The sequence below is a fragment of the Oncorhynchus kisutch genome, linkage group LG30, assembly GCF_002021735.2.
Source record: "Oncorhynchus kisutch isolate 150728-3 linkage group LG30, Okis_V2, whole genome shotgun sequence".
NCBI classification, from domain to species: Eukaryota; Metazoa; Chordata; class Actinopteri; order Salmoniformes; family Salmonidae; genus Oncorhynchus; species Oncorhynchus kisutch.
Window position 1 is genome coordinate 25820340 of NC_034203.2, and position 67936 is coordinate 25888275.

General features: G+C 40.9%; 1 protein-coding gene across 1 annotated transcript; it reads right to left on the reverse strand.

Moving 5' to 3' along the window:
* Positions 1 to 33635: 33635 nt before the first annotated feature.
* LOC109875053 (desmocollin-2) lies at positions 33636 to 54672 on the reverse strand. Its single transcript, XM_020467201.2, has 16 exons — positions 54351 to 54672; positions 53792 to 53882; positions 53393 to 53592; positions 53160 to 53264; positions 43368 to 43523; positions 43133 to 43277; positions 42802 to 42956; positions 41977 to 42111; positions 41605 to 41790; positions 41113 to 41360; positions 39120 to 39262; positions 36051 to 36275; positions 35495 to 35716; positions 35125 to 35240; positions 34682 to 35014; positions 33636 to 34248 (listed from the first exon to the last, which is right to left on the reverse strand). The coding sequence occupies exons 1-16, from the start codon at positions 54411 to 54413 to the stop codon at positions 34051 to 34053; spliced, it is 2721 nt and encodes a 906-aa protein (XP_020322790.1). The 5' UTR covers positions 54414 to 54672; the 3' UTR covers positions 33636 to 34050.
* Positions 54673 to 67936: the final 13264 nt, after the last annotated feature.

Below are 67936 nucleotides of genomic sequence, written 5' to 3' on the forward strand. Positions count from 1 at the left end.
CAGAGCTCTTTGTGTGTAATCCCTGTAGTACAGATCTGTATCAGGGATCAGACCACCTGCCGAGGGGACCACCAGCAACGCTGCACTGTACTGCATTGCCATGTTCCAAGGTTATTACAATCTTGTTAAAATGCCATTTATTTTTGTCACAGAAAATTGGGTTCAAAATGGTGTATAGTTGACCAAAAGCTCTGGTTTTTCCTCACATCAAAATATTTCACTACCCACACAAGCGTTTCAGACCAACGGGACATAAAACCCACACCAGCGCAAAGCGATTATCAAGGGCCTTAGCTCTCTGGTACCGTAACGCTGTTGTGATGTTGCCCTCTGTTCTGGCAGATATAGAGCCGCCCCTCCTTCCCTTATTACTTCCCTCCCTCTGTGGAGGAGAGGAGACGACCTCTGTCAGAAGCACAACCCAGTGAGTATAGAAATGCAGTACAGTGCAGCGTTGCTGGTGGTCCCCTCGGCAGGTGGTCTGATCCCTGATACAGATCTGTACTACAGGGATTACACACAAAGAGCTCTGCTGTGAGGAGTCAGGTCCCTCAGGCAGTCCCCCCAATCAGCTCACAAACAGCCACTTCAAAGTAGCTAGTCTCTCTCACACACACAAACCACCTTTTTCTTTCTCTCCTTCTCTCTCTCTTTTCCACTTTCTGTCTATATCTGTTTATCTCCCACTCTGCCTCTCTCTCAGCCTCTCCCTCTCTCTGCATCTAATAGATCTCTCTCCCTTGTCTCTTCCACCCTCTCTCTGTGATTGTGAGTAGATTCACTTATAGCTAACTCACTCTTCTCATCCCGAAGCGTTGACTGCTGACTGATCAGCTGTGAAATTCCTGAGGTTGGGAAACACAGGAGAGAGATCGGCAGATAGGGCTTCATTTTGATTATGATAATTAGACAGAAAAACACTCCACCTGTTCCTTCTCCTATCCACGTTTTTATTCATGACAGATTCAGATGACATGGCCTGGTAATGGAGGAGACTAATGTTTGCCGTGTTCGTCTAAAGAGTGCGGTGTCACACTGAGTGTCTAAGTGGGACAGAGACTTGGGAAAGAAGGGCCCTTTCATCTCTACCAGGCTTTAGAGACTAACAGCATCTCCCATTAGATCCCACCACTTGGTCTGTAATAAGGAACCATCATGTACATCTCTCTCTGAGTGTGTTGCGTACTAATTAAACAGATTGTAACTGTGTTTTGACACAGTCAGTTGAATTGATCTCACTTTCAGCCCCGTGCCTGGAAATGACAGGAACAGAGGATTCCGTTTTAGAAGTTTCTTCTTCAAAGAATTCCCAAAAGTTTGATGAGACTCTCAGCAGGTCCAAAATAATGAACATAGAAGTACAAACATTTTGTTATCCCATAAACTATATGCACCGACTTAGCATTTTTATGTGGCCCAGATCAGATGCGTTGAATAATCACCCAATGGAACATTGGGTTCCAACTTCCTGTTTTGGGCTCCCGAGTGGCACAAGGCACTGCATCTCAGTGGTAGAGGCATCACTATAGACCCTGGTTCGATGTCAGGCTGTATAACAACCGGCCGTGATTGGGAGTCCCATAGGGTGTTGCACAATTGGCCCAGCATTGTCCGGGTTAGGGTTTGGCCGGGGAAGGCCTTCATTGTAAATAAGAATTTGTTCTTAACTGACTTGCCTAGTTAAATAAAGGTTAAAAAATATGTATATATATACAGTATATATAAACTCAGCTGTCAACTGCGTTTATTTTCAGCAAACTTAACGTGTAAATATTTGTATGAACATAAGATTCAACAACTGAGACATAAACTGAACAAGTTTCACAGACATGTGACTAACAGAAATGGAATAATGTGTCCCTGAACAAAGGGGGGGGTCAAATTCAAAAGTAACAGTCAGTATCTGGTGTGGCCACTAGCTGCATTAAGTACTGCAGTGCATCTCCTCCTCATGGACTGCACCAGATTTGCCAGTTCCTGCTCTTCCACCAAGGCACCTGCAAGTTCCCGGACATATCTGGGGGGGAATGGCCCTAGCCCTCACCCTCCGATCCAACAGGTCCCAGATGTGCTCAATGGGATTGCGATCCGGGCTCTTCGCTGGCCATGGCAGAACACTGACATTCCTGTTTTGCACGAAATCACGCACAGAACGAGCAGTATGGCTGGTGGCATTGTCATGCTGGAGGGTCATGTCAGGATGAGCCTGCAGGAAGGCTACCACATGAGGGAGGAGGATGTCTACCATGTAACACACAGCATTGAGATTGTCTGCAATGACAACAAGCTCAGTCCGATGATGCTGTGACACATCGCCCCAGACCATGACGGACCCTCCACCTCCAAATCGATCCCCCTCCAGAGTACAGGCCTCGGTGTAACGCTCATTCCTTCGACGATAAACACGAATCCGACCATCACCCCTGGTGAGACGAAACAGTGACTCGTCAGTGAGGAGCACTTTTTGCCAGTCCTGTCTGGTCCAGTGATGGTGTGTTTGTGTCCATAGGCGATGTTGTTGCCAGTGATGTCTGGTGAGGTCCAGCCTCTCTCAGCCTATTGCGGACAGTCTGAGCACTGATGGAGGGATTGTGCGTTCCTGGTGTAACTCGGTCAGTTGTTGTTGCCATCCTGTACCTGTCCTGCAGGTGTGATGCTCGGATGTACCGATCCTGTGCAGGTGTTGTTACACATGGTCTGCCACTCCGATGACGATCAGCTGTCCATCCTGTCTCCCTGTAGTGCTGTCTTAGGCGTCTCACAGTACGGACATTGCAAATTATTGACCTGGCCACATCTGCAGTCCTCATGCCTCCTTGCAGCATGCCTAAGGCACGTTCACACAGATGAGCAGGGACCCTGAGCATCTTTATTTTGGTGTTTTTCAGAGTCAGTAGAAAGGCCTCTTTAGTGTCCTACATTTTCATAACTGTGACCTTAATTGCCTACCGTCTGTAAGGTTTTAGTGTCTTAACGACCGTTCCACAGTTACATGTTGATGTATTGTTTATGGTTCATTGAACAAGCATGGGAAACAGTGTTTAAACCCTTTACAATGAAGATCTGTGAAGTTATTAGGATTTTTACGAATGATCTTTGAAAGACAGGGTCCTGAAAAAGGGCTGTTTCTTTTTTTGCTAAGTTTAGTTGGTATAAACAAAGATGATCTATTATATTGACAAGATAGTCGATCGACCGCTCTAAGAATGGAAATATATGTCCTCAAAGCTAGATGAAGATGACAAAGGTTAAGTTAATGGGATTCTGATATTCCTTAACTCTTTGCAACAACGGGACCAGCTATGCTAGTTGGCAACAGCACTGGTCCCAGTTTAGCGACCCACAGATTTGTGGCCCCATGTAAATCTAATTAACATCATTAAAAAATCCCTATCAAAATCTGTCTGTTTAGAGATGTGTTTTTTGCATGGGCTGCGTCTCAATCCACCACATCCGTTGATATCGCCCTTACGCATCTGTGGTGAAAGGTGGAAGTGCTAGAGTGGTGTTTGTCAGACCATGAGACATCCCGAAAATCGGTCTTCTCACGGAAATGTCTGTAGCGTCTTAACAGTTTGGCTTAACCACTCTATTGAAAGATGGGACTCTCAAGAACACGATGGTTTTCTCCGTTTTGCTCTAGGAGGCCAACAAGCCTCACAAGCCTCATCTGAAGGTCCTGATACCAGTTTTATAAAACTAATGGAAGTATATATGGAGATAGTTTAGTGCCTAAGAAAAGGAGATAAATACATGTAAAACATATGTAGTTTTCAGATGCTTCTTATATCTCTCAGATATGATATATGGCAGAAACTTCAGAACAAACTTTCTTTTGATTTTGTGGGGAGTATCTGCTGTTTCATATAGTGGATCTGTTATTCAATGCATTTCTATTGGCCATCAGCAGTAATGCCAAATGCATTGTTTCATCCAATAATTTTTCTATATATTTTTGATACCTTAAGGGGTCTTACATTTAAAAATCAAACAGCTAAATGACAGGGCTAAAACACGGTTTAGACTCTAGAGGGTTAATCTGTATATTTTCGATTTAGCCTCAAAGATGGTAGGCAGGCAGGAGGAGGTGAGATCAGGTTGAACCATTCTAGGCAATGACAGGGAAAGGGGGTTACCTATTCAGTTGTACAACTGAATGCATTCATCTGAAATGTGTCTTCCGCATTTAACCCAACCCCTTTGAATCAGAGACGTGCGGGTTGCTAGCATAATCGACATTCACATCTTCGGTGCCGGGGAACAGTGGGTCAACTGCCTTGCTCAGGGGCAGAACGACAGAATGTTTTACCTTGTCAGCTCAGGGTTTCGATCCAGCAACCTTTCGGTTACTGACCCAACACTCTAACCACTAGGCTACCTGCAATGAGAGAGCAGATACACAACAGAACAACAGGCATAACTACGATATAAAGTTGTTGTTTTTCAAAGTTGCCGAAATGCCACACGCGTACACTAAAATCAGTGCATTTGTAAGAACCTAACCATTATGAAATTTCTATTCGATCAAATAAGCATCATGTAACAAATTAGCAATTACATTTTTTGTTGACCAAAATCAACACTCTAATTGATCTATATACAAAACTTCCTCACTTCATGGTCTTATTTTCATGGACAGATTTTGGGCGGCGTAAACCCTTTCGCTTCACCTTTTCCTTTCTGGTAGAAAGTAAGGCAGAATTGGAATTATGTTCCAATTAGAAAAAAATGGAAGTAATATGCTAGAAATGTTCTACGAGATATTAGTCTCTCGTGGACAGAAGCAAGTAACAAACATGTACAGTTGAAGTCGTAAGTTTACATACACCTTAGCCAAATACATTTCAACACATTTTTTCACAATTCCTGACATTTAATCAGAGTAATAATTCCCTGTTTTAGGTCAGTTAGGATCACCACTTCATTTTAAGAATGTGAAATGGCAGAATAATAAAAGAGAGAATGATTTATTTCAGCTTTAATTTATTTCATCACATTCACAGTGGGTCAGAAGTTTACATACACTCAAATAGTATTTGGTAGCATTGCCTTTATATTGTTTAACTTGGGTCAAACGTTGCAGGTAGCTTCATACAATAAGTTGGGTGAATTTTGCCCCATTCCTCCTGAGAGAGCTGGTGTAATTCAGTCAGGTTTGTAGGGCTCCTTGCTCGCACACACTTTTTCAGTTCTGCCCACAAATGTTCAATGGGATTTGACGTCAGGGTGTAGTGATGGCCGCTCCAATACCTTGACTTTGTGGTCCTTAACCTCTCTGGGATATTCGGGACGGTAGCGTCCCACCCGCAAACAGCCAGTGAAAGTGCAGGGCACCAAATTCAAAACAACAAATATCTCATGATTAAAATTCCTCAAGCATACAAGTATTTTACACCATTTTAAAGATATAATTCTCGTTAATCCAGCCACAGTGTATGATTTCAAAAAGGCTTTACAGCGAAAGCACCACAAACAATTATGTAAGGTCACCATCAAGTCACAGAAAAACACAGCCATTTTTCCAGCCAGAGAGAGGAGTTACAAAAAGCAGAAATATAGATACAATTAATCACTAACCTTTGATGATCTTCATCAGATGACACTCATAGGACTTCATGTTACACAATAAATGTATGTTTTGTTCGATAAAGTGCATATTTACATCCAAAAATCTCATTTTACATTGCCGTGTTATGTTCAGTAGTTCCAAAACATGCAGTGATTTTGCAGAGAGCCACATCAATTTACAGAAATACTCATAATAAACATAGATAAAAAGATACAACTATTATACATGGAACTTTAGATAAACTTCTCCTTAATGCAACTGCTGTGTCAGATTTTTTTTTTTACTTTACGGAAAAGCATACCTTGCAATAATCTGAGTACGGCGCTCAGAGACCAAAACAACCAAAGAGATATCCGCCATGTTGTGGAGTCAACATTAGTCAGAAATAGCATTATAAATATTCACTTACCTTTGATGATGTTCATCAGAATGCACTCCCAGGAATACCAGTTCCACAGTAAATGTTTGATTTGTTCGATAAAGTTCATAATTTATGTCCAAATACCTCCTTTTGTTAGGGCTTTTGGTAAACAAATCCAAACGCGCGTGCAAGTCCAGCCGAAAGGTAAGTCGTAGAAACATGTCAAATGAATTATAGAATCAAACTTTAGGATGTTTCTATCATAAATCTTCAATAATGTTCCAACCGGAGAATTCCTTTGTCTGTAGAAAAGCAATGGAACTTAAGCTAACTTTCACTTGACCGCACGTCACGAGCTCCTGGCAATCTGCCAGACACCTGGCTCAAACCCCTCTCATTCAGCCCCCTTTATAGTAGAAGCATAAAACAAGGTTCTAAAGACTGTTGACATCTAGTGGAAGCCTCAGGAAGTGCAAAATCACCCCACAGACACTGTATAATGGAATGGCAATGAGTTGAAAACTACAAACCTCAGATTTCCCACTTCCTGGTTGGATTTTTCTCAGGTTTTCGCCTGCCATATGAGTTCTGTTATACTCACAGACATCATTCAAACAGTTTTAGAAACGTCAGAGTGTTTTCTATCCAAATATACTAATTATATGCATATCATAGCTTATATGGCTGAGTAGCAGGCAGTTTTCTCTGGGCACCTTATTCATCCAAGCTACTCAATACTCGTCACCAAGAAGTTAAGCCTTTTTGCCACAACTTTGAAAATATGCATTCTCCATTTGGAAGACCAAGCTTTAACTTCCTGACTGATGTCTTGAGGTTTTGCTTCAATATATCCACATAATTTTCCGCCCTCATGATGCCATCTATTTTGTGAAGTGTACCAGACCCTCCTGCAGCAAAGTAACCCCACAACATGATGCTGCCACCCCGTGCTTCACGGTTGGGATGGTGTTCTTCAGCTTGAAAGCCTCCCCCTTTTTCCTCCAAACATAATGATGGTCATTATGGCCAAACAGTTCCATTTTTGATTCATCACACCAGAGGACATTTCTGGTACGATCTTTGTCCCCTTGTGCAGTTGCATAATGTAGTCTGGGTTTGTTATGGCGGTTTTGGAGCAGTGGCTTCTTCCTTGCTGAGCGGCCTCTCAGGTTATGTCGATATAGGGCTCGTTTTACTGTGGATATAGATACTTTTGTACCTGTTTCCTCCAGCATCTTCACAAAGTCCTATGCTGTTGTTCTGGGATTGATTTGCACTTTTCGCACCAAAGTACATTCATCTCTAGGAAACAGAACGCTTTTCCTTCCTGAGAGGTATGATGGCTGTGTGGTCCTATGGTGTTTATACTTGCTTACTATTGTTTGTACAGATGAACGTGGTACTTTCAGGCGCTTGGAAACCTCCAATTGACTCTAATGATGTCAATTAGCCTATCAGAAGCTTCTAAAGCCATGACATCATTTTGGGGAATTTTCAAACTTGTTTAAAGGAACAGTCAACTTAGTGTATGTAAACTTCTGACCTATTGGAATTGTGATACAGTGAATTTATCTGTCTGTAAACAATTGTTGGAAAAATGACTTGTGTCATGCACAAAGTAGATGTCCTAACCGACTTGCCAAAACTATAGTTTGTTAACAAGAAATTTGAGGAGTGGTTGAAAAATGAGTTTTAATGATTCCAACCTAAGTGTATGTAAACTTCCGACTTCAACTGTAAGTGGTAGTAGCATCTGTCAAAATCCGGAATACTGATTTTTGGTTACTGATCATTTGAACAAATCAAGATTTCGCAGGAGCTTGCATCTTTTGAATTACAGAAGGGGAGAGGACATTTGGACCACAGACTTGCCTGAAACCTGCAGAGTTTCTGTTTACGGGGGTGGAGACTTCGCAAGTCGTGCTAGTGTATACAGTAGGCCTACATGTGGTAATGTTTTGACTGTATTTCCTGAATCGTGTTTGTTGTTGTTGAGAGTTAATACAGTTGGCTTACATTTTTTTATGTGTTGACTGTATTTCCTGTATCATGTTGACTAATTAAGACACAGATTCCTCTCTAGGGGTTTTAGCTGCTAAATTGATTTATCTAATTAACTTGTCAGCTGCATGTATAAAATGATTGTGGTTGATAGTGACTGTAACCCTGGAAGAAACACAATGGCCCAAACTAATCAATAAACAGGGAAATTATACTCTTGCATAATTAATGTACAAATAATGAAGGTTATATTTTCCAAAATGGTGAGCATAGATCCGATGAGGCTATTGTATTATGCTTAGGCATATCACATTAGTCATACTCTTGCTCTATCATATTAAATCTCCCATACAAATTGATTAGCTACATCATATACAATGGCTGAGAAAAATGTCTTAATAAGATAATGAGCAGTGAGTACCTAGTATGTTTTTTCTCTTTCTACCCTACAATTATCTTCAAAACAATGTCATTCTTCAATCATGAGTATATGACATATCTAGTGTCCTTGTTTTTTTTTAAAGAAATGCCATTCCAGTACACTAACTTCCAGAAGCAAACCATACTGTACATACAGTGTATATTTCTGCTACATAGGCACTACAATCACGACTGCTGTGGGGAAAAGACGAACACATACAGTATGCTCCTTCCTCCTTCACCTATTCATTAATCTCTGAAGAAATAAGAGAAAGAAAAAGGACTATTGTTGTGATTTCTTTGTTCCCTCTACCTTCCATTGCGTTACTTCATTAATTATTGCCAGGGTTAAATGCTCATAAATCATCCCTATTCACTATTACTCTGCCATGTACATTAACAGCTCAGCATCGCCATAGGAATAAGACCTAGAAATATTTCTTCTCCAACACCTCTCTCTAACTAAAGGATATATACTGAACATAAATATAAACGCAAAATGCAACAATTTCAAACATTTTACTGAGTTACAGTTTATATAAGGAAATCAGTCAATTGAAATAAATGCATTAGGCCCTAATCTATGGATTTCACGACTGGGAATACAGATATGCATCTGTTGGTCACGGATACCTTAAAAAAAAGGTAGAGGCGTGGATCAGAAAACCAGTCAGTATCTGGTGTGACCACCATTTACTTCATGCAGTGTGACACAGCTCATTCACATAATAGTGGATCAGGCTGTTGATTGTGGCGTATTCCTCTTCAGTGGCTGTGCGGAGTGGCTGTATATTGGAGGGAACTGGAACACGCTGTTGTACATGTCAATGTAGGGCATCTAAAACATGCTCAACGAGTGACATGTCTGGTGAGTACACAGGCCATTGAAGAACTGGGACATTTTCAGCTTCCAGGAATTGTGTACAGATCCTTGCGACATGGGACTGTGCATCATGCTGAAACATGAGGTGTTGGCTTCAGATGAATGGCACGGCAATGGGCTTCAGGATCTCATCACGGTATCTCTGTGCATTCAAATTGCCATTGATAAAATGCTATTGTGTTCTTTCTCCGAAGCTTAGGACTACCCATACCATAAATCTACCACCACCATGGGGCACTCTGTTCACAATGTTGACTTCAGCAAACTACTCGCCCACCCGATGCCATACATGTTGTCTGCATTTGTGTGGCCGGTTCGATGTACTGCCAAATTTTCTAAAACGACACTGGATGCGGCTTATGGTAGAGAAATTAACATTTTATTATCTGGCAACAGGTCTGGCGGACATTCCTGCAGTCAGCATGCCAATTGCACACACCCTCAAAACTTGAGACATCTGTAGCATTGTGTTGTGTGACAAAACTTCACATTTTAGAGAGGCCTTGTACTGTCCCCAGCACATGGTGCACCTGTGTAATGATCATGCTGTTTAATGAGCTTCTTACAGTTTTTTCCAACTGCTTACACACAAAATCTTTTCATGTCACATGATTTTTGAAACCTCTCACTCAAAGTGCAAAACTACACACCAAATATCCAAAACCATAAGCTATTTCTCAGCTTTTGACTCAGTTGTCAATTGCATAAAACACTTTTTTCAAAACACCACACAATTCTCTACCTAAAACACAAACATCTAACAGGAAGTGACTTGCTTTCCTTTTCCAAGTACAACCAATCAAAATGCTACACATATTCACCAGGTCACACACACACTCCTCACATGTGCAAACACTAATAGCTTAACTGATCACTAACCAATCACTGCTTTACTGTAGTATAGGCCTATAAATAGGTCAAAGGTCAGATTACCTGTTTTGAACAATGGGATGCCAACAATGGACAGAGAGCAAGCGGAGTAGGAGGGAGAGGAAGAGGGGAAAGAAGAGAAGAGAAGGAAGGAGAGCCATTTCTTATGAGATTAGGGCAACACTTGTTGATCGTGTGATCAACCACGGTTTGACCATGAGAGAGGCTGGACTGAGAGTCCAGCCCAACTTGAGTCGATTTACAGTGGTGTCCATAATTCGAACCTTCAGAAATGAGAACAGGTATGCAACTATCTAATGACTATTTTAGCTTTACAGTAATATACTGTAAAATACGTATGACTGCATAGTATTGCATAAACATTTGTAACTCTAAGCCATCCATTTACTGCACTGCATTGAATGAATAAGGTTGGTTATCATGGGGTAGCCGAGTGGTTAGCGCGTTGGACTAGTAACCGGAAGGTTGCAAGTTCAAATCCCCGAGCTGACAAGGTACAAATCTGTCGTTCTGCCCCTGAACAAGACAGTTAACCCACTGTTCCTAGGCCGTCATTGAAAATAAGAATTTGTTCTTAACTGACTTGCCTAGTAAAATAAAATGTAAAAAAATAAAATCATGCTGTACTACATTTTTTTGTACATTGTTTACAGTTCCTATGCTGCTGAACACATACTGTGTTTGAATTCTGTACAGAGTGGAAAGGCAAAGACATCATGGAGGACGAGGACACTTGTTTCCAGATGTACAAGAGACTGCAATTATAAATATGGTTTTGGCCAACATTGCAATTAGGATTCGAGAGATAAGAGAGCATATCTTGAATAATGACACCATATTTAACAACATCAATGCTGCAAGCCTGTCGACCATACAACGCATCCTCCAACAGTACCGAGTGATGATGAAACAACTTTAAAAGGTGCCATTTGTGAGAAACTCTGACAGTCAAGAATATGCGGCATGACTTTGTAGAGGTATGTATGCAACACTACTTCCAGTACTTCAGACATACCATTTTTACTTATCTGTATATCCTTTTGTCTGTTACAGAGAGTATTGGAGCTGGATGACCATGTAATTCGCCATGAATTTATTTATGTGGATGAGGTTGGCTTCAACCTCACCAAAACCAGGCGCCGCGGAAGAAATGTAATAGGACAGAGGGCAATTATCAATGTTCCTGGACAGCGTGGGGGTAATATAACTATGTGTACTGCCATCACTCAAAATGGGATCCTCCATCAAAATGCCACACTAGGTCCGTACAACACCGGTCATATGCTCACTTTTCTGGATACAATTTACACAATGCTTGTCCCTGATCCAGATCAGGAGCCTGCTAGATTTGTGGTTTTATGGGACAATGTTAGTTTTCACCGGGCTGTTCTGGTCCAAAACTGGTTTGCCATCCCATCCACAATTTGTAGTTTTGTACCTTCCCCCATATTCACCTTTTCTGAATCCCATATGGGAATTATTCTCAGCCTGGCGCTGGAAAGTGTATGATCGCCAACCCTATGCCCGCATGCCGCTTCTCCAGGCAATGGAGGACACATGTGGGGACATAGAGGTTGCCTCTGTCCAAGGGTGGATACGCCATGCTAGGAGATACTTCCCTCGATGTTTGGCAAGAGAAAACGTATCTTGCGATGTGGACAAAGTATTGTGGCCAGACCCAGGCCGGAGAGGAGATGAAGTGTAGCTTAGCACTGGTGACTGCCCCCCCTACCAATTCCTGGACTGCCCGCCCGGGACCCCACACGCACAATTGTGTTCTTTACTGTATTCTAAAGAATATACTTTTGGTTTACATTTACATATGTTTGGATAGCAGTTTACATATGTTTACATAGCAGTTGGAAAAAACTGTAATTTGCCACACCTGTCAAGTCAATGGATTGTCTTAACAAAGGAGAAATTCTCACTAACAGAGATGTAAACCAATGTGTGCACAAAATTTGAGAGAAATATTTTTTGGGTGCATCTGAAAGATTTCTGGGATTTTTAATTTCAGATCATGAAACATGGGCCCAACACTATAGTACATGTTGCATTTATATTTTTGTTCGGTGTACATTATTATTATGTAGGTGGATGTAGCCTATCAGTGGTATGGCAGTGACACTGAACAACAGCGAGGAACACATGAAGCCTACTGTTAGGTCTACACTGGCATGACATAAATATAATGTGACACCTGTCATAACTAGTTGTGTCAGATTGTATTAATTATATGACATCACACTGTTGTGATTCTGGCATCAGCCTAAATGAATGGATTCCAGGTTCTGTTAGCTTCCATTCTGACAGCAAGTACCAGCAAGACTGTTGACTGGAATCATCAGCTACCTTCCAGATAGGCCTCTAACTATCCACATACAGAATGAACAAGACATAAAAGGTAGGACTGCCACCTAGTGGTTGTGAAAATGAAATGTGAAATTGCAACGTAATGAGACATTTCCAACGGCCTCATGGTCAAGGGCGTCATTTATAAACACTGCGCACATTTTTTATTAAATATCTGCGTGTGGCATTTCTAAAAAGACTGAACAGACACAAAAACATTGAGATTTATAAACTTGGCACACGCCATACATACGCGTGTTTGCCTTATAAATCAGACATGACATAAAAATGTGCGCGTGTGAACGAGCATTATAACTCCGCATGAACAAGCACCATCATTCACCTTTTATGCCTACAATAACGACCTTATTTATTGTTTTGGAAAGTATTAGAATTAAGCCAAGACAGTAGGCTAGCTAAAGGAAATAGCCATTTTAAACTTGATCAAATGTATTTGGAGGTGTTGTCAGAATGTTTCCTTGTGACCTGCTGTGTCTGACCGTCTTTGAATGTCAAAAACAATTGCAAATTGTTGTGGACCTGTAAACATATCGTTTAAATGTTTTGCATTTACTTTTTCCGAAACTAAATATGCTGCACTGCCCACGAATTTTGAAACAATATTGTCTAATCGTTTAGGCGCACGCATGTTTTAAACGTTGCATATGCTCAAAATATGCCCCCAAAACATGCGTGCATAATTTTTCAAACAAAAGTTGACATTTATAAAGACCGAACTTGACCTGAGAATGTGCTTATCCTTCTGCAAATTTTTGATCACTTAAAAGACACAACCTATCCCCTCAGCCCTCAAATTAAGTGGATACTTCTGGTGACGTATCATGACGTCTGATAAGTATACACTTGCAGGGCAAGGGGCGAGGGAGGAAGGAATTATTATTCTTTTAAATTGTTTAATTTTTTATTAACAACAAATCAATACAGAAAGTACATGAGGGAACACAAGTATATATAGATTATAAACAATGGACAATCGAGCTAGGGGGTACAATATCACATCGCAATTACACAAGGACCTTAAGGGACATACATACACTTACAATTCTAACAGCTTTTTTGTTAGTAGAGTATTTAACTGTCTTAAAATACAGTTCAATTTCTTTTTGTAGTGTAAGAACATTTGTTTTTTCGTTTGTAAATTTATATTTGTGTATATGAAATTTGGCCAAAAGAATAATGAAATTAATTACATAAAAATGTTTCAGCTTATTTCTATCATTTGTAAAGAATCCAAGCAGTACATCTCTCCACAATAGTGTAAAATCTTCATAAATTGGAAGGAAAGATTTTAAATGGACCACCCTTGGCCGGAAATGCCCCACTCGTTCATCCCACGATGATTGGGTTTTCAGCCACCTGTAGCTTGTGGGAGCATTATATACGCTACAGTCAACTATGAGTGCATGTCTACTTATATTAAATATATAATTATTAATATATGCCTACTGCATGACAGCTAGCAAATGGATTAGCTAACTAACGTTAGCCTGCCTAGCTGGAACTTATGAAGAAGGAAAATGTTTTATTTCTACAATTTTCAAAAGATAACCAAACAAAAACATATTTACGAGACGTGTTTGTGCCGTCATGTGCATTAGTAGCACAATTTCTAACTTGTTTGCATTCGTTTGTACTTACACTTGCGTTCTATTCTGTTGATTACTGACGTCCTCTTTAAGGATGGAGCACCCTTGGTCATGGCACTGTTGTTCTATGTTATTCTTGTACGAACTCGTTTTAGTAAATGTGAAGCTCCAGTTCACTTCCTTGTATTCGGAGTCTTTCTTATTATATAAACAAGTAATAAGAGCTAAGACACTACAATGGCGACGAGGATGATTACCTGCAGTTTGCATCACGAATGCAGATGGAGCTCGTAGGAAGAGAGGAAGATGTTGACCCTGTAGCATAACAGCTAGCAAGCAGTGAAGACGAGGGGAGAGCTGACGAGAACGAGGTGGCATATCAAAGACCCGTGGAGCCGGAGGTAAAGAGAACGGCTAGCATCGGGAAAATAGATGTGTTTGATGACACGCAAGAAAACTGGGCAACTTACATTGAACGACTGGAACAGTACTTCATTGCAAAGGACATTGCTGATAATAAGAGATAACTAGCATCGTTGCGTTTAATTGGCCCAAAAACGTACAGTTTGCTAAGATATCTGACTGCCCCTCCGAAGCCCTCCAATAAAACATTCACAGAGATTGTGGAGATATTGCAAAATCACCTAAACCACTCCTCATCGCGGAACGTTTTCGTTTCCACAAGAGAGATCAGAATGAGGGAAGGGTGTTAGCACATATGTAGCCGAGTTGAAGAAACTGTCTGAGCATTGCCAGTTTGGAGAGAACCTAAATGACACATTAAGGGATAGATTTGTTGTGGACTGAAACATGAACACATTCAGAAATGTTTGCTCACAGAGTCAGATCTCACTTTTGCAAAGGCGGTTGAAATTGCTGTAGCTATGGAAATCTCGACCAAATATGCAATTGAGTTGCAAAGTAAAATAAATAGTGACCTATCACCAACTTCCCTGCACAAGTTTTCACGTGGCCAAAAAATGCAGATGATAGAGATGGTCACAGAGCAGAGGACTGCCGTTTCAAAGAGCATGAGAGCCAAATTCAGTCACAATAGGAAAACTGAGAAAGTGAAAGGGTCTGTGAATGCACTAACAGAGAACAGTGGCAGTGATTCAGATGAATAATTGGTACAATATAGGTGAACACAGTGACTTCTCCCAGCATTAGCATAATATGGGTGACACCAGAAAATGAAGGCAAACCCCTCAAAGTGGAGCTGGACACAGGATCTGCAGTGTTTATAATTTCCACAACTGTTTACAATGAGCACTTCAAGGCTATCAAGGTGAAAAATACAAATGTGTTGCTGAAGACATACTCAGGAGAGAGATTGAGCCCAATGGGGGCATTGCAGGTCAGAGTGAGAAAGTTGACAGAAGCGAATGGGCCACACCCATTGTTCTTATTGTAAAGAAAGACAAGTCTGTTAGAATGTGTGCATGTGGACCAATACCCCATGCCACGTCTGGATGACATCTTTACTGCACTAGCTGGTGGGAAACACTTCAGTAAAATCAACCTGAAACATGCTTACCTGCAGCTATTGGTTGAAGAGAGCTCCAAACAGTACCTGACAATAAACACACACAAAGGTCTATACAGGTATAACCACCTGGTTTTTGGCATTGCATTGGCCCCAGCCATTTAGCAATGAACTATTGACCAGCTTTTGCAAGGAATCCCAGGAACCCAGTGTATCCTGGATGACATGATCATAACAGGACGCACCGACAAAGAACACCTGGCTAACCTGGTCCTGATAAGACTGAAAGAGTATGGGCTACAGGCAAACTTACAGAAGTGTGAGTTCTTTAAAGACAAGATTGTCTTCTGTGGACATGAAATCGACCGCAATGGATTGCACAAAAGACAGAACAAAATCAATTGCAGTTGTACAGGCACCACGACCGCAAAATATCACAGAAGTGAGATCTTTCAAAGGACCGATCAATTACTGCAGAAGACTCCTCTCAAACCATTCAGCAGTACTCCAGCCTCTCAATCATCTCCTGGAAAAGAATAAGACATGGCAGTGGACAGAATAGTGTGAAAATGCGTTTCTTGAGGCAAAACGGCTCATCACATCTGAACAGGTCCTGATGCATTATGACCCCGAACTGCCAGTGAAGTTGGCTTGTGATGCGTCCCCTTAAGGCTTAGTGGCTATCCTTTCACACACACTGAAAGATGGGTTAGAGAGGCCAGTGGCATTTGCGTCACGAACATTGAATGATGCAGAGAAGAACTACTCACAAATCGACAAAGAAGCACGGGGGCTAGTGTGGGGCGTAAAGAAATTCCACGCATACCTATATGGCAAGCGTTTCACACTGGTTATGGATCACCAACCGATGCTTTCCATTTTCAGTCCAAAGAAAGGCATTCCGGCAATGACATCGGCCAGGTTACAGTGATACGCCTTGTTCCGTGCCAGTCATATGTATGACATTGAGTTTAAGCCATCGTCCCTCCACAGAAGTACAGATGGATTATCCATACTGCCCTGTACAAGAGAAAGACAAAGGAGTGTGGATGCAGTGACATTTTCCATACCGCTCAGCTCGAGGCACTACCTGTTACATGCACAGTTATCAAACGGGAGACAAGGAAAGATGTGACCTTGTTAAAAGTATACACTTACATCATGTCAGGATGGCCAGCTACAGGCAGAAAGGAGCTGACTCCGTATTTCCAGCGGAGAAACAAAATTACAACGTACCAAGGATGTTTGATGTGGGGAATGAGAGTCATGATACCCCAGAAATTCCAACATCAGGTTTTGCAGGAACTACATGCAGGTCATGTTGATATTGTCAAAATGAAGCTGCTCGCAAGGAGACACTTTTGGTAGCATGGTTTGGATCAACAGATAGAAAATATGGTGAAGAACTGTAGCGGATGTTTTGAAACCCTTCACAGGCCTGCTCCTGTCCCAGTCCACCCATGGGAATGGCCCACAGAGCCATGGCAGAGAATTCATGTGGACTACGCTGGTCCCTTTGAAAAGCACATGTTTCTGGTTATAGTTGATGCCCATTCCAAATGGCCAGAGGTGTTTTGCACAGGCTCCTCCACCTCAGCTCAGACGATAGTGTCTCAGAACAACGTTTGCACACTGCAGCTGGTGAGTGACAACGCACAGGCTTTTGTAAGTGATGAGTTTACAATATTCATATCAGTAAACGGAATCAAACACTCAACCTCAGCTCCGTACCACCCTGCCACCAATGGGCTGGCAGAACGCTTTGTGCAAACCATAAAGCAAGGACTCTGTGCAGTAACCTGAGACGAAGGGTCTTTGCAAACAAAACTGGCCAAGTTCCTAGCCTCCTACCGAAACACCCCACATGCCACGTCAAATGAAAGCCCAGCCGCACTGATGTTCAGGCGGCCTCTCCGCACACATCTGGACATCATGAAATCAAACAGGCGTAATGAAGTGCTGAACAAACAAGCCAAGATGCTCTCCGGTGGCCGGGAGCGCCATCTCCAAACAGGACAGGAAGTGATGGTGCGAGACTACAGAAGAGGAGGGAAATGGGCAAGAGATACCGTACACACAGAAACGGGACCCAGAACTTACCAGGTTCAAGAGAGCCCAGACATAATGTGGCGGCGTCACATTAACCAAATGCATTCCACGGAAAACAGCACAACAATCGAGAGAGAACAGGGACAGAGAGCTCCTGGGAGTGAAACACAGGGAACTGTAGAGAACGGTGGGGCAATAAAGAGACCCCAGGCTGAAAGAAGGGAACGTGTGGATTAAGGTGCTGCTATGGTAGAAGCTATAATGGAGTCAGTACACACTGAGGATGTTCCAGACAATCCTAGGCGCTACCCAGAACGAAGGCACCGTCCACCAGACAGACTGGACATTAAAAAAACTAAGACTGTTAAAGTTCAAATAACTACCATTTCTGATAAATGTGGTGGTTGTGGTTTGGTAAAAGTAACCCTGATTTTATAAGAGAAGGAATGTTATGTTTTGTTAATTACTGATTCCCTCTTTAAGAATGGAGCACCCTTGATCATGGCACTGTTGTTCTGTTATTCTATCTCTGTTTAGTAAATGTGAAGCTCACTTCCTTGTATTCTGAGTCTTTCTTATTATATAAATAAGTAATAAGAGCTAAGACACTACAACCTGTATGTTGACTTCACCATTCATTTTTGTTTTTAAGTTTTCAAAGACTTTTCGTAGCGGATGTACAATCGTTGTGAATTGAATTATGGGGAGTTTCAGGCCCCGGAGTGAACATAATTGTACACTCGCAAAGCCGTATAACATCGAGGGCTGATGGGCTTACGTTGCAAACTTCCCCTGCTTGGTTAATAATTTGGACCGCCCTCCAAGATGGCGACAGGGATTTCCCCAAGGGCATAAGATAAGTAGACGAGCGTGTCTTTTTATGTGTTTGGACCGCAACCACAGTTTCTAGTGGTTGGAGTTTTGCATTGCAAGAAGGCAAAATTAGCTTTGTGCAATGGGGAATAGGTCTATATAATGACTTATTCATTAAAAAAACAGGTAGTTAAATATAATAACAAGATGCAATCATTTGCTGTTTGTGAAAATAACGGAAATCGATTTATAATAATTAGAAATCTATTTATGATTATTTTATTTCTCTTATCATTGCAGAATAAACTCACATTTTCTGACTGTGATGGCTTAATATACACAAAATAGCCTATAGGCCTACAACAAGTTCAGATAGGCTACCATTGGTCCCATTTATCATTCTGATGAGTATTTCTATACGTAATAAAGCCCTTTTGTGGGAAAAACGAATTCTGATTGGCTGGATCTGCCTCCCCAGTGGGTGGGCCTATGCCCTCCCAGCCCCCATGGCTGCACCCCTGCCGAGTATTTTTTTAAATTTTTTATTTAACTAGGCAAGTCAGTTAAGAACAAATTCTTATTTACAATGAAGGCCTTCCCTGACCAAACCCTAACCCAGACGACGCTGGGCCAATTGTGCGCCGCCCTATGGGACTCCCAATCACAGCTGGTTGTGATACAGCCAGGAATCGAACCAGGGTCTGTGGTGACGACCATAGCCCTGAGATGTAGTCCCTTAGAACGCTGCACTACTCGGGAGTATGCAATCCATAGATTGGGGCTTAATGAATTTATTTCAATTGACTGATTTCCTTACGTGAACTGTAACAGGTCAAATATTTACACCATAAAAGGTGAATGATGGGCATTTTTCAGGCGGAGTTATAATGCTGGTTCACGCGAAACATGTACGACAGGTCTGATTTATAATGGGAAACATGTACGACAGGTCTGATTTATAACGGGAAACATGTACGACAGGACTGATTTATAATGCGAAACATCCACGACAGGTCTGATTTATAACGGGAAGCGTACGACAGGTGTGATTTATAATGCGAAACATCCACGACAGGTCTGATTTATAACGGGAAGCGTACGACAGGTCTGATTTATAACGGGAAACATGTATGACAGGTCTGATTTATAACGGGAAACGTACGATAGGTCTGATTTATAACGGGAAGCGTACGACAGGTCTGATTTATAATGGGAAACATGTACGACAGGTCTGATTTATAACGGAAACATGTACGACAGGTCTGATTTATAACGGGAAACGTACGACAGGTCTGATTTATAACGGGAAACATGTACGACAGGTCTGATTTATAACGGGAAACGTGCGACAGGTCTGATTTATAACGGGAAACGTACGACAGGTCTGATTTATAACGGGAAACATGTACGACAGGTCTGATTTATAACGGGAAACGTACGACAGGTCTGATTTATAATGGGAAACGTACGACAGGTCTGATTTATAATGGGAAACATGTACGACAGGTCTGATTTATAACGGGAAACGTACGACAGGTCTGATTTATAACGGGAAACATGTACGACAGGTCTGATTTATAACGGGAAACATGTACGACAGGTCTGATTTATAATGGGAAACATGTACGACAGGTCTGATTTATAACGGGAAACATGTACGACAGGTCTGATTTATAATGGGAAACATGTACGACAGGTCTGATTTATAACGGGAACATGTACGACAGGTCTGATTTCTAACGGGAAACATGTACGACAGGTCTGATTTATAACGGGAAACATGCACGACAGGTCTGATTTATAACTGAAACATGTACGACAGGTCTGATTTATAACGGGAAACGTACGACAGGTCTAATTTATAACGGGAAACGTACGGCAGGTCTGATTTATAACGGGAAACATGTACGACAGGTCTGATTTATAACGGGAAACATGTACGACAGGTCTGATTTATAATGGGAAACATGCACGACAGGTCTGATTTATAACGGAAACATGTACGACAGGTCTGATTTATAACGGGAAACATGCAAATGTACGGCGTGCGCCAAGTTTATGAATCCCAATATTTCTTTGTGTCTTTTCAGAAATAGTGCATGTACAGTGCCTTGCGAAAGTATTCGGCCCCCTTGAACTTTGCGACCTTTTGCCACATTTCAGGCTTCAAACATCAACAACAAGAAGTGGGACACAATCATGAAGTGGAATGACATTTATTGTATATTTCAAACTTTTTTAACAAATCAAAAACTGAAAAATTGGGCGTGCAAAATTATTCAGCCCCCTTAAGTTAATACTTTGTAGCGCCACCTTTTGCTGCGATTACAGCTGTAAGTCGCTTGGGGTATATCTCTATCAGTTTTGCACATCGAGAGACCAAATTTTTTTCCCATTCCTCCTTGCAAAACAGCTCGAGCTCAGTGAGGTTGGATGGAGAGCATTTGTGAACAGCAGTTTTCAGTTCTTTCCACAGATTCTCGATTGGATTCAGGTCTGGACTTTGACTTGGCCATTCTAACACCTGGATATGTTTATTTTTGAACCATTCCATTGTAGATTTTGCTTTATGTTTTGGATCATTGTCTTGTTGGAAGACAAATCTCCGTCCCAGTCTCAGGTCTTTTGCAGACTCCATCAGGTTTTTTTCCAGAATGGTCCTGTATTTGGCTCCATCCATCTTCCCATCAATTGTAACCATCTTCCCTGTCCCTGCTGAAGAAAAGCAGGCCAAACCATGATGCTGCCACCACCATGTTTGACAGTGGGGATGGTGTTCAGGGTGATGAGCTGTGTTGCTTTTACGCCAAACATAACATTTTGAATTGTTGCCAAAAAGTTCAGTTTTGGTTTCATCTGACCAGAGCACCTTCTTCCACATGTTTGGTGTGTCTCCCAGGTGGCTTGTGGCAAACTTTAAACAACACTTTTTATGGATATCTTTAAGAAATGGCTTTCTTCTTGCCACTCTTCCATAAAGGCCAGATTTGTGCAATATACGACTGATTGTTGTCCTATGGACAGAGTCTCCCACCTCAGCTGTAGATCTCTGCAGTTCATCCAGAGTGATCATGGGCCTCTTGGCTGCATCTCTGATCAGTCTTCTCCTTGTATGAGCTGAAAGTTTAGAGGGATGGCCAGGTCTTGGTAGATTTGCAGATCTGATACTCCTTCCATTTCAATATTATCGCTTGCACAGTGCTCCTTGGGATGTTTAAAGCTTGGGAAATCTTTTTGTATCCAAATCCGGCTTTAAACTTCTTCATAACAGTATCTCGGACCTGCCTGGTGTGTTCCTTGTTCTTCATGATGCTCTCTGCGCTTTTAACGGACCTCTGAGACTATCACAGTGCAGGTGCATTTATACGGAGACTTGATTACACACAGGTGGATTGTATTTATCATCATTAGTCATTTAGGTCAACATTGGATCATTCAGAGATCCTCACTGAACTTCTGGAGAGAGTTTGCTGCACTGAAAGTAAAGGGGCTGTATAATTTTGCACACCCAATTTTTCGTTTTTAAGTGCATCATTCAGGTCAGGCAAGTTGCAACATGGGACTTTTCTTCTTAAATCCTCTCAAGTCAAAGCATATACTAATGTGGATACTGAGTAAAAAGTTATGCTCATGAATCATGGATAAAATGTCAATAGTGTCTAATTCACTTTGATATTTGGATACTTTAGATTTGATACATTGATTTGACTACAACTTGTACAAGTAATGCTGTATTTAAAAAAAACTACGTCACAGACACAACAAAAACAGCAATACTGAAGCGTATGGTACTATAGGCCTATCTTTTAATACATTCCGGGCCATTGGCTTTGATACTCTGATTGGTTAGAGACGATCCAATCGCTGATGACTTTGTTTTGTACAATACCCCTCATTTTGACTTCACCACAAATTACTTCAATGATGGTAGTCTCAGACTAAAGTACGCAGCGACAGATATCTGTACATAATGACAAAATGTCTCCAGCCTAACAATGGGAGTTATTGTCCCAAAGGTGGGAGGGCAGGCCACAAGTTTAGGTCCAAAAGAAGCCCATTGAAAGGCATTAGGCTTCTTTTGGACAGATTTTGGCCAGAGTGAAACCTCTCACCTCTCCCGCTCTGGTAGGGAACGACAGAGCAGAGGAATAATTTAGTGTGAGTCGTCAGGCTAGGTCAAAGCCACCAGAGGGTTAAGAGGTCACAGGGAGAGCTCCTGCAGTGCATTGTGGGAGATTCTCAATTGCATACTCCTCATTCCTCGCCTCCTTTTCAAAATTCATGGGAGGAGAAGGTCAAATGGTAGAGACCTCTGGCTTTCTCATCTAATGGTTTTTGAGAAAGAATGCAATTGAGATTCTCCTCCTGTAAGTTGAAAGCAGTCACTCCATGGTGGACTGAGATGCAGTGGCGTGTTATTCATGGATGCCAAGGGAAGCCAGGCTTCCACAAACAATTGACCCAAAAAATTAAATAAAAATACATTAAAAAAATATTTATTCTCTCTGTATTTTCATAATATTCCTTCAATTCACAAGAGGCTGATTGTATCTCACCGGAGAAAGCATCCGAGAGAACAAAACAGCGCCCCTCTGTCTGTGTAGGCCATCTACTCTATCTGATGATGTCTGGTCATAAAAAGTATGACATTGTTGCCGCCCGTAGCATTGAATGCAAGGGAAGCCAGTGAGAATTTGACCTCCCTTGATAATTTTTTTATTTTTTATATCCAATCAGCTAAACTGAGTGAGCTCAACTGTGAATGGTCCTGGCTCATGTCAAGGGAAGCCAGTCACATCGCATAAAGTGAAATACGTAATTGACAGAAACAACTTGAATTGTTACATCTTGTTGTGTTGTTGTCCTTTGGTGGCTAGTTAACGGGCTGAAATGGTCCCTTTCCTAAATTAGCCATGGATGGAGATAGGGATTTGGTTTAACTTCATTCTCCATACTGGTCAATGATTATAACGGTGATTCTGATCCAATCATACATTTATACATTGTGCCCCTGGACTGAAAGGATGGAAGTTCAATATGTAGCTAGATGTAGAAGGCTAATGTTAACTTGCTAACATTGCCCATGAAAGGAAATTAGGCTAGAGAGCAAGTATTTTAGCCAGGTAGCCTAGGACAACAAAAAATATAAGTGTGTACTGTATGACAGTCATAGACTGTTTCGTCAACATGAAAGAGAGGAGGAAGGCATTACTCTACAAGTAGGGTGAGTCATGTTTTTTCTACTTGAACAAACGCACACACACACACACAAACACAAATCACAACCATCGTCAGCCACATCATATTTAGCTCACTTTGACTGGAATAAATTGTTTTAGGTATCTTTTAGTTGTCACTGTGCTAGACTAACCATAGGTGATTTGCAATAATGCTGGAATAGTGGAGGCAGCTACTGTTTTCTATGCGACTTGCGGTAACTCCGTGGTTCTAAATCAATAGTTGTTTATTAGTTCAAAAATGTGGGAAACATGAACTTGCTTGACCATGCTGTAGGTTATGTAACTGTTTGTTACATGCAATATGCTTTGTGGACTTCACCGGATACAGGTTGCTGTCCTATTTTGTGATGAAACAAAGGTGTGGTTGAAGTTATTCTGCCACATTGTCTTCTTATTGTCTTGGCCTTTAGGCCTATATATCACGGTCGCAAGGCATATGAACTAACAGGTTATAAAGCAAACAACGCAATTATCACAACACATAGGTTGTAATATGGCTTTTTTTTCCTGGCTTCCCCAGTGATTTTACCTACGCACCACTACTGCTGAGAAGCGGCAGCCAAGTGCCCTCAGAGTCTCTCTTGGAGGACGACAACGAACACCCTAGATTGTTTTCAGAGTATGCAGAAAACGAATGACAAGCAATAAATTAATTTCACGCTGTCACTTTAGAGTTAATTGCGTCTTTACAGAACTGACTGGAAGCGGTGGTTCAAGCGGTGATAAGAGCGGACAATGTGTTATGTTCATTTATGCATCAATGGCATTGCCTTCGCTGAAGGTTGCACTTCATGCTCCTTAAAGGAACGCCCTAAACCTATTTCAATCGCTGCTTAAGTATTTCCGTCATACATCTTATGTGGCCTATCTATAGCCTATAAATATCCATATGTGTCCTTAAATGTTTGGATTGCCTCAGCCATAAGGAAAGTTTGCCACCTACTGTGTTCGAAAGGTTGTAGTGTAATAAAACACTGCAGGGAACGATCAACTGAAGCCTCTTTCTTAGTCTTCCTGACAGACTCTGCTTGCCTCGCTTCAACCACTCATCTATGAGGCAGCCATTTTGACCTGAGGTGGTACATTTTACACAAGCCGGGTGTATATAACTGTTGTTACCAGGTAACCCTGACAATAAGGCTTCCAGAGGTTCACATGCTGTTGGGGTCATTGGAAATGAATGTATCCACTTCAGTCACTGGTGTCAGTTATACAAAGCGGACAAAAACAACTCACATTTTGACAGTTGTCCTGCACAAAAAAAAAACGTTTTGAGGGGGCACATATGGCCCCTCAGTTTCAGTGTGTAATGGCCCTTCAGTTTGGCCCCTCAGTTTCAGTGTGCAATGGCCCTTCAGTTTGGCCACTCAGTTTCAGTGTGCAATGGCCCTTCAGTTTGGCCCCTCAGTTTCAGTGTGCAACAAAGTGTACAAAGTGGTTCTGTGTACAAATAGGAAGGGAATGCTTACTTGGACAATGCTTCCCAGGCACATAATTTGAAGAAGAAAACACGTATTTAAAATAAATACAATAAGAACTGATTATGGTATTTAATAATACAATGTTTTTGGTCAATCATTGTCTTATCTAAGCACAGTTTTAATATAACTAGGGAGCATAAAAACATTCTGCTGTGGATATTTGGCTTCAAGGTATTTGTAAGTCTGTACTTAGAATGCTTTCTTATTGCATTTGGGTCAACTGCTCATTTATTTTATTTCTTAACACAGAAGAACTTGTCATTTTTGTGGATAAAAAAAAGAGTCAAGTAACTTTTCAAGATACAACTAATTGGCTCCTGTGGGAATTAAAGCAGAAATCATTGATGTGACTGCTCTTCTCACAACTCTCTAGCAAGGCTCTTTCACATGAAAGAAAGACTCCGTTTTATTTCATAATCCTCTCATAATTATGACAGTAATTGTAATCTTACCAGATAACATTGTTGTATTTTTAACACATTTCACTGTTTGATCATTGTAAAGGACTTGTTCATAATGTTTTCCATTAATTTCCATTCCCTTTTTACTGTCCACTGTCATCTTTGAAATTCATCACCCAATATGACTTGACAGATGTTCCAATCTGGACCTTCTAATTATATATCTCAAAGACATCCTCAGAGTAATTCCAATCAAATTGAGAATTGATAACTTAATATTTCCTATGCTGAAACATTTCATTCAAACATAGTACTACTTTCTTCAAATATGCCTAGGCTGTATAATGATTTGAATCACTGTTAAATTGAAACCTCCCATTAAAAATGGGCCTTTGTCAAAACAGTTATGGTAAGGGAATCACTTTCTATTAGTAGGGTTGACTATATTTGTGTTACACTTTCAGATCATCATATGTACACTACCTTTGAAAAGTTTGTGGTCACTTAGAAATGTCCTTGTTTTTGAAAGAAAAGCACATTTTTGTCCATTAAAATAATATAAAATTGATCCGAAATCAAATCTAATCAAATTGTATTTGTCACATACGCATGGTTAGCAGATGTTAATGCGAGTGTAGCAAAATGTTTGTGCTTCTAGTTCCGACAATGCAGTAATAACCAACGAGTAACCTAACAATTCCACAACTACTACCTTATACACACAAGTGTAAAGGGATAAAGAATATGTACATAAAGATATATGAATGAGTGATGGTACAGAACGGCATGGGCAAGATGCAGTAGATGGTATCAAGTACAGTATATACATATGAGATGAGTAATGTAGGGTATGTAAACATAAAAGTGGCATAGTTTAAAGTGGCTAGTGATACATGTATTACATAAAGATGGCAAGATGCAGTAGATTGTATAGAGTACAGTATATACATATACATATGAGATGAGTGATGTAGGGTATGTAAACATTATATTAAGTGGCATTGTTTAAAGTGGCAAGTGATAATTTCCATCCATTTCCATTATTAAACTAAGCTGGAGTTGAGTCAGTATGTTGGCAGCAGCCACTCAATGTTAGTGGTGGCTTTTTAACAGTCTGATGGCCTTGAGATAGAAACAGTTTTTCAGTCTCTCGGTCCCTGCTTTGATGCACCTGTACTGACCTCGCCTTCTGGATGATAGCGGAGAGAACAGGCAGAGCTCGTGTGGTTGTTGTCCTTGATGATCTTTATCTCCAAGGAAATACAGTGTAGACATTGTTAATGTTGTAAATGACTATTGCAGCTGGAAAAGGCTGATTTTTTATGGAATATCTACATACTGTAGGCGTACAGAGGCCCATTATCAGCAACCATCATTCCTGTGTTCCAATGGCACGTTGTGTTAGCTAATCCAAATGTATCATTTTAAAAGGCTAATTGATCATTAGAAAACCCATTTGCAATTATGTTAGCATCGCTGAAACTGTTGTCTGATTAAAGAAGCAATAAAACTGTACTTCTTTAAACTAGTTGAGTATCTGGAGCATCAGCGTTTGTGGGTTCGATTATAGACTTAAAATGGCCATAAACAAAATACTTTCTTCTAAAACTTGTCAGTCTATTCTTGTTCTGAGAAATGAAGACTATTCCATGCGAGAAATTGCCAAGAAACTAAAGATCTTGTACAACGCTGTGTACTACTACCTTCATAGAACAGCGCAAACTGGCTCTAAACAGAATAGAAATAGAATAGAAAGAATGCAGTCGTCAATGATTGAGACGGTAACCTTTGACAGACACTAAACATTGTCAGATATGTAATATCACTCTGTTGCCAGATGGTGGAGCTCAATATTTGTTCAAGGGTGAATAAAGCATCCTTAGTTACCTCATGATATCACAGTTATTGTGCAAGACTTGGCTTATTTGTACTCTACTGTACAATGAACCAAACCCTTTTAATAATTTACTAGCCGTATCCAGGCATGAGAAACAATAGTTACAAGCTAATCATCTTTCTCTCTCTCTCTCTCTCTCTCTCTCTCTCTCTCTCTCTCTCTCTCTCTCTCTCTCTCTCTCTCTCTCTCTCTCTCTCTCTCTCTCCAGAAAATTAAGGGTTTACAGTAAATAGGTGTATTTTATATGATTTATGTTAAAAGTCATATTAGCAAAAATGTACAAAATAGGCAACACGATTAGTTAAAAAATGGGTCAGTTTGGAAACCCAATTCCAAATTAATAATAAGAACACATGTGTATACATTTCCCATTTGAGTCTCATGTACCATTTCCAAAATTGTTTTTTAGTACATTATATAAAAGTACAGACTCATAACTTTAAAATTGTATATCATACACTGCAGTTGTGGGAAACATGGGAAAGTTATGCTCATTTGAAACAGGATAAACGTGTTATTCCATCTTGTAGACAAGTACCAGAAAATCCCAATGAAAATATTTCACACTTGCTCAAGAGCACTTTTTTTTCTGTGCCCATTCAGCATTGTTCACACCCTCTTAAGCCTAAGCCCCACCCATCTACTTAAGTAGTCATATGAGGCCATATGAGTGATTTAAGGTAGTGTAGTAAACAGGTAGTGAAAGAAGTTGCCTACAATAAGGAAAATCTCCAGGTAAAAATACACTTTATCTAGTCCTTGGCCTATATCCTAACAGGTTGTTCTTCACATTGTCTCTGGTAAACACACTATATTTAAAATAAGATCAAAGTTTATTATGACACTTCTTTTGAATCAATCAATCACACGTCGTTATGACTACACATAGACTCACAGGTTGTCCGTCTGGTTCTATCCTAGGAAGATACGTTTCTGGGTGCTTCTGTTTAGAATATACGTTTCTGATGAGACAGATGCTGATAGACATGGGATTAAAGAGGTTGTTGATGATATGTGTCTGACAGTTAGTCAGTCATACTGTGGAATTAAGCCTGAGGCTGATTGTATGAACAGGGAGAGGTTAACCTAGGAACATACAGAGATGTATCATGTATGTTTCTCAGTTCTAACCCCTCCCTGTTTGCTCAATTGCATGTAATGCCAAGCAATATTCCAGAAATGCATAGCAATGACATTCTACAGGGTGGCCAAAATGGTTCCTAATTTGGCTTCTTAAAGTACTCTTTACATATTGATCAATGGAGATATTGTTTTTGGGGGGCATCAAGCCAAAACTTGGCAGTGATATAGTTAAAATTGTGATGTGAGTAGAAGAAAACCTTTTGATTTCACCTCATTTTACTATTCTGTGGTAAAGAGCACATGTTCAACTTCAAACAAAACCCGTTTCCCATCTCAAGAGGGAAAAAAGACTATTGTAAGTGCCTCTCTTCAGCTTAATTAAATATTGAAAAATAATAATGATCAGGTGGCACTAGGCTATTTTTGTTATTTTTAACTTTAGTTTTTATCGATTTAAACAAAAACTATACATCATACACATCAAAATATGTCAAGTGTAGGTCTTGTTCTTGTGCTTCCAATTCCAATGAGTGGTATTATACAGCTATACAGTGGATGGTTAAAGGTGTTATGGTGTGTTCACAACCAAGTGGGAAGTGGAAATTTACCACACCTGGGAAAAATCCACTTAAACGGCCTTCCAACTGGTAATTACTAGTTAAATCAACCATGAATTATACCACGTTCACGTGCTAGTCGAAACCAGAAAACTCTTAACTGATTGAAAGTGGCGAGTGTATAGCTACAACCAATTAGCAAGCCGGAAATGTCAGAGTTTCCTTGTTCCGACTAGAATGTGAATGCGTCATCAATCCCCTTGTGACAGGGGTGTGGAAGTTTGTTGTGTGCAACAGGGAGGGGCAATTAAATGCAAGATTCACAAAATGTTTTATATTGTTAAAACATGTCTAGCATGTCTGCCTATGGGTAACAGGGTTAACGTTTTATTCTTAACCCATTAAATGGTTTAGCATTTAAATTTAAAAAGGAATAGTTTCACCATCTGAAAGTGAGAGTTAATAGACATATAAAAGGGCACTTCATTTCATATAACATGCTTTTAAATTCAATATGGGTGGTATTATACAAGGAGTCACTACAGTACATGCCATACATTTATTGCAACCCCTTTTACCCTCAGAACAGCCTCAATTCGTTGAGACATGGACTCTACAAGGTGTCAAAAGCATTCCACAGGGATGCTGGCCCATGTTGACTCCAATGTTCCCACAGCTGTTTCAAGTGGACTGGATGACCATTCTTGATACATACAGTTAAAGTCGGAAGTTTACATACACTTAGGTTGGAGTCATTAAAACTCATTTTTCAACCACTCCACAAATTTCTTGTTATTAACAAAGTAGAGTTTTGGCAAGTCGGTTAGGACATCTACTTTGTGCATGACACAAGTAATTTTCCCAACAATTGTTTACATACAGATTATTTCACTTATTTCACTGTATCACAATTCCAGTAGGTTAGAAGTTTACATACACTAAATTTACTGTGCCTTTAAAAGATTGGAAAATTCCTGAAAATGGTTTTAGAAGCTTCTGAGAGGCTGACATCTTGGGAAAATCAAAAGAAATCAGCCAAGACCTCAGAAAATAAATTGTAGACCTCCACAAGTCTGGTTCATCCTTGGGAGAAATTTCCAAACGCCTGAAGGTACCACGTACATATGTATGGGACCATGGGACCACGCAGCCGTCATACCGCTCATGAGGGAAAAGCTAGAAATGAATGTACTTTGGTGCGAAAAGTGTAAATCAATCCCAGAACAACATCAAAGGACTTTGTGAAGATGCTGGAGGAAATTGGTACAATTTATCTATATCCACAGTAAAACGAGTCCTATATTGACATAGCCTGAAAGGCCGCTCAGCAAGGAGAAGCCACTGCTCCAAAACCACCACTAAAAAAAGCCAGACTACGGTTTGCAACTGCACATGGGGACAAAGATTGTACTTTTTGGAGAACTGTCCTCTGGTCTGATGAAAAAAAATAGAACTGTTTGTTCATAATGACCATCGTTATGTTTGGAGGAAATACCATTCCAACCGTGAAGCTTCGGGGGTGGCAGCATCATGTTGTGGAGTTGCTTTGCTGCAGGAGGGACTGATGCACTTCACAAAATAGATGGCATCATGAAGGGGGAAGATTATGTGGATATATTGATGTGGATATATTGAAGCAACATTTCAAGACATCAGTCAGGAAGTTAAAGCTTGGACGCAAATGGGTCTTCCAAATGGACAATGACCACAAGCATACTTCCAAAGTTGTGGCAAAATGGCTTAAGGACACCAAAGTCAAGGTATTGGAGTTGACTTCACAAAGCCCTGACCTCAATCCTATAGAACATTTGTGGGCAGAACTGAAAAAGTGTGTGTGAGCAAGGAGGCCTACAAACCTGACTCAGTTACACCAGCTCTGTCAGGAGGAATGGGCCAAAATTCACCCAACTTATTGTAGGAAGCTTGTGGAAGGCTACCCGATACGTTTGACCCAAGTTGAACAATTTAAAGGCAATGCTACCAAATACTAATTGAGTGTATGTAAACTTCTGATCCACTGGGAATGTGATGAAAGTAATAAAAGCTGAAATAAATCATTCTCAATACTATAATTCTGACATTTCACATTCTTAAAATAAAGTGGTCATCTTAACTGACCTGAGACAGGGAATTTCTACTAGGATTAAATGTCAGGAATTGTGAAACATTTAAACTCAGTTTATTTGGCTACGGTGTATGTAAACATCCAACTTCAACTGTACATGAATACTGTTGAGAGTGAAAAACTCAGCAGTGTTGCAGTTCTTGACACACTCACACCGGTCTGCCTATCACCTACTACAGTACCCCGTTCAAAGGTATTTAAATATTTTGTCTTGCCCATTCACCCTCTGAATGGAACATATACACATTCAATGTAAAAAATCCTTCTTTAACCTGTCTACTCCTGTTCGTCTACACTGATTGAAGTGAATTTAATACATCCACTTCAATAAAATCAAAAAGTGTACATTTTAAATACATTCCTTAATATATGTTGAAACGTATTTAAGAAAAATATTCAGTACCAGTCAAAAATTTGGACACACCGACTGATTCAAGGGTTTTTCTTTATTTTTACTATTTCCTACATTGTATAAGAACATCAAAACTATGAAATAACACATATGGAATCATGTAGTAACCAAAAATGTGTTAAACAAATGTCAAATCCAAAAATATTTTATATTTGAGATTCTTAAAAGTAACCACCTTAAGCTTCATGGGGTAGTCACCTGGAATGCATTTAAATTAGCAGGTGTGCCTTGTTAAAAGTTAATTTGTGTAATTTCTTTCCTTCTTAATGCGTTTGAGCCAATCGGTTGTGTTGTGGCAAGGTAGTGGTGGTATACAGAAGATAGCCCTATTTGGTAAAAGAACAAGTCCATATTATGGCAAGAACAGCTCAAAAAAGCAAAGAGAAACGACAGTCCGTCATTACTTTAAGACATGAAGGTCAGGCATTCTGGAACATTTCAAGAACTTTGAAAGTTTCTTGAAGTGCAGTCAGAAAAACCATCAAGTGCTGTGATGAAACTGGCTCACAGGAAAGAAAGACCCAGAGTTACCTCTGCTGCAGAGGATACGTTCATTAGAGTTAACTGCACCTCAAATTGCTGTCCAAATAAATGCTTCACAGAGTTCAAATAACAGACACATCTCAACATGAACTGTTCAGAGGAGACTATGTGAATCAGGCCTTCATGGTCAAATTACTGTAAAGAAACCACTACTAAAGGACATTAATAATAAGACGAGACTTGCTTGGGGCAAGAAACACAAGCAATGGACATTAGAGCAGTGTAAATCTGTCCTTTGGTCTGATGAGTCCAATTTGAGATTTTTGGTTCCAACCGCTGTATCTTTGTGAGACACAGAGTAGCTGAATGGATGATCTCCACATGTGTGATTCCCACTGTGAAGCATGGAGGAGGAGGTGTGATGGTGTGGGGGTGCTTTTCTGGTGACGCTGTCAGTAATTTATTTAGAATTCAAGGCACCGTTTTGGGTCATTGTCCAGCATGGCTACCACAGAATTCTGCAGCGATACGGCATCCCATCTGGTTTGCGCTTAGTGGGACTGTCATTTGTTTTTCAACAGGAAAATGACCCAAAACACACCTCCAGGCTGTGTAAGGGCTATTTGACGAAGGAGAGTGATGGAGTGCTGCATCAGTTGACCTGGCCTCCACAATCACCCGACCTCAGACCAATTGAGATGGTTTGGGATGAGTTGGACCGCAGAGTGAAGGAACAGCAGCCAACAAGTGCTCAGCATATGTGGGAACTCAATCAAGACTGTAGGAAAAGCAATCCTCATAAAGCTGGTTGAGAGAATGCAAAGCTGTCAAGGCAAAAGGGTGGTTACTTTGAAGAATTTGTTTAACACTTTTATGGTTACTACATGATTCCATATGTGTTATTTCATAGTTTTGGTCTTCACTATTATTCTACAATGTAGAAAATAGTACAAAAATTAAGAAAAAAAACCTTGAATGAGTTGGTGTCCAAACTTTTGACTGGTACTGTTATATTTGGCCAATTTTAAATATTTCACATGTATCCTAATTTTTATTTATTTTAATCTTCTATTCTAAACAGAAGCACCAATAACTTCCTATTCTAAACGGAAGCACCCAGAACTTTATATTCTAAACAGAAGCACCTTCTACTGTAAACAGAAGTACCCAGAACATTCTATTCTAGTCTAAACACAAGGCTTTTTCTGCCACCAATCAACCATAAGAATAAAATGAATTGGACGGACAATTGAATTGTGTGACAAATTCAACATGGAAGCCCCAATGTAGCCTAATCGACAAGGCAGTTTTACTCTTTGATGGCTAAAATGTGATTAGAAATGCCATTTAGAATCTCACACAAACAGTCTTGAAAAAATGATTGGATTACATACAGTCTGCTTTAGATGGTCATATTCACTCTACTTATTTCATTATCATGTGTTGACTTGTACAGAACGTACAATGGTACAAAATATAGCTAGGACAATAAGTGCAAGGAATAATTATTCAGGTTATCCAACATTGAAAGAGAAATATAGACTTTATTTGGTAATGTTTGTACCCCATTCAGTTCATAGGTAATTAGAAAAATCTCATCTAATCTAACATTCAAGTACTGTTTTTACAGCATCTCATAAACAAACATTTGATTCTACAACACTGAAACTTTTACCACAATTTACAAAAAGAAAATCTTATCTTTGGCACTTAAATCACTAAATGTACACTATTTACAATACATAGTACTTTCCAGTGCAAAAAGGCTCTAACCAACAAACAGTTTGAGCAATTCAGTGTGATGACTGACTCAATGTTTTGTATTACCCTTGATAATGATAGCATGCCAACCCTCTGATAATTCCTAATTATCAACAAAAAACAAACATGAGAGAACACTTTCTGTAGTAAAAACAATATTGCAATAGATCTTCCTGGTTCATTTGTTAGTGCAGACCTCAGCTAACACCTTGAACTTTGGCCCCAGTGTGTTCAGGAAGTTCAGGTCTTCCTGGTTGACTTGGTCACTGCAGCAGCCCACCGAGCCAGCTGGAGACCCCACCCCCTCGAAGCCGTACGTGTGGATGATGTCATCGGCGTACCGTCCCTCCTCTTCCGTCCCTAGGTAAGCCAACTTCTGCAAAGAAAAGGTAGACCAGGTAAACATGATACGATACAGGATGGACATGGTAGCAGACAGGGTAAAAGATGAGGTGGGGAGAGGAGAATGAATGTTGTTATTAGTCCATAGGGAGCAGACAAGGACTAGCCCGAAGGGGGGAGGAAGATATTAGAGTAGGTGATATTACTTCCTTCCACAGGATATTACACTGAGAACAGACAAACCTTTCACCAACCAGACGAGATACATGAAAGCTGACACAGAAGCCAAGGGTTTAGCCAATAAGTAAGCCAACATTACACATCAGAATTGTCTAGGCTTTCACCAATAGTAAGAACTATATTAAACCTTAGAGAAAAGGCAGAAAATGTGATCATGACGATATTATCCATTTACGGTGTTTACTCAGACTAAAGTAAACACATTGACATTGTTTGAGTTGTTTTACCTGTTGTAGAAACAGCCCGTTGGTTTGCCAGTTGAACTTCATGAAACGTGTGTTGTCAAAAGTCATATTGCCACTGGCATATTGTCCGCCACCATATTGATCTACACCATATTGTCCACCGCCATTTTGTCCACCGTATTGACTGCCGTTGTATCGGTCAGAGAAGCCGTTCTGCATATCGGTCACAATGACGCTGCTGCCGGACTGCTGTTGAGTGCCCAGGTCTCCTCCCATCTTACCCAAGTTCTTAGCTCCAGCCCACCCCATGTCAATCATGGATCCCTTCACTGAACGGTCAATCCCAGACTTTGGAACAATGATGAGATTTGAATCCTAAAGAGGAGACATAAAAAACATATGAATACAAGCAAGGATCTGAAATCTGCTTTGATTTCATGACCATGAGAAATGTGTTTTTAATACTTTCAATATCACAGCCTTACCACTGCATCCCCTAGGGCTTCAATGTTAGACGTCAGCAGGATACCACCACTGTCTCCCATATCCTCCAGCTCCATTTTCTCATTCTTCGTCACACACATGAATGCACAAAGGATACCTGCGATAAAGAACCAACAAGAAAGTGTGTGAGTGGCACTGCAACAACAAGGCTGTCAGATGGACAAGACGCACGAGTCATTTGTTAAGGAATACAGCCATACTAGCTGATGTCAGCTGTTTAAGACTTCACCATTCAATTTCTAATCTCTCATCAGTTTTATATGTTGTCCTATCTTATTATTTGCTTTGACACCAACCTGTCAGGGCTACATAAATAATATGAATGTCCATAATAGCCCAGTGGAAACTCACAGAGTAGAAGTAGCAAAGCCAGACCGAGCAACATGGCCAGGATGCCCCACACCCCCAAAGATGTGGAGTTCTGTTGGGCCAGACACGCTCCGTTCCTGCAGCGGCAGATCCGGACCGTCACAGTCTGGGTACTTCCAAAGCCCTGCAGGTCCCCCACCATCAGGGGGACAGTGTATAGGCCGGTGGGGAGCTCCTTAGTTTGCGCCAACATCACTGCAGTGCCTGAGGAGGAAATACACTGTTGTTAGGAACAGGAGTTTGTGTACTAGATTTCCAGGTGAGATTATACTATAAGGACTAAAACTCCTGGCTCTAAGAAAAAATGTCACTAAAGAATGTCAGTTAACAGGTGCTGTGCAACGTGGCTCTGTTGAGGTTGCATCTCTAGAGAGTATTTCGGCTTTAAAGTTGTATTCAAGAATGTATGACACTGACTAGTCATTATAATTTATAAATTGTACATTTAAATAACTGCATCACTTTTTCAATCACATTTGCAAGACATCAATTAATATAGAGATGCAATGGAGTCAGGAGGTAGGAATCATTTTCATACTGTTGAGTGGCTTCACAGCCCATTTGTCATCATGCTTCTCTCCCAGTTTGAAGCTGAAGGGGGCAGAGAAGGGAGCTTGGTCCTTGTCTTCTGCTACCACCAACACAGAGCCCATCTCTCCCCCATCCTTCTCACACAACACCAGGTCTTTAGAGAGGATGTCTGGGACGTGGTCGTTCATGTCTTCCACTTGAATAATCACCGTCCCTGTACCTGTCTTCCGACCTAGGAGAAAGGAGACATATGTAAGACACAAGATAACACAATGCCTTCTTGCTGATTTTTATTGTGAGAGCTTGAGTGAGTCAGATTTCCAATCTATTCACTATCACACATGGCAATAAATGGGAAAACTTGAAAGTTCAGTTACAGATGGCACACAGTACTGATATTTTCCCAGTCGCTCCCTGTTATAAATGCAAAACAGAGATAAGGGCCAGTAGATAGCATATGACCAAAAAAAAACATCATCAGCACATCTGGAATAGAACCGAATAACACAATGTCATGGACCTCAATGACGTGATCACTCCAGGTGTTACAGATGGACTATTATATTCATCATCTTGTCTCTTAAACAACACACAAATAGTTATTGTGTTGTGTGTGAACATAAATCGAACATTGGCGAGAGTGGAGGGGGTGGTTGAAGCTAACACCAGAATGTGTTATGTATTAGATAACATCAGTCAAGGCGTAAAGACGACAACAACCTCTCATCCTCTGTGGTGTAATTCAAGTTGTGCAAACACACTCCCATATCAACATGTCAGTAAAAGGAGGCCTTGAGGAAATGGAATAGGGCACAGTGGTGTTGTTAGCTATAATTATGATGCTTTGTCTCTTCCTTGTTATAGAGTGTTAATACATGTTACAGTGATAGAGGCAGTGAGAGAAAGCAAATGCAGGATTAGCATGCTATTAGCTGGGAGGATATAACTAGGTCCCTGGGGCCGGTTGCATAACACATCTTAAGTTATTTTCCCCTTAAATTAAGGGGAAAAGGGTGCCCATCAGGACCCATATGTGCTTCATTAACTATGGATATGTACAGTAAGCATCATTCAATCTAGTCAAACCGGTTAATAGGCAGGTGGGTAGGAGTGTTGGGCAAGTAACCGAAAGGTGTCTGGATCAAATCCCCGAGCTAAAACTCTGTCATTTTGCCCCTGAGCAAGGCAGTTAACTCCACTGTTCTCCGGGTGCTGATGAACTTTTTCAATGCTAGTTGAGGATACTATAGTGATCACGTTTAACATTGGATTTATTACCTACAAAAAGGTACGATTTGTTTTGATTTGAAGGGTTAGGGTTCTGGTGCTGCTCTACACACACACGCGCTTTGACCAACATAAAGCCAACTCTCGGAAGATGAAAGACATTCAAAGTTCCATTCTGTGGGCCTAATTCAGATAATGCATGTCATAACAAGATGCCCAGCGCTTCAAGCCAAGCCTCCTGTCACGACCTGACCTTAGTTCCTTTTTTATGTCTCTATTTTGGTTTGGTCAGGGTGTGAGTTGGGGTGGGCATTCTATGTTTTGTTCTATGTTTTGTATTTCTGTGTTTGGCCTGGTATGGTTCCCAATTAGAGGCAGCTGTCTTTCGTTGTCTCTGATTGAGAACCATACTTTGGTAGCCTGTTCCCACCTGTGTTTGTGGGTAGTTGTTTTCTGTCTGCGTCTCTGTACCAGACAGGACTGTTTTTCGTTTGTTCCGTTTTGTTATTTTTGTTCTAGTGTTCAGTGTAATTAAAAGATCATGAACACGTACCACGCTGGTCCACCAACGACAACCGTTACAGAACTACCCACCACCAAAGGACCAAGCAGCGTGGAAGAATGGACTCCTGGACATGGGAGGAAATCTTGGATGGCAAGGGACCATGGGCACAGCCGGGAGAGTATCGTCGTCCTAAAGAGGAGCTGGAGGCAGCCAAAGCTGAGCGGCGATGCTACGAGGAGTTGGCTCCAGGAAGAGTGCACGAGAGGCAACCCCAGAATTTTTTTGGGGGGGGACACGGGGAGATTAATGGCTGTGATAATTTAATGGCTGTGATAGGAGAAAACTTAGGATGCATTTTTTTTAAATATATTTTTTAAATCAGTCTAACACAACAAAATGTGGAATATGTCAAGGGGTATGAATAATATCTGAAGGCACTGTAGCCAGCTATGTACTCTGTAAGTTAGCTTGACATGCTAGAAAGTAATAGAAACAAGTTGAGAAAAAATCTACAAGAAACATGATTTATTATCTTCTGAATCAATTTGTTTCTCCTGTCTTGAATGTAGTTCTATTTTGCGATCTCTTAAAATAAACGTGATCTCTTTGACGAGACATTCAGCCAGTGATGGTCGTCTCCATGGTAACCATAGTCTTATTCTGCCATAAATGCTTTCAAACTACTGTAAACCCAGAAATCCCCCGATCACACATGTAGGCGATGTAATGGCGACGTTGGCTATTTAACCTCATGCTCAGAAACACTTCGGCGGGTCTAACGGTCGTCTCGCACCGAACTGCGCATGTGCAGGCAGTCACAGCAAAGGCATTCCTTCGATATAAAGTTGTTTTTGACTCAAATGAAAGCGTGTCAGTTTGCCACTCATGAGGTTGGAGTAATAACATGTTCAACTACTTAAGACACTGGCTCGAATCTAGGTTGTGCCTTTAGATAGAGAAAATTAACAACTAAGGAAGAATCTTTCATTTCACTCATTGACATCTCAAAGCCCAATCTCCGGCCTGGTCTGTTTAGTCTGTTTTGCAAGCGTTACCGGAAGTCTCGTGATGGTGCGCCTCTGGGTTTAGAAACTCTGGGGTAAAATCCCTTAAGTATGCCCTTACTAAAGGAAAACATTTGAGGGGCTCTCTGCAACGCCTTTAAACAATTCCCTCAGGTAAGGGTAAATCCTTAAAGGAAACACTTAAGATGTTTTATGCTACCAGGCCCAAAGTTTTTAAAGCAATAGATGAGTTAAGATCATCCAAATAGTGATGCATATTTGACTACACAGAAATGGAATAAATACACATGCGAGACAATGTGTAACAACATCTACTTACTGGCATCCACAGCTTTCATAGTGACGTTGTAAACACCACCCACTACGAAGTGGGACTCCCTGTCGATTGTGTTGGCGATCTTCAGCTGTCCAGTGCTTTCATCGACATTGATCCATGAAGCCGGGTCTGAGACCTTGTAATACCTGAGAGGGAACAGAGAGAGAGAAGACGGTATTAAAGCATTCATGAGCATCATGGTGCAATTCTGCCATCAAGTGCTGGAGAGAGAAAAAAAATATGGCATACCATATTTTCGTGCATGTTAACATTAGAAGCCTCCTCCCTAAGTTTGTTTTAATCACTGCCCTAGCACACTCCACCAATCCGGATGTCCTAGCCGTGTCTGAATCCTGGCTTAGGAAGACCACCAAAAACCTTGAAATTTCCATTCCTAACTATAACATTTTACGACAAGATAGAACTGCCAAAGGGGGAAGTGTTGCAATTTACTGCAAAGATAACCTGCAGAGTTCTGTCTTACTATCCAGGTCTGTACCCAAACAATTTGAGCTTCAACTTCTAAAAATTAACCTTTTCAGAAACAAGTCTCTCACCGTTGCCGCTTGCTATAGACCACCCTCTGCCCCCAGCTGTGCCCCCGACACCATATGTGATTTGATTGCCCCCCCATCTATCTTCTGAGCTTGTGCTGCTAGGTGACCTAAACTGGGACATGCTTAACACCCCGGCCATCCTACAATCTAAGCTTGATGCCCTCAATCTCACACAATGTATCAATGAACCTACCAGATATAACCCCAAATCCGTAAACACGGGCACCCTCATAGATATCATCCTAACTAACTCACCCTCCAAATACACCTCTGCTGTTTTCAACCAAGATCTCAGCGATCAATAGCTCATTGCCTGCATCCGTAATGGGTCTGTGAGCAAACGACCACCCCTCGTCACTGTCAAACGCTCCCTAAAACACTTCTGCGAGCAGGCCTTTCTAATCGACCTGGCCGGGGTATCCTGGAATGACATTGACCTCATCCCGACAGTAGAGGATGCCTGGTTATTCTTTAAAAGTGCCTTCCTCACCATCTTAAATAGGCATGCCCCGTTCAAAAAATGTAGAACCAGGAATAGATATATCCCTTGGTTCACCCCAGACCTGTCTGCCCTTGACCAGCACAAAAACATCCTGTGGTGTTCTGCATTAGCATCGAATAGCCCCCGTGATATGCAACTTTTCAGGGAAGTTAGGAACCAATATACACAGGCAGTTAGGAAAGCTAAGGCTAGATTTTTTAAACAGAAATTTGCATCCTGCAGTACAAACTCAAAAAAGTTCTGGGATACTGTAAAGTCCATGGAGAATAAGAGCACCTCCCAGCTACCCACTGCTCTGAGGCTAGGAAACACTGTTACAACCGACAAATCCACTATAATTGAGAATTTCAATAAGCATTTCTCTACGGCTGGCCATGCTTTCCACCTGGCTACCCCTACCCCGGTCAACATTCCCATACTTTATTTATTTATTTTGCTCCTTTTGCACCACAGTATCTCTACTTGCACATCCATCTTTTGCACATCTACCATTCCAGTGTTTAATTGCCATATTGTTATTACTTCGCAACCATGGCCTATTTATTGCCTTAACTCCCTTATTTGACCTTATTTGCACTCACTGTATATAGACTTTGTTTTCTTTTCTTCTACTGTATTTTTGACTGTATGTCTTGTTCATTCCATGTGTAACTCTGTGTTGTTGTATGTGTCGAACTGCTATGCTTTATCTTGGCCAGGTCGCAGTTGCAAATGAGAACTTGTTCTCAACTAGCCTACCTGGTTAAATAAATGTTAAATAAAAAAATTAACAATTTCACAGTACCTCTATTTTCTATTGAAACATCATATTATTACTATGACCATTATCAATATGGTCAGACAATAGGCCATCTCCTTTGGTCATATGGCAAGACAGCACAAACAGATCTGGAACCAGGCTAATAAAGTATGACATTGAGGTAAACTAAGATCTTACTTGATGCCAGCGCTGCTCTTGGTCTCTGGGTCTACAGCAGTGTATGTTCCGATCAGGGTGTCGTTTGGAGTATTCTCCTGGACAGTAAATCGTACGATGGGGGCAGTGAACTCTGGTCCCTCGTCCACGTCCCCCACTGTGACATCCACAGGGATGGACACCCACTTAGCATTGGTCCCACTCAGCTCAGCCTGGTTACGGGCCATCACATCCAGCTTTAGGTTCTTGGTCTTCTCGTAGTCTAGAGGCTGGTGACACAGCGAAGACAAGGAGTGTCATTTTATTGTATTATTATTGGACTATCAGCCATAAATGACATTGTCATTGTACAAGAGTAAATAAGAGTAAATAAGAGTAAATAAGAGTAAATAAGTATTTTGTTTCAAGATTTTGACTCTCTTTATGTTATGGGATAATTTGCCTTATTTAAAAAATAATTATGAAAGTCAAGATCAGATCAAAAATATAGGTTAATTGTGAGTACCAACTCACCTTTGTTAGGTAAATTAGTCCTTCATTTGTTTTTGGGTCTCTTTCCATCCTGAAGTTCCCATTTTCATTCCCCTTGGTGATGATGAACTCAGAGTTCCAGTTTGGTGTGTTAATTAAGTCCTTGTCTTCAATAGGGATTCTGAGGATGAGGCCTTTCTCTTGGTTCTCCATAACACTCACATTATACTGCAAGAGGAAAGCAGCATGTTCAATTATCTGACTGAGGTATATTGAATATCCATACTCTATAGCAAACAAAATATAGCACATTTTCACCATAACTATTGTTTTGCTGCCAAATAAACTGCGATATAAAATTGTCATTACTGTAAAAAAATAAAAAAATATTCAAGATTATTATTTTTTCCTTACAGATGTCTTTTTAAAAGTGGGAGGGTTGTCGTTGATGTCTCCCACAACTATTGTGGCTGTAGCCGTGTTTGATAGACCATTCAGAGCGCCATTCATGTCTCTGATGTCCACTGTCACTAAATGTTTGTCGTTCACCTGAAAAACAAAATCCCCAAATATACATTTAGTTCAAATATACACTGAGTGCACAAAACATTAGGAACACCTTCCCAATATTGAGTTGCACCTATTTTGCCTTCAGAACAGCCTCAATTCGTTGGGGGATGGACTCTACAAGGTATTGAAAGCGTTCCACAGGGATTCTGGTCCATGTTGACTCCAAAGCGTCCCACATTTGTGTCAAGTCGACTGGATGTCCTTTGGGTGGTGGAACATTCTTGATACACACGGGAAACTGTTGAAACATCCAACCTTGTTGCCGTTCTTGACACACTCAAACGGGTGAACCTGGCACCTACTACCATACCCTGTTCAAAGGCACTGAAATATTTTGTCTTGCTCATTCACCCTCTGAATGGCACATACACGCAATCCATGTCTCAATTGCCTCAAGGCTTAACAATTCTTCTTTAACCTGTCTCCTCATCTTTATCTACACTGATTGAAGTGGATTTAACAGGTGACTTCAACAAGGGATCGTAGCTTTCACCTGGATTCACCTGGTTAGTCTATGTCAGGGACAGAGCAAGTGTTCCTAATGTTCTGTGCACTCAGTGTATATTAAAACATGAATAATTCAAACAATGATAGCAGTGGTCACCAATGTGGAACCCTGGAAAACTAAGTGAGATATTTTGAAAGTACGAAGAGGAGACTAACTCTCACCTCTCTGTCAAGAGTGTCTGTTTTGGTGCTGATGACTCCTGTCTCTGGGTTGATGTAGAACAGGTTGGTCCCAGAGAGGAGGGAGTACCTGATCTTAGTGTGGTCTGTATCAGGCTCGTCTTTGTCTATGGCATTCACCTTCCCCACAACGGTACCTGCAATGGAACACATCACAACACACAGGCTATTAGTTCATATCCACAAGTTCCAGTTTCAAATGAATGTCTGGATGTGTGACAAATGTACTAATTCGTGAAACATATGGCACTTTTTCTATGTACTGTATTACAGAGGCTAAAGGTATTTCTTACTTCAGCTGTATGTTTCTCACCTGTGTTGCTTTGTTCCAGCACAGTAAACTGCAGTTGTCCAGTGAAAGTTGGTGCATTGTCATTCACATCTTCTACATTCACTGTGATGGGTAATGGTAAGTCTGTCTCCTGGTTGGTGTATCTGTCAAACACTCTGGCTTGAAACTGAAAAAAGAGATGTCATGTTTTATCATCATAGATAATCAATTAATCAATTATTAAATAATAAAGCAATAATTGTTGTCTACTACTCACTATAAACTGAGGGGTAACCTCGCGGTCAACAGCTCTGTGGACCTTCAGCATCCCAGTTTCCTTTACCACACTAAACACACCCACAGGGTCCTCTGTCACACCAGGCCCACTGAGGGTGTAGTACACCTTGTATGCGGCAGAAGAATCAGATGCAACCTAGACCAGAAAACAATCAAATATTATCTGGGGTCAAGCTTCAACAAGCAGTGGGATAATCATATCATTCGGGTTAGAAAATTGTACAGTAATGATGTGTTTTTGGTTGGATATGTTTCTCAATTTCTTTCCTTGGTTTTTGCAATCTTTATCACACCATTTGCCATTATTGTTAGTCGTATGGTTTGGCCTCAGACCAGTAAGTGTGAGCAGAGCCTGCTGAGTATCTGGTACATGTCATTGGCTTGGGCTAGTGTGGGCCTGGGCCTGTGTGGGCCTTGGGCCTGTTTGCCTGATCACAGCCTGGGCGTATGTGTGACTTCCATGTCGAGGCCCTTTTGGCAGGAGTGTGGGGTATGGGGTGGGCAGGAGGGGCATAGGTCTGATCTTCCTACCTCCCATCTCACACACATTGACCGCAGCCTTTCCCACGCCCTGCTGCAGCTCTCCCGAATCGCGAAGCAAACAAGTGCTGTTTAGAATAGCTTTTCTCAAAGGTTTCACAAAAAGCACATATGTATTTCTATATCCTCTCCAAAAATCATGATATTATTTGAATAGTGAAAATATTTCGAAAACCCATCCCTAGTATTTACACAGGCAGCCCAATTCTAATATTTTGCCAGTAATGGGTATTTTGACACAGAACACTTAGTCAACAATTATAATGCTTTAGACCTTTTACTTGCTAGACGGGTATGACCATTTCTGTTTTGCAAAATGTAGAGACACAGAAAACGTGAGTCTACGCCTTCACTATGGTGAATCACTAAAACAATACAGAAATACACTACGGATAAAGAAGGAACAGCACGTCAGAAATCAGCTCAATGTAATTGAAGAATCCATAGACTCTAACCACTTCTGGAAAAATATGAAAACACTAAACAAACAACAACACGAAGAGTTATCTATCCAAAACGCTGATGTATGGGTAAACCACATCTTCAATCTTTTTGTCCCTATAACACAGAACAAACAGCAAAAACATATACATGATCAAATACATACCATAGAATCAACTATTAAAGACTACCAGAACCCACTGAATTCTCCAATTACATTGGACAAAAAACAAACCCTCCAACCCAAAAGGCCTGTGGTGTTGATGGTATCCTCAATGAAAGTATAAAATATCCAGACAACATTTTTTTAAATGTATTTAACCTTTATTTAACTAGGCAAGTCAGTTAAAAACGGGGGAAATCCTCTGCATTATCATTAATGGCAGACTCATACATTTCCTCAGTCAAAACAATGTACTGAGAAAATGTCAAATTGGCTTTTTACCAAATTACTGTACGACAGACACCTTAATTGACAAACAAACAAACAAAAACAAAGGCAAAGTCTTCTCATGCTTTGTTGATTTAAAAAAAGCCTTTGACTCAATTTGGCATGAGCGTCTGATTCCATCTAGACACCGTTGCCCTAGAGCACACAAAAAAAAGACATACCTTGGTCTAAACATCAGCGCCACAGGTAACTTCAACAAAGCTGTGAATGAGCTGAGGGACAAGGCAAGAAGGGCCTTGCCATCAAAATGAACATAAAATTTGACATACCAATTAGGATCTGGTTAAAAATACTTGAATCAGTTATAGAACACATTGCCCTTTATGGTTATATGAATGAATTTCTCATTCATATATCCTTATGTACATATTCTTTATCCCCTTACACTGTGTATAAGACAATGGAATTGTTAGTTAGATTACTTGTTGGTTATTACTGCATTGTCGGAACTAGAAGCACAAGCATTTCGCTACACTCGCATTAACATCTGCTAACCATGTGTATGTGACAAATACAATTTGATTTGATTTGATTTGTGAGGTCTAGGGTCCGCTCACCAACCAAGAATTCACAAAATGAGATAAACACCAAATTGAGACTCTGCATGCAGAATTCTGCAAAAATATCCTCTGTGTACAACATAAAACACCAAATAATGCATTCAGAGCAGAATTAGGCCGATACCCGCTAATTATCAAAATCCAGAAAAGAGACGTTAAATTCTACAACCACCTAAAAGGAAGCGATTCCCAAACCTTCCATAAATAATCCATCACCCAAGCAAGCTGGTCCTAGGGCTATTTTCAGAAACACAAACAGACCCCACAGAGCCCTAGGACAGCAGTACACCCAACCAAATCATGAGAAAACAAAAAGATAATTACTTGACACATTGGGAAGAATTAACATAAAAACTAAGCAAACTAGAATGCTATTTTGCCCTAAACAGAGAGTACATAGTGGCAGAATACTTGACCACTGTGACTGACCCAAATTAAAGGAAAGCTTTGACTATGTACAGACTCAGTGAGCATAGCCTTGCTATTGAGAAAGGCCACCATAGGCAGACCTGGCTCTCGAGAGAAGACAGGCTATGTGCACACTGCCCATAAAATGAGGTGGAAACTGAGCTGCACTTCCTAAGCATGTGCCAAATGTATGACAATATTAGAGACTCATATTTCCCTCAGATTACACAGATCCACACAGAATTTGAAAACAAACCCAATATTGATGAACTACCACAGTGACTCATCACAGCAGCAAGATTTGTGACCTGTTGCCACAAGAAAAGGGCAACCAGTGAAGAGCAAACACCATTGAAAATACTACCCATATTTATGTTTATTTATTTTCCCTTTTGTAATTTAACTATTTGCACATTGGGGCCATCGACGGAACGAGGAAGAGCTAGACTAGCAGTAGAATTTGAATGGGTTAAACTGATGCAAGAGTTGGGGATAGAGGATGCATCTGTCATTAGTAATGTTTCAGAGTAACATGTCAAACTAACCCTTTACAAATAGCTCGCCACAAGGTTAGAATATGACTCAGCGCTAAAGCCGACCTGGTCCCGAGAAGAGTATATAAGGAGAGTGCCTTCCTTAAGAGGGCATGATAGTGCTACTTGACTTATCACCGACAGACAGCTCGTGATACTTCAACTATCATCAACCTAAAAGGTCATATCTGACTTTCATACTCTAGAACAATTGTATCTCGACTTCTGATTTCTGAACGAGACACATTGAGACAACTACCCTCCACACTCCTCGTGCTGAATAAATCCACCTCCCAACCGAGGTGGGTGAATAGCAACTGTGGTGTTATAAGTTTTTTTTGTCTCGAACTGTTCTCTTCACTAATCAGTAAATCATAGTATCTGTTTCTCCTACTAGAGGTTGTACTAAGTGATTGGATAAGCCTCTGGAGAAATTGTGAGTGGAAGAACATACTCTTTGGGGACCAACCAGGTCAACCTGCGCTAAGGTAATGAACCGCTTGTTGTAATACATATAGAAGGCATTAATAGTAGTAAGTGTTTTGATGATTGTTGATGTTCCTCGCCTGGTTCACCAATTACTTCTCAGATAGAGTTCAGTGTGTCAAATCGGAGGGTCTGCTGTCCGGACCTCTGGCAGTCTCTATGGGGGTGCCACAGGGTTCAATTCTTGGACCGACTCTCTTCTCTGTATACATCAATGAGGTCGCTCTTGCTGCTGGTGAGTCCCTGATCCACCTCTACGCAGACGACACCATTCTGTATACTTCCGGCCCTTCTTTGGACACTGTGTTAACAACCCACCTGTAGCACACGCTCCAGCAGGTATATCTCTCTAGTCACCCCCAAAACCAATTCTTTCTTTGGCCGCCTCTCCTTCCAGTTCTCTGCTGCCAATGACTGGAACGAACTACAAAAATCTCTGAAACTGGAAACACTTATCTCCCTCACTAGCTTTAAGCACCAACTGTCAGAGCAGCTCACAGATTACTGCACCTGTACATAGCCCACCTATAATTTAGCCCAAACAACTACCTCTTTCCCAACTGTATTTAATTTTAATTTATTTATTTATTTTGCTCCTTTGCACCCCATAATTTTTTATTTCTACTTTGCTCATTCTTCCATTGCTAAACTACCATTCCAGTATTTTACTTGCTATATTGTATTTACTTTGCCATCATGGCCTTTTTTGCCTTTACCTCCCTTCTCACCTCATTTGCTCACATTGTATATAGACTTGTTTATACTGCATTATTGACTGTATGTTTGTTTTTACTCCATGTGTAACTCTGTGTCGTTTTATCTGTCGAACTGCTTTGCTTTATCTTGGCCAGGTCGCAATTGTAAATGAGAACTTGTTCTCAACTTGCCTACCTGGTTAAATAAAGGTAAAATAAAAAAATAAAATAAAATGTTATAGATTATGGACAAAGAGGAAACTGTAATAACGTGTAGAACTGTGTGACTTGCAAATATTGAATAAAAAGTAGAAACTAGACCCAAAACCCTAGGGGAGAGAACGCCTCGGACACTCTAGTTTCTACACAAAAGACAATTTAAAGGATTGGACAGCCAACTCATGTATATAGTAAAAAACAAAGTTACTCTGTATTAATATTCAAGCAGTATTAACCGACGGGTGTAGGCATTAAATCGTAAATTGTTTGTCTAGATACTAGAGTGATTGGGAACCCTATAAGAGCAATGGCGAGGTGAAGAGTCTACTGATTGGGAACCCTATAAGAGTAATGGCGGGTTGAAGAGTCTACTGATTGGGAACCCTATAAGAGTAATGGCGGGTTGAAGAGTCTACTGATTGGGAACCCTATAAGAGTAATGGCGGGTTGAAGAGTCTACTGATTGGGAACCCTATAAGAGTAATGGCGAGGTGAAGAGTCTACTGATTGGGAACCCTATAAGAGTAATGGCGAGGTGAAGAGTCTACTGATTGGGAACCCTATAAGAGTAATGGCGGGTTGAAGAGTCTACTGATTGGGAACCCTATAAGAGTAATGGCGAGGTGAAGAGTCTACTGATTGGGAACCCTATAAGAGTAATGGCGGGTTGAAGAGTCTACTGATTGGGAACCCTATAAGAGTAATGGCGAGGTGAAGAGTCTACTGATTGGGAACCCTATAAGAGTAATGGCGAGGTGAAGAGTCTACTGATTGGGAACCCTATAAGAGTAATGGCGGGTTGAAGAGTCTACTGATTGGGAACCCTATAAGAGTAATGGCGAGGTGAAGAGTCTACTGATTGGGAACCCTATAAGAGTAATGGCGAGGTGAAGAGTCTACTGATTGGGAACCCTATAAGAGTAATGGCGAGGTGAAGAGTCTACTGATTGGGAACCCTATAAGAGTAATGGCGAGGTGAAGAGTCTACTGATTGGGAACCCTATAAGAGTAATGGCGGGTTGAAGAGTCTACTGATTGGGAACCCTATAAGAGTAATGGCGGGTTGAAGAGTCTACTGATTGGAAACCCTATAAGAGTAATGGCGAGGTGAAGAGTCTACTGATTGGGAACCCTATAAGAGTAATGGCGAGGTGAAGAGTCTACTGATTGGGAACCCTATAAGAGTAATGGCGGGTTGAAGAGTCTACTGATTGGGAACCCTATAAGAGTAATGGCGGGTTGAAGAGTCTACTGATTGGGAACCCTATAAGAGCAATGGCGGGTTGAAGAGTCTACTGATTGGGAACCCTATAAGAGTAATGGCGGGTTGAATAGTCTACTGATTGGGAACCCTATAAAAGTAATGGCGAGGTGAAGAGTCTACTGATTGGGAACCCTATAAGAGTAATGGCGGGTTGAAGAGTCTACTGATTGGGAACCCTATAAGAGTAATGGCGGGTTGAAGAGTCTACTGATTGGGAACCCTATAAGAGTAATGGCGAGTTGAAGAGTCTACTCTTTGGGAACCCTATAGAGCAATGGCGAGGTGAAGAGTCCACTCTATAAAAGGTAAATACTCTTAAGTCTGATTGATATTATCTAAGATTCCAAAACACGCCTGACGGCACCACAACGGCTAATCTCCGAATAAAAGGGCAGGATACATAACCAGTCCAGTCCGGCGGGCCTGTGAGTCACCTGTTAGCCGGGTGACATAAGAACTTGAGTGAGGCGACTTGTATCACTCTCAACGGAGTACCTTAATGGTCCTAAAGCAAAATCCCCTACCGCGACACTTGGCGCCCAACGTGGGGCTCGATAATATCATATATATACAGATAGAGAACCTACCAAGAAAATCCTTGAGGATGAGGAAATAAGAAAAGTACTATAGAGTTTATAACTAAATAGGAAATCTTATACAAAACCTAAAGGTAAATGAGGAAATAAGAAAAGTACTATAGAGTTTATAACTAAATAGGAAATCTTATACAAAACCTAAAGGTAAATGAGGAAATAAGAAAAGTACTATAGAGTTTATAACTAAATAGGAAATCTTATACAAAACCTAAAGGTAAATGAGGAAATAAGAAAAGTACTATAGAGTTTATAACTAAATAGGAAATCTTATACAAAACCTAAAGGTAAAGAAGGAAAAAAGATGAAGGTAGAAAAAGAGTGATTTTATAAGCATTACATTTAATTATGAAAATAAATATGTTGCAGTTCCTAGGGATGGTAAATTACTGGATGGATCCCATACTATGGGATGAGACTGATTTAAGATTAACCCAGGTTATTGTTAGATTAAATACAGTGGACTCCTGAAGGAGAGATTTCACTAGTACAGAAAACATATGCTATGTTTAGCAGGGTTTTGGCTTTATCTAATCATTTGAAGGTTTGTCTTTAAATAGTAGAAAGATGACAAGGGTATATGGCATCTGTTGTGATGCAGGATCATTGAGAGTATCGGGTTAATTAAGCTGAACTATATAATTATTTTATAGATTACTACATAGAAATGTTGAGTTCTATAAAATTCATTAGTGCAAACAGGGAGACAGTGAGACAGTCAGTCAAAATGTGGAAGCAGAAACCATATCTGGTACTGACAGTATTAGCTGCAGGAACAGGAAGCAGATGCGGAAGCGAAAAAGGCCGGTTTTAAACCACAGCCATTAAAGCAGCAGTTGTTAAAAGAGGAAGTTAAACATAGACATAACTATATTGAAGGATTGTCAGTCTAAGAGCACCAGTGAAAGAGTGGGGGCTCGTCCAGGATCCATGTGCAAATTCATTAGGTCAGTTAGACATCGACACAGGAGTAGGGGAATGGGATTTTACATAGACGCAAATAATGCAAAGAGAGGCTAACCTAGAAAAGGCTAGTCAAAGAAAAAAGACAGCCGCAGTGCAAAGAGTGGACCCCTCAGGAGACGCAGGGGTACCCACTAAACCAGGGAGAAGAGATAGGGCAAGGCAGCAACCCCAGCAGCAAACCCAAGCAGGGCCACAGGCTCAGAGTAAACCGGCCTTCCAACCCAAAACACCCCAAAAGGATGGAGGTAAAACTACCTAGACAAAAGAAAGACCCCAAACTACGTGACAATACGGCAGCAGGACCATCAGGTGTTAAAACCGGGGGCCCCCCAAAAACCAGCCTCCCTGGACGTAGCGGCCTTTGGAGCCCTCACACAGGAGGAAAAAACTCAAAGGAGAGAAGATTATGCTAAGTGGAATGAGGCGAACCCTGGTAGGAAATGAAAAAGTGCAAACTGGTTAACGGGAACCCTGGAAAGAAACTTAAAAGTACCGATAGTGGGCAAGACTTTTCTTATAGATACCGGGGCAGACTAATAATGACTAATAATCCAGGAGAACGAGTGGGTACCCTCAGGGTAAAATTTCCAGAAGGACAACAAAAAGATATGAAAATAATCAACCATTTTAAACCTGTAAATGTTCCAGACTAAATAGAGAGGGTCAGAACAGAAATGGACTTAGAGAAAAATATTAATCAAATAATAGAAAAGCTAGGTGAAATAAAAAGACAGCAGTTTAAAGACGGTAACCTACTAACCTCTAATGAAGAATCTGAAAGGACTATTAAGTGTTTTAACAAACCTCTTAAAGGCCCCATACAAAAATATGACACGGAAGGAGCCAAAATGGCGCTGTTGGAAATATATTGGAATAAAATAATGGCCCTTGCCCAAGGCCAGGACATAATAATAAAGGACAATTAACTTAACAAAATGTGGGCACAACTAGTTGAGGGAAGTAACCACAACTAGTTGGGACAAATGGTGAAATGTAGTTTGTATCAAACCAAGAAACGGAAGAAGGGCCTCCTCCCGTGGTACAAAAGAGGAAGGCCACAAACATAGAAAAACCAAGAGACATAGTGTTTTTTACAGATGGCAGTGGGAAATCAGGTCCCACTGTGTGGGGTTTTATTATAAAAAATATAGAAACCTGTAATTACCTGTAATTATACTCCGGGTTGCAATTCGGCTTGCAATCCTTATTAAACAAACTAACCTCTGATCAAAGAAGTTTCCTGTGGTCTCTTGTATAACGTAGGGCAGAATTCCCTTACAATACTAATCAAATACCAATTGATTTTTAGAATATACAACTATCCTGTATAGGCTACCTGAACCTGCATGACATGAGCCGCCCTCACGCTCTCTCCTTTGATAGAAAGTTCTGCGTCTATTAATGCCAAATAATAGGCCTTACATACAGTCAGTCCACACTCAGAACACTAGCTTACTATATTGTTTCATTATGCAGTGTACTATCTATAGCTATATACTGTATTTAGCTGCTATTTAGAACTTTTAAAAAATACACATCAAATAGCCAAACAATGAGGAAAAAAGTAGTCTACTTGAGGATAAATTCAGCCACTATTTAATGTTGAATTTAGTGGGTTTGTCTGACTAATAGCCTACACAAATGGGCTGCAATATTCAAATGAAATTAAATACAAATAAATCCAACTTGAAAGACTCCCCTGGTGTCATAATATATTTTGATATTGCAACCACATAATTCAATCGCCGGTTCACCAGCATGAACGAAATCACAGACAGATTTTTTTTTGTTCAAGCCCTCAAGAACTGTTGTCTGCTAATGGTGATAATCTGTTTGCATTTGCCAAAGTATTGTCTTTCCAATATCCAGACAACCTGTCCCCAGAGCTTCCTATACAGTCATTTAATCTATCTCTGTAACATGTTGAGGCCGGCAATTTAATTCCATTTTGCATTGATTAGAAATATCCCACTTCACCTGCTAGGCCTACATGGAGCCTCTGCCCCTTGAATTGCCGGACAATAACAGCAAGCTACATGTGTGAAACGTGTGTAGACAACCGGTATGTCTTTGTTATGGGGCGCAAGTCATAAAAACTACATTCAAAAGTGTGTTGCTTTATTAAATGAAGAATGTCAAATGTCATGTTATACACTTGTGTGTAGCAATGTCACATGGCTCATTTGATTTAATTCAGACAAAGCCTTTTCATTGTTAAAAAAAGTATTATTTGTATTGTATTATTTTCTTCTAAAAAGTGAATACTCACACAACATCCATTGGGATATTATATTAATAGATTAACCGTGCCCACTAATCCTGTGTATACATGTATGTGGTTGGGTGTGTATGGGTGTGCACCATCTGGTGAGGGCGTGGAGCATACAGGTACAGAATGTGCCTTAGCCACAAGTGAGAAAGAGTGAGAAATAAAGTGGATCATGGGTAAGGAGAATTGAAAGCACAGGTAGAGGATAATTTGGATGTTGCCCGTGTAGGAGTGTGTTATGACTACATTACATGAAATATGGACAAAGCTTCAGTTTATTGTCCATATTCAAATAGACAGAATGTGCTGAAAGTAATGGAAGTTGTAACTTATTTTAAGGACATTACCAGATCAACTTCCTTTGGAAATGGAGGGACGTCATTTTCTATGATGTTGAAGGGCAGAGGGCTCCAACGTCTTTTGGAGCGCTTTAGTAGACCATCTTTCAATACCTGAAATATGCGGGGGGGAAGTCACAAAAAGTTACGACACTACAAACATAATACAGTACTTATTTAAAAAGTATAGGACTAGCATCTTCAACATCTTTTACTCTAAGCCCATGTGGAATCCACCTTACTTTTCTAGAGTTCTGGACAAGGTAAACATCCATGTTTTTCTTCTGACCATTGGGGTCCTGAAACTGCACTGAGAATGTCCTGCCATTGGCTGGTACCATAGTGATGTGGACTGTTACTATAGTTCCATCTGCCTGTACTGTGAAGTCCGGGTCACAAGAGGTAAAATGCAAGGTCTTGGTGTCACAGTTGTCGACATCAACTGAACAATGAGAGAGAAAGAAATGTTATGAACTGTACAATTACTAAAAACAACATGAATTATCCTAAGCAAGATAACGTGATTATGATTAAGGATGTCAACTGGTTATAAAAAGTGTATGACTATATTGATTGTTTCATTCAGTATCAATTACATACAACGTTTGACAGGACTGGAGTATTTGTGAATGTTTAGTTACCTTTTGAAATAACATGCCCAACTGGTACTGTCTGAGGTACTGCTTCTTGTATGGAGCCGGGGATAAAGCAGGAGTCCACATATGAGATGATCTGGAGTTAACACATGAGATGATCAGGAGTTAACACATGAGATGATCAGGAGTTAACACATGAGATGATCTGGAGTTAACACATGAGATGATCAGGAGTTAACACATGAGATGATCTGGAGTTAACACATGAGATGATCTGGAGTTAACACATGAGAGTGATATTGTTCATTCTAACAACGTGCATATCATACGATAGTTGTGTTACAAATATCGTACTGCAATTATTTGTATGGTCTATTATTGGAACCAAAAGAATGAGACATTTACATTTTCAAGAACATAGTCTGCATAGGTAGATGTATCAACAAGCCGCACCTTGCCAGTGATATACAGTCTAATATTACACAACTGCACAAAATAAATGTTACGTTTGCCAATTCAATTAATTTCATAGACTCGAAGGAAGTTGACAAATCCAAATCAAATGTCCAAATTACAGAAAAACGTTCATTTCATATGTACTTACCAAAAATATGCATAAATTGACATTTAAGTTCCGTTCCATTTTTGTTACTACCATCCGAAACATCAAGACTATAGTGACGAAACCACACGCAGGAACAAGAAGTATAAGTGTTTCTGTCAAGGGCGAGGATTAGAGGGTGGAATATCCTTACACCAATCAACAGTAACCGAATTGTGTCCGTATGCGTCTTCCATTGCAGGGATCGGAATGACGGTTTCATTTATGAAAAAGTACCCCGCCCGCGATGACTCAAATGGCCTTCTCGACGACGGGACGCATTCCTTGTCTAGTACTCCACCCTCTTTCAGTCTGTGAAAATAACAGTACAGAGGTGTGATTTAACATGTGATCAACTGCTCAAAGCTTGTGGTTTGGTGTGAGCCATGCACGCTAAGCAAATTGGTTATTTCGAAAGAAATCAGAGAGAACAAATGTTACCAATAGGGGGAAGCATTGTATCGGTAATGGGTTGTTGTCTGAAAACAATAGAATGTCCTCTTGGCTTTTTTTCTCAACTATCAACTGTCCCATGCAATGGATTTAAAAATGAAATAATTGTTTCTGTTTTTTCTATATCTAAAAAAATTTAAGCAAGTAGACAGATACAGCTATTTTGTAATGTTAATTTAATCCTTAGTGCAGTTATCATGCAAAGTATTTTATAACTCCATTCTGTTCCAGGGAAATTAAGATAGGAACGTGTCATGTATTTCAAGAGTAAACTCTCTCTCTTTCTATCATTGCATAATCTCAATGATGATGGATTGAACTGCTGAAAGCCACAATAAATAAACTTGATCCGTGTTCAGGGAATACAGTGCCTTCAGAAAATATTCAGGCCTTTTGACTTTATCCACATTGTTCTAAAATGTATTAAATAAAATAATTATCAGCAATCTACACACAATACCCAATAATGACAAAGCGAAAACAGGTTTTTAGAATTTTTTTACACATTTAAAAATATAAAACAGAAATATTTTATTTACGTAATTATTCAGACCCTTTGCTATGAGACTCGAAATTGAGCTCAGGTGCATCCTGTTTCCATTGATCATCCTTGAGATGCTTCTGCAACTTGGAGTCCACCTGTGGTAAATTCAATTGATTGGACATGATTTGGAAAGGCACAGTGTAATGAGTGCGCTGAGAGTCGGGAAGCAAGTACAGGGAGTGAGTATTTTAATTAATTAATACAAAACAACAAACAAACAACACACTGACATGAAAACAGAGTCAATAACACCTGAGGAAAGGTGACATATATCTGGAAGATAATCAAGGAAGTGATGGAGTCCAGGTTAGTGTCATGAGGCGCTCATGCGCTTGACGATGGTGACAGATGTGCAGGATAATCAGAATCCTGATGACCTAGAGGCCGGAGAGGGAGTATACGTGACACACACACAATCTCTATAAGGTCCCACAGTTTACAGTGCAGGTCAGAGCAAAAACCAAGCCATGAGGTCTAAGGAATTGTCCATAGAGCTCCGAAACAGGATTGTGTCGAGTCACAGATCTGGGGAAGGGTACCAAAACATTTCTGCAGGCCTTTATGGTAGAGTTGCCAGACGGAAGCCACTCCTCAGTAAAAGTCACATAACAGCCCGCTTGGAGTTTGCCAAAAGGCACCTAAAGACTCTCAGACCATGAGAAACAAGATTATCTGGTCTGATGAAACCAAGATTGAACTCTTTGGCCTGAATGCCAAGCGTCACATCTGGAGGAAACCTGGCACCATCCTTATGGTGAAGCATTCTTTTAAATACATTTGAAACATTTTCTAAAAAAGTTTTTGCGTTTGTCGCTATGGGGTATTGTGTGTAGATTGATGGGGGGGGGGGGGGGGATTTGATCAATATAGAATAAGTCTGTAACGTAACAAAATGTGGAAAAAGTCAAGGAGTCTGAATACTTCAAAACCTTTCCTGATCATGTACCAGAAAGTACATCAACTTTCTCTGCCCCTCTTTCTGCATGCAGTTTATTCAAGCATGGTGATTAAGAGAGCATTATGGGCTCCTCCCTAACCCCACAGGAATGTGGTTTGGATAGGGCCTGAAGTGGGGGAGGCTGGGTTCTGTGTACCAGACAGTTGAGCTCATGCTATCACTATAAACTGCTGATAAGACTGGAGCATTCTGAGTCAGGAGTGAGTTCAGAGAGCGAGAGAGATTATGGCAAACCTAATTGCCTCTATTACATTTTCACTAACATTTTAGAGCATACATAAGATGTTTGAATTTCCCAGCAATGGGCCAACATTAGAGTATCACACTCCATTGAGCATTGCTGTTCTTGGTTTGTTTAATATTAGACTGCATTCAGAATCCACACAAAGAATCAGAACAGGAGAAGAGCAGACAACAAGCACACTTGCAGTGAAATATTAGTTTTCTCTGTGGGTCTGGGACATGGGCGTAGACATAATGAGAGGCCTTCGGGGAGAATATAACACCATAATGCAAACCAGATACACTGCAAATGCCCCTAAAACAATGTCATCTCCACTCTCTCTCTTCTGTCAGTCTCCAAGTGAAAGTGATGCACTTTTATAGGGGCTAGTCCAGCAATGCTGTTTGTGCAAAGCATAAAGGATTATTCACTGTGTGCAAACGTTAATATCAGTAAAGACAAAAACAAATCAACCTCATCCTCACAAATCAAATCAAATTGTATTTGTCACATGCGTCGAACACAACTGGTGTACACTTAACTGTGAAATGCTTGCTTATGAGCCCTTCCCAACGATGTGGTTAAAAAAATTGAATAAAAGTAGTAACACAAGAAGAATAAAGTACATAAGAATGGAGCTATACAGGGAGTACCAGTACCAGATCAATGTGGAGCTATATACAGGGAGTACCAGTACCAGATCAATGTGGAGCTATATACAGGGCATACCAGTACCAGATCAATGTGGAGCTATATACAGTGAGTACCAGTACCAGATCAATGTGGAGCTATATACAGGACATACCAGTACCAGATCAATGGGGAGCTATATACAGGGAGTACCAGTACCAGATCAATGTGGAGCTATATACAGGGAGTACCAGTACCAGATCAATGTGGAGCTATATACAGGGAGTACCAGTACCAGATCAATGTGGAGCTATATACAGGGAGTACCAGTACCAGATCAATGTGGAGCTATATACAGGGAGTACCAGTACCAGATCAATGTGGAGCTATATACAGGGCATACCAGTACCAGATCAATGTGGAGCTATATACAGTGAGTACCAGTACCAGATCAATGTGGAGCTATATACAGGACATACCAGTACCAGATCAATGTGGAGCTATATACAGGGCATACCAGTACCAGATCAATGTGGAGCTATATACAGGGAGTACCAGTACCAGATCAATGGGGAGCTATATACAGGGAGTACCAGTACCAGATCAATGTGCAGGGGTACGAGGTATTTGAGGTAGGGTAAAGTGACTAGGCATCAGGATAGATAATAACAAGAGTAAAATAAAGAACAGAATAGCAGCAGCATATGATGAGTGTATGTGTGTTTGTGTTGGTAGTGTATGTGAATGTGTGGGGGTTTGTGTGAGAGTGTCTGTCATGCCCTGACCGTAGATTGCTTTGTATGTTTCTATATTTAGTTTGGTCAGCGTGTGATGTGGGTTGGCATTCTATGTTTGTATGTCTAGGTTGTGTATTTCTATGTGTTTGGCCTGGTATGGTTCTCAATCAGGGACAGCTGTCTTTCGTTGTCTCTGGTTGAGAACCATACTTAGGTAGCCTGTTTTCCCACTGTTAGTTGTGGGTGGTTATTTTCTGTTGAGTGTTTGTTGCACCTGTCAGAACTGTTTCGGCTATTCTTTTTGTTATTTTGTATTCAGTGTTCAGTCAGAATAAATAATATGAACATGTACCACGCTGCACCTTGGTCTTCACCTTCTTCTAATGAATGCCGTTACAGTATCAGTGTAGAATGTGTGTGCATACAGTATAGTGTATGTGTGTGTGTGTGTGTGTGTGTGTGTGTGTGTGTGTGTGTGTGTGTGTGTGTGTGTGTGTGTGTGTGTGTGTGTGTGTGTGTGTGTGTGTGTGTGTGTGTGTGTGTGTGTGTGTGTGTGTGTGTGTGTGTGTATATATATATAGAAGGAATTTTTAAAGATTGTGTCAAATTGCCAATTGACAACCCATCACTTATGGGATTAATTGACACATAAACAAACATTACAATAATTCACTTTGGTAATTAAATGCTAATTCTTCTTCCGGTGTTCTCTGCATTGCACATTGCATAAAGGGTGAGAAAATATAAGGTAAAAATCAATACATAATAGTAATTAAGGTTATCCAAACAATAATTATATCCCTAGAGCAGTAAAAAAATATATACATACAAACAAACGTACAGACGGTATACATACGTACATAACATAACATATACAGATAAATAAATACAGAAAAAAAGAAACCGAAGGCATTTGAACCCTGTCTGTCACGAAGAGAAGATTCACATGGGAGACAAGCCTCTACACAATCTATATACACACGTGCCATTTACCACATAGAAGCTAAATATTTTTACAATTTAATTATAGGTAGTCTTTTATTCCAAGCTTTATCTAAATATTCCGAAAACAGAAATACACAGTGGATATATATACATGTACTATATATAGTCCAGGTAACCAATAATTAGCTCAGTGGCATAGCCAGAAATTTGTTGGTGGGTGGGCCTGCAGAAATGTGCCATGGGGCAAAGAGAAAAATTTGCAGTTTTGTAGCAAATCTCATGCTATTATACACATTTTGCCATGAGGCTGACACACAATTTAGCAAAATATATGTGTGTTGACTGTAATAAGGGCACTGGATTATGAGCTGTCTTTTTCGCTAAATGAACAAATAAAATAGGCACTGGCATGGTGCATATAGCCATAGAAGCAAAGTGACATTATGCTTCAATGCAGTCATATCGTTGGCTTATTGGGGATGTAACTTTCAGTTAGTTCTTATTGGCCAACCATCTTGTGAGATGGAATGTCATTCCAGTTCATCTATTCTGTTATATTTAATAACATCTGACTAACCCAAAGCACTGCTTGCTATGAACTATATCGGATGGCGTTTGCATGATTAGGTAAAAAGACAAATAATGTTATGTTTGGAACACTGACAAGTAAAGAGCATAAAAAGAAACGTGTCTGAATTGACTATTTAGCAGTCCTATGGCTTGGGGGTAGAAGCTTTCTCAGAGTCTGTTTGTCCAAGAGCCGATGCTCCGGTTACCGTTTGCCGGACGGTAGCAGAGTGAACAGTCTATGACTTGGGTGGCTGGAGTCTTTGGCAGTTTTTCAGGCCTTCCTCTGATACCGCCTTATATAGAGGTCCTGGATGGCAGGGAGCTCGGCCTCAGTGATTAACAATAGCAATCTCTTCTTTCACCCACACTAGTCAACTATTTACTGATGAGGTCATTTAGAGCTTACTGTTTTTTTCAAGTGTACTGTGATCCTGTGGCCACCGTTTCTTAGTAAATTATTATGTTTATCCTTAAAGCATTGATTCCTCGTCTGGTCTCTTCTCTGTACCTGGGTCCAACCACACCACATCACAGGAACTCCTTCAAGACTGTTGGAAATGTATTCCAACTGAAGCTGACTGAGAGAATGCCAAGAGTGTGCAAAGTTGTCATCAAGGAAAAGGGTGGCTACTTTGAAGAATCTCAAATATAAAATATATTTTGATTTGTTTAACACTTTTTTGGTTACTACATGATTCTATATGTGTTATTTCATAGTTTTGATGTCTTCACTATTATTCTACAGTGTAGAAAATAGTTTTAATAAATTAAGAAAAACTTGAATGAGTAGGTGTGTCCATACTTTTGACTGGTACTGTACATGCTAGTTGACACCTGCAAGAGTTAACACAGCATCAATACACCGCCCACTAGCACTGCACAGGCCTGTAGTGATGGTGAATCATTTTACTTTGAAATTCACAAGGGGTTATAGTGATGTCAGTTATTGTTAACACAATATATCACAATATATATTAATATATCTTACCCGTGATAGTAATTTCCTGTGGGAGTGTTCTTTTTATGTAGAAAACACCCATCCTTAACCAGATCTGGAAGATGAACATGTGCATGAAGAACATAACCTGAGAAAGTTAAGGTAGGGTTATCCTTCATACGGGACAATTTTGGAGACTTTCCAGAAGAATTTGATGAGATGCTCTGATGTTACCTCCCTAACTCTCTCATTCACATAAAACAGTCCTTTTAATTACACAGTCAATTTTTACAAACATGACCCAATAGAAGAACAGGTCTTATCATTTTAAACAATTACATTTATGGGCATAGCCAAATCACAAATTGGGTTCATATTTTTTCTGCTAATGATTTACAAGTCTTAGTTTTATTTGCCTTGAATATTTCAAATATTTAGTCGTGGTTATCGCCTAGATGTATGATTTATGTGTTCTTCCAACATCAAGCCACATACTTTTATGTACCTGTATATCTTATAAACTGTTGGGAATTCTTTCTACCGTCTGTTGATGCTCTGAGTTGAATGTAAGCACAAAACAATACCTCAGGTCTTTGCAACTTCAGTAGAATTGTTGTTGACAGATGAGGGTGTGGCTCTGTGAATCCAAGAGAAATAATATTTTCTCACACACACACTGCACCCTTCACCCGTTGCCTCCCTCAGCCACCCACATCTCCCCCTCCTTCTACCCCCCCCCCCCCCCCACCTCTCACACTCCTTTCCAAAGCTACCATTGTCCCTCACCCCACCCACCCAAACACCCTCTCCCCTTCCCAGCTCAAGCTGGGTTGAAGCCAGTGAGTGAGAGGGAGGGGCACTGCCATTAAGTGTGAGGATGATTCATTGTCTGGGTGAGAGAAGTTGCATTAGAAGCCTAGAAAACATAGACACTATTCATAATTATGATTACGTCTTAGACAGAAGAGCTAACAAACTGCTGCACTGTCAGTATCAGGATTTTTAAGTCGAAGAACTTTGGTCTGTGGCCTTTCTACAATTCATTTCAGTCTTTAATGTTGTACAATAAATGAAAGCCTGATATAGAGGTCCTGGATGGCAGGGAGCCCGGCCCCAGTGATGAACAATTAAGTCTGTTGTTGAATTTCTGTGTTGCTACACAAACACTATCTCTTCTTTCTCCCACACTAGTCATCCATTTACTGATAAAGTAATTTAGAGCTTACTGTACATAGGTGTGCTTGTTGACACCTGCAGTTTTAACACAACCACAACACACCACCCTCTAGCACTGCACAGGCCTGTAGCTATGGTGAATCATTTTACTTTAAAGTTCATAAGGGGTTACAGTGATGTCAGTTATTGTCAACGTAGACACTATTCATAATGATGATTACGTCTTTGACAGGAGAGCTAACAAACTACTGCACTGTCAGTATTGCGATTTGGTCTGAGGCCAATTGATTGTTGTACAGTCAATAACACTTTCATTTTGACAAACCCCCAGGTTATGTGCAATATCACTACATAGTTGACTTTGTCACATAAAGACGTTAATTCTAGTCCTTAGACACATCAACAAACAAAACACAAACCCCCCCAGTGCTATCTGATTGGCTAATGCAGTCATTACACGTCTCACTTATGGCCGTTTCCATAGTGATGTTATCTGCTCTTCTCTATCCAGAGAGAAATGCTGCTAAAACCTGTTCTGTGCCAAACAAGGTGTGGTGAGGCAGTCCAGGGGGGTATTAAGTTAGAGAGCGAGAGAGAACCATATCACTGGACACACCTGGTGTCCTGGCCTCAGGTGGGATCACACACACACACACACACACACACACACACACACACACACACACACACACACACACACACACACACACACACACACACACACACACACACACACACAATTTCCTGTGGGAGTGTTCTTTTAAGTAGAAAACAACCATCCTTAACCAGATCTGGAAGACGAACATGTGCATGAACATAGTGTGAAAAGGTTCAGGTAGGGTTATTCTTCATACTGGACAATTTTGGAGACTTTCCAGAAGAATTTGATGAGGTGCTTTGATGTTACCTCCCTAACTCTCTCATTCACATAAAACTGTTCCTTTAATTACACAGTCAATTTTACAAACATGACCCAATAGAAGAACAGGCCTTATCATATTTTTTCTTCTAATGATTTACAAGTCTTAGTTTTATTTGCCCTGAATATTTCAAATATTTAGTTGTGGTTATCACCTAGATTTATGATTTATATTTCTTCCAACATCAAGCCACAACATTTCAATTTACCTTTCAATGTTCCATATCACCTCCTCCCTCCCAGACACACTCGACCCTCTCCAAATCGCCTACCGCCCTGACAGATCCACTGACGTCACAATCGCCATTGCACTGCACACTGCCCTCACCCATCTGGACACATGAAATGCGTATGTGAGGATACTGTTCATCGACTACAGCTCAGCCTTCAATACCATTGTGCCCTCTGAGCTCACCACAAAGCTCACGTCCCTGGGTCTGAACTCCTTCCTATTCAACTGGGGCCTGGACATCCAGACGGGCCGCCCCCAGGTGGTGAAGGTATGCAACAGTACCTCCTAAACACTGATTTTCTACACTGGGGCCCCACAAGGGTGCGTCCCAGTGTACTCCCTGTATACCCATGACTGCGAGGCCTCACACAGTTCCAACTTCATCATCAAATTCGCTGGCAACATGACAGTAGTGGACCTGATTACCAACAACAATGCGACAGCCTACAGGGAGGAGGTAGGCACTCTGACGGCGTTGTGCTAGGTAAACAACCTCTCCCTCAACATCAGCAAAACAAAGGAGCTGATTGTGGATTTCAGGAGGAACCAGCCTGGGAACGCCCCCATCCTCATCAATGGAGCCGACGTGGAGATGGTCAAAAACTTCAAGTTACTTGGAGTACATATCTCAGAGGATCTGAAATGGCCAAACCACACGGACACCATAGTGAACAAGTTACGACAGCGACTCTTCAACATCAGGATGCTGAAGAAATTTGGTTTATCACCGAGGGCCCTCACAGTGTTCTAGAGGAGCACCATCGAGAGCATTCTGTCTGCATCACAGCCTGGTAAGGCAACTCCACCGTTGATAACCACTAGGTGTTACAGATGGTGGTATGCTCAGGCATTGATTATTAGGTTATTACATTTTTGCATCTGAGCTCCTGGAGTATGCGGCTCTCCTGTTCTTTTTCAAGTGTTCTACTCCGTTGGCCAGAACCTCGCCTAAACAGGTGTATGTTTCTTTCGCCTCCAGGTACGCTCAGCAGAACACACTATTTGGTGCACACTGCCTGCCCTCCGGAACACCTACAACACCAGGTGTTGCAGGAACGTCAAGAAGACAATCAGGGACTCCAGCCACCTGAGCCATAGCCTGTTCTCCCCTTTTCCGACACGTGCAGTACAGGAGCGTCATGGCAAAAACTGGAAGACTGGCCGAGAGCTTCTTCAAGCTGCTGAATAGCCACCACTAGTTAGCTACCTGCTCCCCCTGTCCTCCCCGACCCATTTACCCTGCCCTCACCCAAATGGACTTTTACCATTGTTACAGTGTTAATATGTATATAATTTATTGATACTTTCATTATTAGAGATGGATCAAAATGTACAGAATGGTTACCTGGAGGAAATGGGGAAGGGTCATGCTTTTTCAATTTCAGTCAAGGGGAGGGTTTAGTATTTTTAAATCTAGTCCAGGGGAGGGTCATACAATGTCTTTATTTCTCAGTCTTTCAGAATTAGTTGCATATTAGGCTATATATCGATGTGCGCCCAATGCCACCCCTCATCTCTCATTCTCCGAACCCAGGGCCAACCACACCAGCATATGTGCTTGCCAGAGGTAGCCGGACTTTCATCAGGTACCGAGATGAGATCCTCAGACCCCTTGTGAGACCATATGCTGGTGCGGTTGGCCCTGGGTTCCTCCTAATGCAAGACCTCATGTGGCTGGAGTGTGTCAGCAGTTCCTGTAAGAGGAAGGCATTGATGCTATGGACTGGCCCGCCCGTTCCCCACACCATAATCCAATTGAGCACATCTGGGACATCATGTCTCGCTCCATCCACCAACTCCACGTTGCACCACAGACTGTCCAGGAGTTGGCGGATGCTACCCCACACCATGACTGACCCACCGCCAAACCGGTCATGCTGGAGGATGTTGAAGGCAGCAGAACATTCTCCACGGCGTCTCCAGACTGTCACGTCTGTCACATGTGCTCAGTGTGAACCTGCTTTCATCTGTGAAGGGCACAGGGCGCCAGTGGTGAATTTGTCAATCTTGGTGTTCTCTGGCAAATGCCAAACTTACTGCACGGTGTTGGGCTGTAAGCACAACCCCCACCTGTGGACGTCGGGCCCTCATACCACCATCATGGAGTCTGTTTCTGACCGTTTGAGCAGACACATGCACATTTGTGGCCTGCTGGAGGTCATTTTGCAGGGCTCTGGCAGTGCTCCTCCTGCTTGCACAAAGGCGGAGGTAAGAGTCCTGCTGCTGGGTTGTTGCCCTCCTACGGCCTCCTCCACATCTCCTGATGTACTGGCCTGTCTCCTGGTAGCACCTCCATGCTCTGGACACTATGCTGACAGGCACAGCAAACCTTCTTGCCACAGCTCGCATTGATGTGCCATCCTGGATGAGCTGCACTACCTGAGCCACTTGTATGGGTTGTAGACTCTGTCTCATGCTACCACTAGAGTGAAAGCACCTCCAGCATTCAAAAGTGACCAAAACATCAGCCAGGAAGCATAGGAACTGAGAAGTGGTCTGGTCACCACCTGCAGAACCACTCCTTTATTGGGTGTGTCTCGCTAATTGCCTATAATTTCCACCTGTTGTCTATTCCATTTGCACAACAGCATGTGAAATTTAGTGTCAATCAGTGTTGCTTCCTAAGTGGACAGTTTGATTTCACAGAAGTGTAATTGACTTGGAGTTACATTGTGTTGTTTCCTTAATTTGTGTATATATATACATGCATACAGTATATATGTGTGTGTATGTATGTATGTATGTATGTATGTATGTATGTATGTATGTACAGTTGAAGTCGGAAGTTTACATACACCTTAGCCAAATAAATTTAAACTCAGTTGTTCACAATTCCTGACATTTAATCCTAGTAAAAATTCCCTGTCTTAAGTCAGATAGGATCAACACTTTATTTTAAGAATGTGAAATGTCAGAATAACAGTAGAGAGAATGATTTATTTCAGCTTTTATTTCTTTCATCACATTCCCAGTGGGTCAGAAGTTTACATACACAATATTAGTATTTGGTAGCATTGCCTTTAAATTGTTTAACTTGGTTCAAACGTTTTGGGTAGCCTTCCACAAGCTTCCCACAATAAGTTGGGTGAATGTTGGCCCATTCCGCCTGACAGAGCTGGTGTAACTGAATCAGGTTTGTAGGCCTCCATGCTCGCACACGCTTTTTCAGTTCTGCCCACAAATGTTCTATAGGATTGAGGGCTGGGCTTTGTGATGGCCACTCCAATACCTTGACTTTGTTGTTCTTAAGGCATTTTGCCACAACTTTGGAAGTATGCTTGGGGTCATTGTCCATTTGGAAGACTCATTTGTGACCAAGCTTTAACTTCCTGACTGATGTCTTGAGATGTTGCTTCCATATATCCAGATAATCTTCCTCCCTCATGATGCCATCTATTTTGTAAAGTGCACCAGTCCCTCCTGCAGCAAAGCACCCCCTCAACATGATGCTGACATCCCCGTGCTTCACGGTTGGGATGGTGTTCTTCAGCTTGCAAGCCTCCCCCTTTTTCCCTTTTTCTTCCAAACATAACGATGGTCATTATGGCCAAACAGTTCTATTTTTGTTTCATCAGACCAGAGGACATTTCTCAAAAAAGTACGATCTTTGTCCCCTTGTGCAGTTTCAAACCGTAGTCTGGCTTTTTTATGGCGGTTTTGGAGCAGTGGCTTCTTCCTTCAGGCACTTGGAAATTGCTCCCAAGGATGAACCAGACTTGTGGAGGTCTACAGTTCTTTTTCTGAGGTCTTGGCTGATTTCTTTTGATTTTCCCTTTATGTCAAGGAAAGAGGCACTGAGTTTGAAGGTAGGCCTTAAAATACATCCACAGGTACTCCTCCAATTGACTCAAATTATGTCAATTTGTCTATCAGAAGCTTCTAAAGCCATGACATCATTTTCTGGAATTTTCCAAGCTGCTTAAAGGCACAGTCAACTTATTGTATGTAAACTTCTGACCCACTGGTATTGTGATACAGTGAATTATTAGTGAAATAATCTGTCCGTAAACAATTTTTGGAAAAATGAATTGTGTCATGCACAAAGTAGATGTCCTAACTGACTTGCCAAAACTATAGTTTGTTCACAAGAAATTTGTGGAGTGGTTGAAAAACTAGTTTTAATGACTCCAACCTAAGTGTTTGCAAACTTCCAACTCCAACTGTAGATGTATATATATAGTGGGGCAAAAAAGTATTTAGTCAGCCACCAAAGTTCTCCCACTTAAAAAGATGAGAGGCCTGTAATTTTCATTATGGGTACACTTCAACTATGACAGACAAAATGAGAAAAAAAATCCAGAAAATCACATTGTAGGATTTTTTATTAATTTATTTGCAAATTATGGTGGAAAATAAGTATTTGGTCAATAACAAAAGTTTATCTCAATACTTTGTTATATACCCTTTGTTGGCAATGACAAAGGTCAAACATTTTCTGTAAGTCTTCACAAGGTTTTCACACACTGTTGCTGGTATTTTGGCCTTTCCTCCATGCAGATCTCCTCTAGATCAGTGATGTTTTGGGGCTGTTGCTGGGCAACACGGACTTTCAACACCCTCCAAAGATTTTCTATGGGGTTGAGATCTGAAGACTGGCTAGGCCACTCCAGGACCTTGAAATGCTTCTTACGAAGCCACTCCTTCGTTGCCCGGGCGGTGTGTTTGGGATCATTGTCATGTTGAAGGACCCAGCCACGTTTCATCTTCAATGCCCTTGCTGTCATCTTCAATGCCCTTGCTGATGGAAGGAGGTTTTCACTCAAAATTTCACGATACATGGCTCCATTCATTCTTTCCTTTACACGGATCAGTTGTCCTGGTCCCTTTGCAGAAAAACAGCCCCAAAGCATGCTGTTTCCACCCCCATGCTTCACAGTAGGTATGGTGTTCTTTGGATGCAACTCAGCATTCTTTGTCCTCCAAACACGACGAGTTGAGTTTTTACCAAAAAGTTATATTTTGGTTTCATCTGACCATATGACATTCTCCCAATCTTCTTCTGGATCATCCAAATGCTCTCTAGCAAACTTCAGACGGGCCTGGACATGTACTGGCTTAAGCAGGGGGACACGTCTGGCACTGCAGTTTTTGAGTCCCTGGCGGCGTAGTGTGTTACTGATGGTAGGCTTTGTTACTTTGGTCCCAGCTCTCTGCAGGTCATTCACTAGGTCCCCCCGTGTGTTCTGGGATTTTTGCTCACCATTCTTGTGATAATTTTGTGAGATCTTGCGTGGAGCCCCAGATCGAAGGAGATTATCAGTGGTC

Excerpts from the sequence above, each read along its gene's own strand:
- LOC109875053 (XM_020467201.2), bottom strand. The coding sequence starts at position 54,413 with ATGTTTCGGATGGTAGTAACAAAAATGGAACGGAACTTAAATGTCAAT. Across the intron at positions 42,112-42,801 it reads CAGACACTCTTGACAGAGAG|GTGAACGACAAACATTTAGT; the intron begins GTGAGAGTTAGT and ends TTTGTTTTTCAG. Across the intron at positions 35,241-35,494 it reads GGCTTTGCTACTTCTACTCT|GTATCCTTTGTGCATTCATG; the intron begins GTGAGTTTCCAC and ends TCTTTATCGCAG.